General features: G+C 41.4%; 1 protein-coding gene across 1 annotated transcript; it reads left to right on the forward strand.

The window, feature by feature from the left end:
• The first annotated feature begins 27,236 nt into the window (after positions 1 to 27,236).
• On the forward strand, positions 27,237 to 57,950 carry gfra4a (GDNF family receptor alpha 4a). Its single transcript, XM_076146650.1, has 9 exons — positions 27,237 to 27,350; positions 27,605 to 27,614; positions 28,110 to 28,391; positions 30,814 to 30,894; positions 36,350 to 36,689; positions 40,265 to 40,374; positions 42,598 to 42,732; positions 54,974 to 55,143; positions 57,801 to 57,950. Exons 1-9 carry the CDS (start codon positions 27,237 to 27,239, stop codon positions 57,948 to 57,950), a joined length of 1,392 nt encoding a protein of 463 aa, XP_076002765.1.
• The last annotated feature ends 4,068 nt before the right edge of the window (positions 57,951 to 62,018 follow it).

Genomic DNA, 62,018 nt, shown 5'->3' on the forward strand with positions numbered 1-62,018 from the left:
GTTATTTTCCCTCATTTCCATAGTGTTTAACAGCTCTGTTGAACGTGGTGAACGTTGTGAATACCTGAGGTGGACGGCAACAGAAATGTATCTAGTTACATAAACCCAGAGGTCCTGAACTGCCCTGACATCAACATACAACACATTTGAATTTATACACCTGGTTAGACACACTGGTGTGTTCAGCCGCCATCTGTGTTTCAGGTATGATAAAGCTGGACCTTAAAGTGGGTTTAAAGAGATGGCTGTTTTTCACTGAGTCTGCACAGTGGTGCTACTGCAAAGGAAAGTCTTGATTTACTGCAGTTTTTTAGAGCCATAAATGAAAGGAAAATACATGGAAATGTGTCTCTGTAGAGCTTTTTATGGTGCTTTCGAGGATGATCTGACAACAAAAATGTATTATAACTACAAGCAATGCTGTCATGACAAAACAAATCCTGCAGATGAACAAGTAACCGTGGATAAAGTGAACAGGATGAATATGATTATTGTAAATATGTTTTCAACAGCTGAGCATCAAAAATCAGATGTCCAGGCATTAATGCAGCAGCAGGATTAATATCCAGAAGGATTCCAGTTTGCATTACTGCACAGCAGGAAAGTGTTACACTTGATCGGTTAACAGTAATGTACAGCAAAATGTGTAGTTAATGAGGTAAAACATGAAACCAGCATTATGGTTCTTTAATGTATTTATGGCCTCTTTATTATCTGTTATGATCCAGAAACAGCAAGCAGTAGATTTGCATGAAAGGGTGTTGATAGCCTTTGCAGTTTGCTGCTTAATTAGACAAATCTGCTGCCACTGAGAGGTCACAAATGATACATTTAGTATCTCTGTTTTTGAACTTCTAACGGCCGCCAGACCATTTGCATGTCGTCGATAATGTGAGGAGGCCGAGTGAAGTTAGAAAGCAGCGGCCTTCGTCTTTGAGTCCCATCGATCGCTTGTACAAGTCGAGGGAAATGAGAGAGATCTGTCCACAGCTGTATTGGGTCGAATCACTCATGGACAGAATCACAAAGAGGGAGAGCGCTTACTGCCTGTGCGTGTGTGTGTGTGTGTGTGTGTGTGTGTGTGTGTGTGTGTGTGTGTGTGTTTGTTTGTGATAGGTTGACGCAAACAGAATACTGAATGTCTACATGGTAGTAATTGGTAGATGTTCTTTTTCTGAGTATTTCCTGTCTCGTACATTGGTAGACCAAATACTGAGACCATCTATATTTTATTACAGCAACTGTCCTGCATTCACTAATACAGAAAAGTCCAGAGAACAGAACAAAGAAAAACTGGACTAAAAGGAAAGAAGAAATGGATTGAGGGGAAAAGACAGGAAGCAAAAAGGACATATGTGAGGGAAGAAGGGAAGTCAGATGTGCAGAGGGAGGGAAACAGAAGGGTAGGACGGAGGTACGAAGAAGGCAAGACAGAGGAAAGAAGGCTAGAAAAGAAAAGGAAGAAGCAGGTCAACCGTTTCCTGTTCACAGGCTGAAAAGGATTTTTTACATTGCAGCTTTTAAGGACCAAATCCAGTGAAAGGTAATACGGGAGAAATGACTTTAGACTCCAGAGGGATCATAACAAGGGGTACATTAAGGATTGTCTAATTTTCAGCACCATTCAATTCCAAAAGCCCTGGCGCTGGCTGTGCTTATTAGAAAGAACTATCGGAGCCGAGAAGACCTCCGTCCCTGCCGGGGTTAACAGAGTAGTAAAGACTTAAGCAGAGGAGATGGCGGGAGGTGTGGGTGGAGCGGTAGATGGAGCTCCCCGGGTGGCTTTGCTGGAAATGGAGGCCATAGATCTGTTTGTTTGGGGATTAGCTGGGATTAGGCCTCTTAATTCCCCTCCCGTGTGTGCATAATTGAAAAATGTGTCTGCCCATCGAAGAAAGATGAGACTGCCGAGCTCCAGACCCTCAAGAACAAGAAAAGGAAGAACTTTCAATAATGCTCATCAGTCAAGTCCAGTGTTTGTGTGTGTATGAGTGAGAGTGAGAAGGAAGTAGAGATTTAATGATACTTCAGTATTTCCAATTGAAAATTATTTTTTATAGTTCATTATACAGGGAAATATTGACATTTCTTTATATATTGATTAAGATTTTCATTTGTTCAAGCATCAACAAGCAACAAAAACAATCTTCGAACCGCACAGTTCTTTTCCTTAATCATATTAAGTACACACACCGAAAGAGTTGTCTGAGAGTCCTGCATGTACATCTTGTTTATCATCCAGTTCTCTTCTTCTCTGTGCTTCACATTATCATCGTTCCTCCCTTCTTCCCTTCCTTTTGTAATTTTTTCTTCCACCTTCACTTCCCTGTGTCCTTCCTTTGTTCCAGTTTTGTTTCAATATTGTTTGTTCCCTCTTTTTCCCCTTCTTGCCTTCTTTCCATGATCCAGTAAAGAATCCATCAAATGTATTTCACCGCTCAGCCTGATGGTGGCGCTAGTTTTCGTCTATGACTTTTAAACTGTAAATCATAGAAACAAAATTCCTAGATTCTTTGTCGATCCACATCCATCTACCCTTATTTCAAGTTTTCTTTCTTTCTATATTCCTTCATTTCCTTTCCTTCCTGCCTACTTTCTTCCTTCTTCCTAGCTTCTTCCCTGCCTATGACACTTCACCTTAATCAGAATGCTAGATGTTTCCATTCATGAAGGTGTCTGCTTGAAATGTTCAAGGCACATCATCTCACTGTATATCCGTGTAATGGAATCACTAATGCAGAGATCCATGTGAAGTCGAGGCTCCGAGTTTCACTTTAGATGTTGAAAATCCATTGTAATTGTATTTTACTGTATATCCTTCTGCTCCTTTGGCATATCTGGCGCTGAATGATGACATCGCCGTGGCGAATGATGTAGCGATCTGAGATGTTTTACAATAAATCAGATCAAATCGTGCTGCAGAGCTGCAGAGGGGTTATCTTGTCTGTGTCAGGATCACATGTAAAGATGGAGATGGAGGTAAAATGTGTGAAATGTTCGCATAAATCCAACTCACCTGTCAGGAGTTGTTGAGAAATGCCTGGTTTATCCACAATTTCTCTGTTTTATGTCAGTCCACGTCAAATGTGTATCGGGTTCGTTCTTGTCTTACATCTTGACTCTGACAATACACACAGCTCACACTGATGAGGTTGATGGTGTTGGTCCTCGTCGCAGATTTAGACATCACTTTTCTTTAGCTTAGTGAAGTTTAATAACTGATCGGTCTGCACTTGGGCCCTGACATCCAAATACTTCCCGTCTCAGGGCCGAGCAGATTGCGTGATTTGAAATGAAAAGTACAGATGAGCAATAAACCACAAATGTGTTTTTTACTCACCTCCATTTTTTTGAATTATTTCACAAAGGCATGAAAGGCAGAGAATATAGATCTGTAATTTAGGAAATGATGAGTAATAATGGTCAGCAGTAAAATCAGCGCGGATAAAAGATTGATGCTCTCCCTTAACACGTGTTTTCATTGAACAAGGCAGCGCTCAACACTAGTCCATATCTCATTGTATTAAGATGATTCAAGCTTGTTTTCCTCTCATCAACCACCAACTGCACTAAATTATTGGACTCTGTGGGGGAACAGCAGTGAGCTTAGCATTATGTTGCAATTGACAGTTGCAATCAGAAGCCAGAACACTGCCAGCTCACCAGGTGAGTAACATTTCGAAATATTATTTTTAGTTTTCTAGAAGTTCACCGAGTCCTGGGATGGGGCAGGAAGCGGAAAAGTGTTGGAAAGTATTTGAAAAGACCAAAAAAAAAGAATCCGGAGAAAGTTTGAGAGAGAGAAGCAGTGACACATCCCGTGTGTGTGTGTTTGTGTGTGTGTGTGTGTGTGTGTGTGTGTGTGTGTGTATGTGTGCGTGTGTGTGTTTACAATATTTTTCTCTCTCCTTCCACCATTCTTCAACTTTTAATCAATCACTCCAGTAGCACTAACAATAGCTCGCACTGCCACTCATTTCATTACAGAACAACAAAATAGCTACAAGACGGCAATGGCGCAGCTTGTTTACGTTGTACAGCAGTCCGTTTTCTTGACATATCAGATTTAAAAATATCACACAGAACAGGCCAATCTGAATATTTGGCCCCAGGATCCCTCAGGAAGTGCTTGAGGATGTGACTGGGGAGAGGGACATCTGAAGACATCTAAGGGGCTTAGTCTTCGTCTGCTAGCTCAGTGACCCAGACCTTGATAAGCAGTTTAAGTTGTTAAGGTTAAAGCCAATCTCCTTATTGCCAGTCCTCATTTCAACAAATCTTAAGTCATTTGTTGCTTTATCCCACTAATACTAGATAATTTCACCAGATTCCAGAATACTTTTCCCGATTCTCGCAGGGTTTTTTCCCCCCATTGAGCAGCACTCCAGTGTAAATGGCAGTAATGATTGAGAAAAGCCCCAAGCTGGAGTGGAGTGCAGAAAGTTAAGGTTAATGGCCATTTTATAGTTTAAGGTGTTCTTTTCCCACTGGGACATTTTAGCGTAGAGCCCATAGTTCTTAGCAACATCTCTGTGTGATCTTATGAGCCGCAGACATACCAAAAAACACTTACAGAAACAATATTACAATCTGCACACTTTACCCTCCAATTGTACAGGTTGTACCCTGACTAATTTAGGAATTATTAGTTTGCTTTTCAATATTGTTGAAATATTATTCAGCTCAGTCAGATTCCTCAATTTTAGGACCATTTTAAATCAAGGACCCTGATACTCCAGGAGAGTAAAAAGCTTTACTAAATATACTGGCTACATGGACTCTGCCTTCTCCATTTAAGGGTAGAAAGCACACAAAATGGAGAGAGAAAGTCTTTTGTGCTTGGAGGGTAAATTTTAATTAACATGCATTGAAAACTCAGAAAATGGTCATCACCGATTCTAATCTAATCACATGCCTGTGAGACTCTCTTAAAAGGTGAAAACATTCCTGCCTTTCTGACCAACTCACTTGCTCAAAAGCACATTTCCATTAAATGTCTGCAGTTCAGTGGACAAATGCATGCAATTAATTAAGCTTGAGTGAGCACAACACATTATTTAATAGCTGAGCTCATAATTAACTGCAGAGCAGATCAGATGTCTTACTGGAGGCTCTGCTAACCCTTTTCTTATCTTGGCGGCTCTGTTGGGACATGATATGGTCCACTGTGCTTCATTTCTGAGATCCCCAAAAGCGTCTAGAATCATTTGAATTCTGTCCAAGCCATCAGATAAAGGTAATCCTTTTGTTTTGCTCACCTTTATTCATCCAGGGAGGGTTTGCTGGCCACAGATGCTCTTTTTGAACAACAACCTACTTAATATTCATACAGATACATGCAGGAAACTCACAACACGTAGAGTGTAACAAAAGGTAACAGGTTTAACTGCCAAAGTATAGACTATTAGACAGGCAAAAATATACTGCAATCTAGCTTTAGAAATAGGCTGTTCTTACATATACATGGTAAATAGAGTGTACAGTGTACAGAGTGTAGAGCTTTTCTCCAAAGCATTTACCAACCTCTCACTCACCCATTCATACACATACATTCATACACACACTCATTCACTGATGGCAGAGGCATGTCATGCAAGGCGCCAACATGCTCATCAGGAGCCGTGAGGGGTTCAGTGTCTTCAACTTCAACAGGCTCCCTAGGAAGAGCCCCGGAATCAAACCAGGAACCTTCCAACATTCTGAAAATACATATACCTCAACAATGTCAGAAAACTGCTCTTGAGATATCGTTTAAACTTTACAGAGCATGCATGAGGGATTGCATCAAAATGGTTTGCGTGATAAGGAAATGTCGAAGAATATTCTAGAATCACATTATATTTTTTTGAAACGCAAGTGCCTGATTCTGTCTTGTTTCAAGATCATGACACTTATTTGTAGGAAATACCTGAAATTCTTGAACCAGGGTCCCATGGCATTGGATTTGTTGTTGTTGTTGTTGGTAGAAAATAAGAGGATTGAGTAGCTGACATGAGGTGATAAATGTTAGGAAGTCTTTAGATTGGACCTATCTTGCAAAGCAAAACAAAACTTGTTTCTCAATTCAAATCAATATGTATGTTTTAAAGAGAGATCCAGTAATTAGAGGCAATGTGGTGCTAGACAGGTTTATTTGAATTGTAGAAGAAAAAAAATTCAATCACATATTTACTGTTGTCTTGTTGTGGCTCTCCCATAAGTCACCAACTGATCAATGTATCATATATGTCACAGGTTACATATGCCACACATTTAAACCCAGACAAATAATATTTCCACTCGGCAATGGAGGCAGGATGGAAAAGGGATGATTAGGTTTAATAATAGTGCTTTTTGTAAGAAAAGAAATCAAGCTGAGTAGGAATTACAGCCACAGCAGTAGTTATGTTTGTTGGTGTGATGGTAAACATTTGTCTCATCCTGCTGGCCTCCCCCCAGTGCAGCTCCAGGTTGACACTGTCGATGACAATAGACACGCTGCATGATGGTGGCTGGAGGGTTGCTGTAATTGGAACAGACAAGGTCAAGTGTGGCACTCCCAGTTTTGAACAGAGCTCAGTGTGCTTTTCTCCTCCCCTAACTATGATGCCTACACAATCTGACGTGTGTTGATATAACACAGAGGCTGCGCTGCCAGGCAAGTATGGGGCAACAGTGAGTAGTTGTCATGTAAATCTTCACTCGCCAAAAAAGGGATTTGGACGTGCTCGCATGGGGAGGAAAACTCAAGGAAAGCGTGAAGTGTCACACCTGAGGAAACGTGTTCGCCGGTGATAGGAAAGCAGGATAGTGTGTTTCATCAGAGGTCATAACTCTGTCAACATGTTTACTCCACAGAGGTGTTTGTGCTGCACTGATAATGGTTTGTCCTGGAACATAATGGAAGGCATGAGAGGCCCCAGGCACGGTGCTGTTTGGCATCAGGGGCCCCCACAGAGTAGCATTTTTTGGGGACGTGAAGTGTGATGTGAAATTAGTATAAACAGCTAGTTCCTGTTTGCAGCCATATGGTGTGCTGAGTTTAAGATAACAGTTCACATGAGGTACACAGGGATGTAATATTTTTGTGTCAGGATGATTAATACTGTATTCCGGGATAAGGTAGTGTGACTTTGCGACTTGTGACTTGTGAATTTGCATTTTTCATCAAAGATGCTTTGGGAAGTCCCTGTGTGTTTGTCTGCAGCCCATTGGAAACGGTTTCCAATGGCTTTTTTTGCTTGCAACCACTCAAAACAAAATGCTGAACCTTCAAAAACATCGAGACATCGTCGAAAATTGTGAAATTGTAGCCACCCTCACGCAGAGTAGTATCATCCGATGTCATTTTTCATGTTCAGGCTGAGGCATTTTATTAATCATCTGTAGTCCCTTGTCATTTTTGCATTTATTCATTTAATTTGGCTTTTGCCCACCTAAGAAACTGCACCGTAAAAACATTCTTTGCTTCTATGACTGGAGATTTAAGCATGTGGAAGGGTGATTTGAAAGGGTGAAACATCATACATCAGCAATCTGGAAATGTTAGATCAGACTTTTATCTGGTAATTGTCTCTGAGTTGTTATCACATAGTATAATGCTCCAAATCACTATAAAAATGATAAAGAATCCTGTCTTTATTTAAGGTGCCTGTGTATCAGCATGCTGCAAACAGATTGCATCTCGCTGAATATGTGACACACAATATGTTGGGTCAGTAACAATAAGATTCCAATCTGAATCAGGCAATCCTCGTGATGCATTCAATCTCTATCTTTCCGGAGGGGAAGATTTGTGCTCCTTTTTTTGTCTCATCCTCCCATAGTCCTCTTGTCACATTGTAAACAGATGGGGAAAAGGGAATGACATATGACAAGGCGTCTATAAGCACAAACAGTCTATTTAAATCTGCTGTTGTCGTGTCGCAGCGCAGTCCCCCGCATTGCAGGACTCTGTTGTTGTGTGAGTAAGAAATAAAGAAGTAGGATTGCGATCCTTTCTAATGACTTCACTTTTTTAGGGGGTTATGAATAGAAACACTCAGCTCGAGTCCTATGTTAATAAATTGTTTGCCGGTGGCTCCTTTTTTTTTAAACAAGTAATATTAAAAGCAATTATACCAGCAAGATATGCATAATTAGCACAGTGTGAAACTTCTCCTTCAACAGCACTAATCATCTTATACTCCAGCACTTTACAGACTCATATTGGAGGAAGTTTTTGAGATCGGTGTGTGATTTTTCTTTTACCTTCACTGTATTTGTGAGTCACTTCTCCATGAGTCCAGTGCTTCTCTTTAATGCTGCCTTCTTTCCTTTCCTTCACATTTCCTTTGCAATGATCCCTATACTTTATCTAAAGATATTTTTGTCTCTTCATTTGGTGACAGGTGTCTCACGATGCGTAATTGACATATCAAAGCTGCATGCTGTGGTGTGTGGTCTCTTGCATTAGCAACTCTTGACAATTCCATATGAGGCCCATGATGCAGCTTTACTGAGCCACTTTCCATCTCCTCACTTGATACTATCTTCTAGTTGATCAAATGGCCTTGGTGACGTGAAAACATTACATTTAATTATTGCTCCCACGTGAAACAGATTTATTCATTTTAGTTCCTGTATCTCCGTATTTCCCCCCTGGAGAGTCTTCGCCCTGTAATGCCTGCATACCACGTAGTTTGAGAACCACTCCATTAGTCGGTGTGTGAATTTAATTTATCATTGTTGAGGGTGTCTTTGTCCCTGAGTCTTTGCTTATACTTATATTCTATGACCCCGAGCGCAGCAGGGATTTCAGGTAGCAGCACATCGTTTCTCTGTCGCCTCTTTTAGGCTTTGTATAGCAACTTCCCTGTGTCGAGGCCTTTGAGTAGTGACAACCGGCAATGTTCCTTTCAAGTTTGCCACTCTCACAGGTCGAATCAAACCTACTTATAAAGTGCTTCTAACAACCAGCTTTGGGAAGGAGAGAGAACAAACAAATGGCAAGAAAAAGGGGATGAAAGGAGCTGGTGAGGGGAGCGATGAGGGTGGGGCCTGTTGACATCAGCCAAAAAGAGCCTTCATTTTCTTGTAGCACGCTCACAAAATAAAGGATAAAGAGACAGAAGAGAAGTTGTTGCATCTCCTCAAGAAAAACACTGCACATCACTTGATGTAAGCAAACGCTAAACCTGTCAAAGACTGAGCTCCTTGTCATTCCAGCCAATGCCTCCATACCACCACCAATCAGCATCCAGGCATCCAGACTCCTTACAAGTCGATCCCGCCAAGTATTTGGGTTTCAGGATTGATTACCAACTATCCTTCAACGAACACTTTGTGGCAGTCTCTAGAAAGATGTGGAAAAACACCCAAAGAAAACCTTAATGTGTAAGGAAAAAAGGAAAAAATGCTGGCCTACCAAGCAGCTTCCAATACGGCACTCACTTATCTGAACTCTCCCTGGGTGGTGGAGTAAGTTACCAAACTCCACTCGTTTCACTGAGGCCCAGCCATTTCAGGAACACCTTCACACCTAATGTGACCTCTATACCTGTCTCTACCATGTCCTGTCTGAGTAGAACTTAGCTTCACAACACTTATCTTTGTTTGTTTTGGCCTGACTAGATCTTTTCTTGTGTTGTATTAGAATCTCATATGGATGTCGCTTTGGATAAAAGCCTCTGCGACAATGGGTTCATGTAAATATAAATGGTGTTGTTCCCTTTCTGACATATGTTTATAGATTGAATGCATATATGCTCTTCAGACTGATTATAACGGAAATGGGCACAATAATTCAGATTAAACAGCAAACATCCATTACAAGAAACAATAATAAAATAGTATTGAAGTTTCTGTAACTGTTCCAAATGTGCTATCTCCCAAATGTGCAACAAACAGACTGTCACAGCTTTTCTCACTGAATAGCGTACAGTGTGGATAACTTTGTAAACAATTCAGTACAATATATTGTGGTCATAATGGACACAATTGTCACACAATGCAAAGAAGGTCAGAAGGGAGGACCTACTAAGGTCCTCGGCTCCAGCACTTGATGATGATTTATAAATGTAAACAACCGCCATCGGCTGGAGCAGCGCTGACGTCTCAGTTGTCTCTAAGGGGACAACACATAAGTCAAGGTTGTACACACAGCCAGTATGGGGATCAGTCTGTGTGTGAACATTTTCCAGTACTTAGCTGTCCAATTTTAATTGGATCGTAGTTCATCGGGAATCATGCGCCTGCGTAGACGAGTGCACAACTTATTATGAGACTTTTACAATACGCCCATTTGGTTCGGTTCAGTTGAGCGCTGATATGTTTGACCCCAAACATCTTATTCATTGTGACGTGTGTGAAACCAGAGCCTGGACTGCACCAAGACCACATATAGTATAGTACCAAACATGCCCGGGTGAGCCAAACACAGGAAGATTTGCAGCTTGTGTGCGAGTTTGACTATGGTAAGGTGAATGCTTTCTCTCAGTCCGAGCAGAGGATGTGGCATCCGTGCCTTTGTCTCCATGTCTGATTTGTGTATGTATTTTCTCCACCACGTGATTTTTCTCTAAACTCTTCTGACTCTGTTCCTCTTACGAGAAAGTAGACTAAAACACTTAATGTTTATCGAGCAAATCACATCATACTCATTGAATGTGTCTCTGAATTCTATGGCAACATGGCGGTATTGTGCTGGTAAGTGTTTATTAGGACTGAAACATAGTAATTGACCCCTGGTGTCCAGTCGTTCATTGCAAATATGTACATAGCAATTTTCACCTCTCCGCTCTACAATTACACACGGTAGAGTGTCAGCAGCAAACTCTGACTATTCTAATGTCACCTGCTAGTCGGTGCTTTTCATCAACATAATCCATCAGGATGTGCTCGGGATGTCCATGTCTCTGTGATAAGTAAGCCATGAACACCTTGGTCGCCTTTTACGTCCACTTTTGTATTCAGGGCAGTTGCCAAACCTCCCTCTTGTCACGGTTGCCATGTGTGTTTTCAAAGAACGTGACAGAATGCAATGATGGATTTCATCAAACCCAAGGTCAGGTGCTGTGACTGGCCAGTCTGAAACCATTAGGAGTACGATTTGTTTCAAACCACATCTGTCAGCCAGTTGGTATTCAATCAGAATCAAGAACATACTGTAGGTGTAGCACTTGTAAAGTTAATCATTGAAATGTTTTGGGAAATGAATGAATGAAAAGAAAAGACAGCACTCATGACCCCCAGACCAAACCTGTCACACTTTGTTACACTTTGTTTAACAAATGTGGAAAGCAACCGAATCTGATAACAAAGATACAACGTAACAAAAACTCAAATTCTGGTGTATGTGTGAAAGTGCCCGAGTGTGTATGTTACCTTTGTGACACACTCTGAGATGTCTCTGCTTGTGTGCTTTCAAATAAACTAGCTATGAATGATTCTTGAGCAAAACAAGAGTAAGTATAAGAGTGCTGCGCTAGAATTTAGAAAACTGATGCTTGATTCTACAAATTACACTTCACACATTTTAGGGAAAAAAAGTACAATTACTTGATAAGTCTGTGATTTTTCTTTCCCCCCAGTGTGTCAGATTGAAGAGAGAAGGACAGAAAGACAGAAGAAGAAAAGGTGTTGGTAGTGCTGTGATGGTGCTGCCTCAGCCCTGTGTGTCACTCTGAGTGTCAGCGTGATTAATGAGGCTCTGGCTCCTGTGAGTCCTTCGCACAGGGGACAATGCAGATCAATACGCAATGAAAGCTCCTCTCAGCGCCACACTCACTTCGGGTGAACGTTTATTAGAGGTGTTAAATGACTCAGAAGTTCAAACAATGGTCGTGTGTGTTATTACGTCTGCGCCAAAGTACTCTGAAGTGTGAAGTCCCCTTTCCAATTGAACTTTTTAATTGAAATTGGTTTTAATTTTCATTCATTATGATGGCTGGCTTTTCCCGATTTTTTATAAGAAATGCCAAGATTACTTCTTTTTTTTTTTTAAATAAAAATATACATAAAATCATATTTGCAAAATCAGCTTTATTTTCAATTTTCTTCTAGATTCTCTATTATTAAGTAGAGAAGTGTTGTTTACATTGATTTGAGAGGTTTTACATTTACATACACATATTTCCAGACTACTCTAGTTCTCTTTTGATCTTTTTATTATTGTTGTAGTAGTAGTAGTCTTTAGTTTGTAGCAGTTTTCTGAATTTGTCTTCCTGTCTGGTCCTGTCAGTGGAAAGATACGCTTACAAACACAATCCAAATTCAATGAAAAGTAAAATTACAGAAATACCTGCAGACTCCAGAGGATTGCTGCATTACAAATCTGAAATTGTGATTGGTCTGCTGTTTGGGGTTTGTATTGGGGTTGTTTCTTACAGTGTTTTGATGTTGTACACCAGGAGCTGGGTGAGTTTCTGGAGCAAGAACAGCAGGTTCACATGATGGCTTGTCGGTGTCTGATGTAGCCTCTTTAGTCTTACTGTCTGACTTTAATGAACTTTTTGTTTTTGTGCTGTTTTATTGATGCTCCAAAACCATTGAAGGTCTCTATGGTATTTTAATTGCCTTGGCACAAGCACAATTCTGTCTTCCCGCTCAGATTTGGGATCGAGGCGGGGTCGATAGCTCACTGTCGATATTGCTTTGTGTCATGGAAGGGGGTGGGGGGTGACAGCGGTGGTCTTTATGAGCTCGTATTGGAAAAGGATTTTAGACTGCAGGATGATTGTTGATATTGGATATCTGTTCATTCTAAATGGGGCAATTTTGCTCCAGCTGTTTCAGGGACATAGAGGGATGTCGGCTGACTTCCTGTTTGCTCTCTTTGCCTTTGATGCCTGTGATGACTCTTAAGGTGACCGCCGCATCTTTCAAATCTTATAGTAATAATAATAGTAATACTGTACTATTGCACGTATATTATTGCAAGCTTGATTAGCCCCACCTACAGGATGGTGGTGACACAGTGGTTACTGCTGTTGCGTCATAGAAAGAAGAGCTTGGGTTCAAATTCTGTGCCATGGTGATTTCTGTGTGTGATTTTGCATGTTCTCCCCATAGCTGTGTGGGTTCAGTGCGAGGTTAATCTCTCCTCCAAATGCCAACTTGGCTGTAGATCTGAAGTTGGTCCCCTTTGGCTGCACACAGCTCCTCATAGTTCGAATGGGTTAAATGCAGAAACGGGCAGATTTTGAAATAGAACATTCACGTTGACAGTTCACATTGTTAACATTGATTAAATAAGATTTAAGATACCAGGTTATGTTGGCTAATTTCCCTATTATTAATGCTTGAAATGGGCCATGTGAGACATTTTCATTCTCTCTCAATGTGCCTGAACAATCAACGTAACTAAAGATGTTCTTTGGATTGACGATAATTCAAAGAAATAACACATACATCTCAAACGTCTCAATGTACTTTTGCCAGAATAAAAACATTTCTTAAAATAAGTTGTACATTCATGGTTAAACCAAACAGCGCTGACAGTCAGTCCCCAGGGCAAACAGCACACACACACACACAGGCTCAATCATGTGGAATGGAAGCTTATCTGACAGTGACACAGCCACAAAGTCCACTGTCAATATGTTTGTGCCAATTTCTAATTATCCCAACCGGCCATGTCAACACACCACAGCTCTGCCTTATTACCAGCCTATTGCATCATACGTGATGCCATATCAGATAGATTAATGCGTTGCTTCAGGACTGAACACAGCCGAACACACACACACACACATTGCAAGCAAACAATCTCTCCACTTTTTTTTTTCTTTGCCTTTTTACATCAAAGTTACATATTTGTCAGTAACATAATCATTTTTTACTTTCCCCTGGGATTCTTTGCTTATTCTGTCCTCATTTTGCAAACATTAACTTTCATCTTAATCCAGGTCAATGCTAGCAACAAGTCCTTAAGAGTCTTTTGGAGGTGAAATAAATAAATAAGTGCAGAGCCAGTTTTGAGAGTTTATTTATGTAAAGTCTTAAGGGAGCATTTTTATTATCAGACTTCCCCACTAAACTCACCTAAATTGAGTACATCAAATCAGTTATTTTCATTTTGGGAGCTAAAAGTGCAAAGGTTTTAGTATCCTTAAGAGGGAAAACAACATTAAGTGCAGCCACAAAAGCTGTTTTCTTATTTATTCCAGAAAGTTCTCGTCTGTTATCGCAAAAAGTGTTGTCGACCCCGAAGATAAATCAGCACCCCTAGGATTTAATGATTTTCGTAACGTTTGTTATTTTCCTCTGCTTTGCCAATAAACATGTTTCATATTTATTGTTTGGACAAATATTTATGTTACCAACTTTAAAATGAATCTAATTATCATCATGATTACTTTGCGTTCTAAGTTGCTTTCACATTACTTAGTTTATGTAGGTGTTGGTGCTAGGTCTTTGCATTTTTGGTCAAATGGAAAATAATGCAAGAAATATGCAGTAAATTTGGAAATTATGCAAGAAATATGCAGTAAATTTGGAAATTATGCAGCATTGCAGAAAAATGCACCATTCTGATTGCAGAATCACAGAAAGCTGGAGGGACGGATGAACCCTGGTGCAATATTTCCTTGATATGGAGTGTATAATCCAACATCTGTGATGAAATAAAGAGCCAACTTCTTCTCCCAGGGTGTTTTTCAACTTGTTTACATTGAGCCTGTTGCATTAATGCTTTGGCAGGCAACTATTTTCTCAGATCTTAAACTTAAAAGCTCAGTGTTGAAAGTTTTTACACTTTTCAACTAAAATTCAACATTTTCTTAAATAGGAGAAAATCGATGAAGAACAATTTTTCACCTTTTCCCTCTCGTGCTTGACCAATTGTTCCTTCCTTCCTCCTTATCCTCACTTAATTTGTTAATGAATGTCCTCTCCTCTCATTTTCTATTGCCTTCTTAGTTTGGACCATTGAATAAAGGTAGAAATTAGAAAAATAAAGGACTGAGTAATGTGTAATCAAAGGCGATATGGTAACCGTTCGATAGAGAGTCATGGAGGTGAATGAAACACCGCTTTCATTCACCAGCAGTGCACTTCGTCTGAAAACACACTTAAACATGAAGAGGCAGCTTGCGTTTTTGTAGACTTGCTGTGTTTTTGTTTTCACTATGTGGTACTGCAGACTACAGTACGATTTGCTGGTTGGTAGTTTGACTATCTCAACATTAATGTAGCTGCTCTTTATATACAGATCAGCATCTCCTCCTTCATTCTATCACCAAGTCAACCTGCTCAACATTAAAGACCTAGTAAAGCCAGAAACTGAGTCTGAGGTTGGGACTATGTGAAGCTGTTGGGTGGATACTCGGACTAGGTGAACAGGGAAAAGTGGAAGAGATAATCCGGGTGGAGTGTGGCGTCCTGACAATCTCTACAACACCTGAGTGAAAAGCCTTCGCTGTGACTTACATGATTGGACAAACGTGGGAGGTTTAATGGGGGACATTTATGCTTATATACATGTATGAATGTAACAAGTATGATAATGCATCAAAGATCAAACTAACCACAGGAACTAACAATAGCTCCATCACCATCACCTGTTCAGTCTTTTGTTTGAGTAGAGCTTTTGGGGTTTTGTAACAAAACAGTTTGTATGCACTCAGTGTCAGCAGCAGTGAGGTTCCTCAATTGCTCTGCCCTGCCTGGCCGCCCACACACTCACGTCCGTGCCAGCAACATAACTTGCACGCTGCTCGTCTCCCGTGCCAACTGTGGGAGTGGGAGTGGACCGTTTTTTGGCCAACTAGTGAATAGAGTGCGACGCTGCAGTGTAGGAGCAGTGTCACCTCGCCTGACAGAGTGTCATCATTACTGCATCCATAGCAGAGTTTTTTGTCAGCGCCCCGCCGGTAAACGTGGCCGCTGCGGCGGATGTTGTTAGCTCTGCTCTCTATTGAGTTTCACTGTCAAGCAGTTAAAAGCTGGTTTAGAGAATTGGATTTGTAAAGGCGTCTGCGTGGGCTGTGCATGCTCTCCCTGTGTCTGCAAGGGTTTCCTCCAGATACTCTGACTTCATCAAAACATGGCAAATTAATGCTCCTGCCTTTGCTCTTGACCAAGGCACTAACCCATCCTATCAATTACAAACAGTGTGCAACCATAGTGCGGTGCTCAGCGCTCCAAATATTAAGGATGAGGACAGATTTTTGCTGTACTGTACTTTCTAAAACAAAGTACAACATATAACCTTGATACATTTGTTTATTTTTTTACATCACACCCACAGACTCTCCATGCCTTGTGATTTTAAAACCATTTCATGAATTGTTTCCACCTAGGCAGGAATCAGTTTGTGGGTGGGATGCCAGCGTGGATGGAAGGTCTCAGCATTCCAGCATAGGGAGAAGCTGTGTGTGTGTCCCAGAGCTGGAAATCTACAGCAGGCACTCGGAATTGCCTCTGACACAAAGAGAGCCGAGCGAGTCGTTTGTGTCTGACTTGATATGTCTCTGCAGGGTTAGTGTATTACTGTGAGTTTGTGTGTGTGTGTGTGTGTGTGTGTGTGCGTGTGTGTGTGTGTGTGTGTGTGTGTGTGTGTGTGTGTGTACAGTGGAAGATAACAGTGTCTGAGTCTAGGCCTGTATCAGGTCAGCTTGGCCCTGTCACAGCGTCCCTCATCCTCATTATAAAGATGCCTCTGGCTCCAAACCCATGAGCAGAGAGCTAAACTGAGAGAGCTCTCCTTGCAGTGACAGGGACCACACTAATGCTGTGACGCTCGGCGCTCACTCTGCCACATTAACAGGAGAGCAGTGACATCATACACAGAAGGACAGCAGAACAAAGGATACGTATTCCAGAGACGCTCTCGTACCTCGACATCAAACAGTTCAGCTCTCTATTGGTTGCATCCAAACAATCCAAAATGGTAAGTTGTTTGGTGTGTAAGAGTGAATTTGTCCGTAATCATTATCACTTCATCCTGATCTCATGGAGCCTAACACTCCCCAGGGCCATCAAAAACCTTCTCTTCTCCTGTCTCACACAGTGAAACATCTAATCACCTCAGTATTCATGGCAGGTCATCAACCAAGGAGCTTTGCCAAGCGGGAACATCAAAGCTCTGTCTATTTTTGTCTTTCAGAACCAAGGCGGTAATTAGGATAGATCAGTAATTAATGCAGAGCAGAGTCTTGGTCAGTGAGGTCATCTGGAGAGGAGAACAAACGTGACCGACACAAACTCAAAATCAGCCGGAATCGAACTCTCCCATTCTTCTCTTTACGATTCAGTTTTCACTCTTAGTGAGACGTTGATGGGGGATTTTTTTCTCTCCCCTTATTCTAATCGTCTCCCCAACTGTGCCCTCCAGGTTCAAACATACATTTGGACAGCTCTTCGTAAAAGTTAGAATTGGTTCGGTTCTGTAATGCATTCACAGCCCAGGCTTGCAATCAATGTGTCCTTATCTGACACGTGCAAGAACACAACCACGCCGAAAATCAGACACAAACACGCGCAACTTAACTGCCACACCCTACAGGAATACACAGTGTAACGCACACAAGCAGGCGTAAGGTCAATGTACACATTTAGAAATTGGTATTTGACAACAGGCATGAGTGGTTGTGGGGATTATTCTTATGAAGGATGCAGATTAGGGTTGAAAGCCAGTTAGAATACGTTTAAATAAAGTACATAATGAAAAAGGCGAAGTGCAGGTTCAACAAGTGATCGGACATGGAAGCCTCCATCCCCAGAAATTTGTCAACAGCGGCAGCATCAAGTGGCGACGGTACACTCCACCTGTTTTGTGTGAGCGTGTTTGTGTATCTATGCATGTTGCTTTTTGAGAGCGAGGGGGGAAAGTCTGAGAAACGGAACATAATGCGAGGAGGGGAGGTGTGTGTGTGAGGGGAAGGGGGGGAGGGGCGGCACAAACACACAAACTGTTTGACTATTTTCTGACTATAGAGCTTTGGTCCACAGAGGATAGAAGGGTAAGGAACACAACAGAATACCAACATCATAATCGCAGTAAGATGGAAAATGCCTCAACAACAAAAAAAAACAGTATACCTGTGCACAGACGGAAATTTTGAGGTAAACAAAAGGGGAGGCAGTGGCTCAGTGGGTAGTGGGTAGTGGGCAGTGGCTCAGTGGGTAGTGCTTCCGCTTGGGAACCGGAGGGTCGCCGGTTCGAGCCCCTGCCGAGGTGCCCCTGAGCAAGGCACCGAACCCTCAATTGCTCCCCCCTCTGCGAAGGGTGGTAATGTAATGTAAGTCGCTTTGGATAAAAGCGTCTGCCAAATGATCGTAATGTAATGTAATTACGAGATGAAAAACTACAATAAATACACAAATCAATACAAATTCCTTCATTAATCAATAATAATAATAATTTTAAAAAAAAAAAAAAAAGAAAAAAGAAAGAAAAATAAACCACATCCATCCCATCCATACGTAGACGTATATTTTTAGATTTTAGAATGATCCAAATCTACAAAGCTTCTATTCTGTCTATGAAGAAGTTGGGAATGTGGTGTCAGATTAGAATCCTGTTTAAAAGCTTTTTTGTGGAAGCAGCTGGTTGGCGCTTGCTGCGGCAGAAAACTGGAAACTTGGGAATACTCGGATGAAGAGGACCAGCGGGGGGGCGGCGTTGGGTATGAGGAGGCTGTCAGGGTGATGAAGGAGGAAGAAGAAGAAAAAGAAAGTGTTTTGAGAGGCCTTGACTTTAACTGACGTTCACTTTCCTGGTTGCGTAGAGGTAAATGGATGTTTGGTGGTTGAGCAGAAGCAGGGAGGACATAAAGTACATGACTGGAGACAGAGACACACCTCTCGGTCCCTGCAGGGAGCCGTCTCCGCTTATGGTCCGTCTCCTTGTAGTTTACCGAGCTCCACAGAGGTTGGAAAATTCCTGAAATATTGAAGGCTTCAGCCACTTCGGAGCTCAGAGCTGTCACGGTAAAGCTCATTATTTTCTATTTTTCCAAAAACGGATCCTAGAATTTTCCAGTCGTTATTTTGAATATTTCAATAAATCTGCGTGTGGAGCCATAGAGGATCCAGGAGGAAAAGTTAGTTTTGTCCTCTCCGCCAGTTGACTTGACATACGGATGGAAATTGGTTACCTGAGACGTTTTGCGAGTTTAATAGTTTTCATTCTGTTTGAAGTTTAATTTAGAGGGAGATTGTGTGGAAAATTGTTTCAAAGTTACAAACTGCCCTGAACGCTTGACTTCTGTAACAAGAGGTTGGGAGTGGGAGTGTGTAAGTGTCAGTATACATATAGAGTATATAGAATGCACATAAAGTAAATAAATGAATGTTTGGAGTACGTAACCTCGCTGTTGCATTCTACACTGGCGCTTATGCTCCGATTTACAGTGAAAGCAAGGTTCAATTTCCAGATCGCAGATATTATATTAGCTGTCAATAGTGAAGAGCGGTGTGTCAGCGGCGGGGGGCTTGAACAAGAGTGAGGATAGTGAGGGTCAGGAGGACGAAGGCCACCAGACAGTCGATGAGACAAATAACAATGTTTGCCCGCCTTGTTTGCTAACTGAGAAAAGTGGTTTTAAATTACATCTAGACTGACATTTGCCCTTTTATCAAGTCCCTCAATTTACTGGCAGAGGAAAATACATTCATTTTAAGAAAATACCCTCTCTTCACTGTCCCACCCCCTGAAACCATTTTATCCAACAGCTAGAGACATTTTCGGTGTGTATTTTTGCCAAATTTATGGTCAACAGCAGCTATCAGACCCCATTTTTGTTGTCCCTGTCCATGTCGGTATGAAATAAGGGCGGGGGGGGGGAGCACGCGTTCCACTTTACGCTCCCTTGGCGTCACAGTAATAAACCTAAAGACAGGAATAACATAATGAGACCAAGGGACAAAAGGACGCCTTGTTGACAAGTCGTCATGCAGGACACCCTCATCCTGCCTGTTTGTGTGGTGCAGCAGGGTGCAGCCCGGTGCAGCTGGCAGGGTGGATGTGGTTCAGCGTGCAGTAATGTCTGCCCTCTAATAGGATCTGTCACAAGGTTTTAGGACAGACGACATATTCTGAACCAGGTTGAGCTCAGTTATGTGGAAGTGCATTTTTTTTATGAAACTTTAAAGCCATATTTGTATACGCATTGCAGGTCACATCAATCAAACTTTAAGTGGCTGGTGTGAAGGTTTGTTAATTAAATTTATTTATATATACTGTATTTTATTTTCTAACCCAACGTTTATTTAATTCAATTTACTGGGAATGCACAGTTAAAAAAAAACAAACACTCTGTTTAAACTGTTTTTTAGAAAGTGAGTAATCTGTTTTTGCAAATGAGCTGTTCACTTTATTCCTTAGGGCTCATAGTTACACAGTGCTTAATGTGCAAGTTTGTTTGCTTGTATACACAGTTTGCAATAGGTTATTAAATATTCTGCCTCCTGATAACTAAATGTGACTTTCATTCTGTGTTGCATTCTCAATTTAGATTTGTGTAAGTTCTGCATTTGCATATATTAGAAGTCTGTTTGTAGTATTTCTGTGTATTTCTCTTGTGTTTGTACTCAACAAGAAGTTCTTTTTGCAGTTCCGCAGTCTAAATCAGCAACCTGATGGCAGAAACGGGTGCTGGGAGGAAGTTGGAAAGGTCCAGGATGATGTTATTCAGCAGGCTGACAAGGCTTCATTAAATTCTGTCTCCAGTGGCTGATCAGCCACTTTGGAACAAACCTGCAGCAGCCTGATTCTCTCTATCTCAGCTGCACAGGGAGAATTAAAGCACACTGTAAATCCAAAGCATCAGAACACTTTGGGTGATTTTGTATGAAATGGGGGAGCAAAATGTATTTACTACTCCCAAAGGAGCTCAATCAGAAGATGAATCTATCAAGAGACGTAACAAAACCGTGAACATTTTCATATATAAAGTAAAGTAGCAAAAGCTGTGACAATAATGTGAGTTCTTAAAATTAATGCTATTCAAACCATTATGAAAACACCATTGTCGGGCATTTTTAATTTGGCAACAGTACCTTGAATATATAAATAAATGACAATAATAAAACACTTAAGTGTGCCAATTATACTCGAGTGTGGACAAAAGCCAGTGATCTAGCAAAGAGGATGAGGTGTGTGTGTAAACATTTTGTAAGCTGCATTTGATTGGCCAGAGTGAATACAATATCCTATTCAGACTTCAGAGTGATTTCGATTGTGATAGTGTTTTCAATACTTATCTAAATTAGTAATGTAATTTTAGTGCGATGAGGTTTCATTTCCAATCCTTCATACCGCTGAAGGACTGTAGTCTAAAATTAATGTGTTATTGTCCAGCAAAACATAATTGTGTCCGTTTTATATTAACAATATGACAAAATGAGCTTTTGAAAAACGGATTTCTAAAGGGCCCAACAATCACAAAACTCGCACAAGACCGCACACGCCTTCATATGGAAGGAAGACAAAGAAATATGCATGGACTGCAGTTGCCTAGTTTGTGGAATAGTATTGACTTTCTAAAGAATGGATTAGTCGTTGAGGATTCGGGGAAGGAAATTAGTATTCAGCATCACCGCCGCAGCTCAGTCTCTTGGTTCCCTACTAAATTTCAACGTTTTTTGCTGAATCAATGATACAGAAAAAAGGAGCCCATCACTGAGTGTTTTGAGGACCAATTACAATGCGAAGCAGTCTGCAAACTAAATTTATGGTAAATTGTCTCTTTGGAAAAAAAAAAAACTCAAAGCAATTTTGTGTCTCTGTGTGTGCTAGAGAGAGAAAGAGACAAAGAATAATTTTGCTGATGCTTCGAGGAAGAAGGTCTGGCATTATTAGTGGCTGTGAGAACAGAGTAAAAAAATGGGGAAAGGATCCCTGCAGGCTCAGTCGTCTTGGTTAAAAAGTGTTCGGGGAGACGCACTTAGCTAATAAGCAAGAGGACTATAACAAAGGCAGCTTCCCTTGGTGGTACTGCCGGCGAGTTACCAAACAAAACAAAACAAAGCAAGAGCTGTTATCTCTAATAGGTTTATCATTCTGTGGACACTGCAAGTCACTCAGATATACACAGACATGATGAACACACAGATTGTTTTTTTATGCAAGAGAGAGTCCGGAAAATCTCAACATGACAGCTTTAGAGAAACAACATATAGATCCACGATTTGGTGTAGGGAAATGTATACTTATGTAACTATAGAGATATGGCAATGGAAAAAGTATTCAATTGCAAGTAAACTGTCAAGGCTTCTACCCAAGAAGATAGAGTAAGGAAGTATACAAGACACAAGACACCTTCGTCTATACTGGTTCAGCCTTAGTTGAGGTACTTTTGATACATTTTTGAGAGGTCTGCACACTGCAGACCCCCAGTCACATCACACTCTGTGTAGAAAGTGAACAGGACTTTTACTTATAGAATGTTAAATGAGCTGCAGCGTACATTTTAGGAACTCTCAGGAGGGAAGAAGGTCAGTTATCACAATGTGGATGTTGTGAGTTTTTTGAGTGCGGTTGCAAACTTGACGCAACATGAGCGCAATGCAGGCAACCTGTACAGGTTTCAGAGGAAGCTTCACCTAGTAACCTGAGGGCTAACGGCTGACGGCAGTGACGGGTGTCCATGGCTGCAGTGGCTGCTGGGGTCTAGGTGGGAGGAAGAGGCGCATGAGGAGTCATGTTAATGGACATTCACTCAATTATTGACCTTTTTGAGAAAATTCTGCTTCACTTCTTTTCTCTCAGCATTGCATTAAAACTAAATTAAATATATTCATATTATTTCAGGACACCAAAATATAAGTTAACCAGAATAAAAATGGTGAAAAACTCATGGCACTAAAGTGGAATTGGAACTAAATAAAAAGAAATGGAACTAAAAGAAAATCCTTCAAAATCCTTCAACTGACAACTCAAATTTAAATAGACATTTTGATTCTTTAAAAATCCCCCGAATTTGCTGTATCTCCAATTTTGCTGATAATTTGCATTCACCCCCTCCTTGGGCCAGGTGACGTGTTTTTCCATTGTGACACTGAGAATTTCATTCACCGCCTCCAGCTCAGAGTTTCTTCTGTCACTGTTGTCAAGGATTCGTCTCAGCTTGTCTGTTTTTAGCTTCGGGAACAATTCACTTGCGCACAATTGCAGGAACAAAATAAATGCATTTCGTTTTGCTTTGTGTTTTTTTGAAATATTTATGTACTTTCAGACTCATCCGATCTTTGAACTCGAAGGTGTATTAGCGTGCGGTGGGAAGGGGGGGGGGGGGGTAGAGAGCGAGAGGGAGAGGTGAACAGGTGAGAACAGAGAGATAAGCAGAAGGGATGATGGGGAGAGAGAAGATCAGAGAAGAACAGACAAAGAGCAGGAAAAGGTTTAGAAACAAGCAAGAGAGAGAGCGAGAGCTCAAACAGATTATTCATCTCAGTGGGATAAACAAGGAGACATGTCAGGATGGAACAAATTTGAATGACAAGGCGGCGATTGCTCCTAATTGGTTTTGACTGTGGCTCTTTGAGCATCTGGTGTTCTGTGGCTCTGTTTCCAGGGTATCTGTGGGGAAATGGGCTGATGCTTAACACCTCAGACTAATTTCAAACCAAGTCTCCACACCAAATTTGTCGCAATTAAATACATTAAACAATAAAAAAATTTCACTGACTGAACTGCTGTTCCCTTTTTGCCTTTAATTCCAACGGATGCTGAATGTGACATTGGTGTTCCTCTTTGCTCCATCATCCATATCTAAACACCCCCTACACACCTATGTGGAGACTCAAAATAAACAAATCTGTCTAAGCGAGCCATTCTTGTGCCTTGTTGAATCCCTAGTTCCGACAACGTGAAAGAAATCTACAACTGTGTCCTTTTCTTGGTTTGACATGATTCTGTATCTGTATACTTTTGGATACTGACTGACATGGGGGCCTGATGTATGTTTTGAACAGGACGAATGTAAGAAAAAAGTGTTTGGAAAAGCATTTACATTACATTACATTACGGTCATTTAGCAGACGCTTTTATCCAAAGCGACTTACAATAAGTGTGTTCAACAAAGGTAGATAAAAAAAAAAAAGCACACTTGAAGTAGGACACACATGTCAACGAGAGAGAGAGAGAGAGAGAGGGAGAGAGAGAGAGAGAGCGTAAACGATGCTTGGTTGTGTTTATTTGAGAGCATTTATGAATTTGTTACCGCCTCTCTGCTGCAATAACCGGCCACCTAATTATCACCAAACAGACGCAGCTGTGGTGCGTTCTGTAAATGGAGGCGTTCATGGGAGAATAGGCAGCTGTGGTAGAGTTTAATGTCGCTCTTTAAGCTGTTTAAATATGACTCATGATTAGAAAAACATTTGCTCCTTCTAAATTAGTGCCAGATTATATTTAGAAAATTAAATTGATTTGATTTTCTTGATATAATTGATTAATTCACTGTGATTTCCTCCTTTTAGTGAAGTATCCAGCAGGTTTTGGAGCTCCAATTGCTCACACAGTCAACCTTTCGGACAGGCTCGTGCTCAGTTTAACGAGCAAAGCTTTGTGTGCGGCTGGAGTTTGTACACTCTGTTTTCTCTGACACAGTTTTGTGTGTTCTTAGCTTGTGTCGTCTGTGGAGGGGGCCGTTTCAAAGGGGCTTAGCCTCAAAACACAGTAGAGTTTTTGTGTGTTTTGTTTTTGTTTTTTTCGAACTTTTGCCCACATTTTCCTTCTGTACTGTAAATATGCTGCACTGCCAGGGAGATAAATAAAAGGCTGTTCGAAAGCTGCGACGACCCTTGTTTCTCGTTTTGCCGCTCGGCCGACCTTACACTGACAGTCATTGCTACAAATTCTGGACATAAATTGATTTGCACTGGAAACGGGCAGAAATAATCTGGCAGCTCCGGCAGGTGTTTCCTTTCTCACTTGATTCAAGAAAATAAGACTTTTAGAAGTTAGTATAGACCCAAGTAACAACCTACCCACCTACAGTACATCTCGCCTCACTTCAACCTCTGTGTGTTTCCACCTGCACCTTCAGATACTCACATAGGATAGTGAATCAAAATGCCTGAAAGCATTTTCAAATATATTCTCCTCAAATTTAGCAAAGAATATAGTCACGGGGGTGGAGTAACATTGTGTATATTTAATGAAAATCGAGGTGCTTCACATGTTTTCTTGTTTTCAAGAGAGCAGTACTTGAGCCCCCAAACTTTCTGAGACAAGCTGATTTGCATTGGAAATGAACAAGATCCTCTCCAACCACTTTTGCTTTACATATGGAAAAATCATGTTTCCAGACGTGGTAGGAATAGGTGCCTAGTGGAGAGGGTTTGAAGTGGCACACTAAGTGGCGGCTCTCAGGACCTCAGCAAAGACGAGCTCTTCAGTTGAGTGGCAGATGTTTTCTCTCAATAGCATCTACAAACAACTCTGAGTCACGGCAACAAGCATAACGCTTTTCTGTCCAGACTTATTATTGACAGCTTGGTGACTGATGAGCTCAGTCGTTTGGAAGGTTATAGATTTTGACCCTGTTTACTTGTCTGTTTTAATGCTTTTCTTTACAAATCCAGAATTGCATTTTAGTAATCTACAGTAATTCATTGCATCATCTGAGCTAAGAGACTTCACTTACTTCAGTCGCTTTGTGAGTTCAGGATGTTTCCCAAGGTGCTGCAAGTTTTGCAAAATAGACCATCTCAGTCAATTTGCTGTCATTATTGCTACAGTACACATACACCATTAGCCACTTATGACTTCTCTTCTCTGGGAGAAGGAGGGTCGCCGGTTCGAGCCCCTGCCGAGGTGCCCCTGAGCAAGGCACCGAACCCTCAATTGCTCCCCCCTCTGCGAAGGGTGGTAATGTAATGTAAGTCGCTTTGGATAAAAGCGTCTGCCAAATGCTCGTAATGTAATGTAATGTAATGCTCAGATGTGGCACATGTTGAATATGCATTGTGAAGAGTAAAACGACACATGGAATCAGATATTCTCACTTCTGTTTTGGGCCGCACTCCTGTGGAAGTAAATGTGATGTGTTGAAAATCCCCCCCAAGCTGCAACAAGTCCTCGAACCCTTTGTCTCTACAGACACGGACAGATCTTGCAAAGCTAAATCTGGAAACTAAGCCACTGTTGCGTACAGCTTCAGGTGTAAACCGTGTAAAGAGATTCGATCTTGGTAACTTAAAAAACAAAGATATAGAAAAGCTTGAATGCAAGCAAAATCAGATTTGGCATCAAGACCGATGATTATTGTCTTGAACTAGTTTCCTTTGGCAGTGCTTGGATCAGACTTTATCAATCATTTTTTCCAGTGTTATGTAACATAGAATTAACCCACATAACCTGGGTAGAGGTCGTATGAGTAGTACTTCTAGTGTGGGTAGTGTAACTGGTCACCATTAGACCAGGATAGAAACTACATTTGCTATTTTATGTAAAGAGATGCAGAGAATTGTTTTAAGCGTTGTCTGTCCTGTTAGACGAAAAGAACAGGAACAGATCAAGGGTTGTTTTCGGAAATGTTACTAGGTTAAATTTAATTTTCACTATATTTACATGTACTACAGAACTATTTCTGTATTTATTTATCACCCTAAAAGGTTAATACGAGATATTGTGCTGTTTGCTTCCAAAACGGCCTCCTTTTTAGAACTGTATGTAACACAGACCCAGATAATAAATAAAACATTTACTGTGCTTAAGGGAATAAAGCTGCATGTGATTAGTGCCACATAAAAGAAGGAAAAAGTAAACATGTTGTTCCCCTCACATAAGATGCAGACCCTCTGAGGGCCAATCTGTAATAAATGTGTCACTTTGTTTTGACTGCAGATGAAGCAGCAAAGAGTTCAGTGTAATATGAATCCATCCGCAGGCTTTGGTGGGAGGCCTCAGAGCCCATCCAAATGCAGCCAGCGGTGTCACTGCTGAATCATATGGCAGGCAAAATATTAGAGGTTTGTCATTTTTGAAGTTTTAGAGTGCAGCTTTATGATCCTCCAGCTTTTGTCTGATCACTAAGGACTGGGGTGTAACATTTAATTTAATTTACTTCTCTCAGCAGAGATTTAATGTATCATAAAATCTAGATTAGATGCAGCTCACTTTGGTCTGATTGACTTTGATGTCTCCAGAAAGTACAGCAGCTCTGCAAACGTGAGGCATCAAAAGAAACTATAGGGATTCTGTCAGCAATAATTGCACGCGTGTGAATCTCACTCTAAGAATTGGAAAACCGACGTTTCTTTTCAGGGCTAAACTAGGGCTATCCTCAAACAACAGCAGCTCAGTACGTGCTACTGAATCATGCCAGATGGAAGCTGAACAAGAACAGAGGCATGTCAGAGTCGATCACACCAATAGCAGAAATATTTTAAAGGAACAGACCAACCATGAGGAGTCCAACAGTGAATCTCATGCTGCACAAGTAGGCATACCTAAACCACAAATCAATACAAACATCCCAAACATCCCTTCAAGCACAATGTAGTATGTTTTCCGGTCAATTACGAGCCATCCAGGGTACTGACATTGTTTGTTGTAAGTATTGTATTTTAGAGATATTTGGTGTTCACTTACTCGGTCCATAGGCCTTTGAACGCCTCTGCAGAGCAACATCAGAGTTGCGTTTTATAGTGAACAGTAACAGAACTTATGCCCTACCCCATCCTGATTCTGCAGGAATCACACTGTATGTACAGTATCTACTGACCAGTCCCATACCCTGAGTTTATCATGGGTAGAGACAGTTTACAAAAAACACCTCTCTATGTGTGTTTTGGATTATAAAAGCTGTGTGGAATTTGTATGAAAAAAATGCTTAACAGTACAATCAGAGTGGAAATTAGAAAAAAAAAACATTTACAGTTGTTATTCAATTGTATAACCACTTTTCCTTTTGTTTTCTGTTTTGAACTTCTCACATAATTAGCAGCTCTTTTGCTTCTTTCCATATTGCACTTTACTTTCTGCTACCTCAAGCTGTCGGATCCAGTGTTCTTTTCTAACAGGAAACACAACAGCTTTTGGGCGTGTGGGGACGTCATTTCTTACTGAAAATCAAGTCAAACAAATTAGTTCTTCATGAAAATCTGGGAATTTTTTGGATGGGAGTTGTTAACGAAACAGAACACAATGAGCCTTAGAAATACATGACCCTAACTTGTGCACCGTGGTTGCTTTTCAGGGCTCCCCCATCTGGCTCTGGCTGCGGGTGGGAGGGACTGCCTGCGCGCTGGAGACACCTGCTCCAGCGACGACACCTGCAGCCCACGCCTGCGCACCCTCAGGCAGTGTGTGGCGGGGGACGGCAGCGTAAAGCTGGGGCCCGGGGCGCGTAACCAGTGTGAGAACGCCATGACGGCACTGCTGTCTACCCCTCTGCATGGCTGCCAGTGTAAACGAGGCATGAAGAAGGAAAAGAACTGCCTGAGCATCTACTGGAGTCTGCACCAGTCTGTGCTGCACGGTAAGACCAGCGTAAAGCAACACACCCAACCTGATGTTGCCCGTGCTGTTAGGTACGAGGTGGGTGGGAGCAGTGTGCTATTGGGATTATCAAGTGTACCTCCCATTGTACATGAATAACATTAGCACCTCTACAAGGCTCAACATTAAATTCCAGGCTCAACAGAAAAATAGTTCAGTTGTAGCCCTGATTCCTTTTGTTCCACCCACAGTGGAACAAAACATTCAACCTTTTTCTTTGTACTGCATTCATATTTAGATTTTGACATTTAGCATTGAAGTGTGTCCACAGCAATGGAAAACAAGTGGAAGTGGAGAGAACAGCCTCATTTCTGAGATAATATATTACAAACCAAATTGCAAACAATAAAGCAGGAGGTGAACAACCTTTTCAAATAGCAGTGAGGGACTCCAGTCTGCAGCAACAGACCCAAAAACAAGACCATGTGGATATCACGCCAACATCCACAAACTCTACAACTACATCATATGAAAGCTACTTGCACCACAGCCCCCTGATAAACTGTTTTTCATTTTGGAAAAGGGAACGTATATTTCCTACCTCACTGCTGGGAGGAGGTAGCTAGTGTCTTATAACAGAGTAAAAAGGGTTCATATGGGGATATTCCGGGGCAGGTGTAAAGTAAAACGAGTAATAAAATACAGGATATTTAGATGATTTGATAACTCTCTGGAATGCAATATTACACCGAATTCCCAAGGTTGGTTTGGATTTGGTAAAACAGAAGATGTGCCGGTATTTATAGAGATAAATTTATGGATGGAAGTTTATTCATCTTTGCTATTGACCAGCACACACACTGCAACATATCATTGTAGTCTCTGCACACCTGTTGAGAAAAGCAGGAGTGTATGAGATCAGAAGATGAAGCTCCAGATCACTGCCAATAGCTATGGTCTTCATTGGGAGCTTCAGTGATTTCTTGTATGTCGATCCAAATGTGAATTCTTTGTGCCCTAGGAATTTTGGACTATTGATTTATTTTTCGCCCTTCCTGTGTTGAATTTTTGTTTGCTTTGTCATTGAGTTCTGGACTCTTCCTGCCCTAAGGCTGAAGTTTGCCTGCCCTTTGTGTTGCCTTATTTTCCAACTTTATTTCAAAATAAAGGCTGCTCCTTGTGCCTAGTTTTGTTTTTTCTGCATTTGATTCCTCACCCTTACACTCCAGTTGCTCCGTGATGATTAGGATCTTTCTCTTACTTTACACGCCATAATACAGAAATAACTGCTACTTCTGTACACATGATCCTTTAACAAATGTCTGGAGTAAAAATTTCCTCTGAAAAATGAAATTTCTAAGTTCAAATATACTGCCTGTGCTCTGTGAATGGAGCCTGAACACCACAGCCTTCATATTTTAGCTTTTAGTGTATGTTGCTCTTTTTCTTCTGATATATGTATCACAGAGGATTTCTCCCAAATCTCTTAACCTCCTCCCCTGCGTGCTGGGAGAGTATTTTAGGCTAAAGTTATAGCTAAGTCAAGAGAGTCGTATATATTTGTGTGTGTGTATCAGCAGATATTAATAACATACACTCACCCTCTGCCTATATTCCCCAAGCTGTCAGCAATTTTCTGCCATATGTTTTCTTACAGATTTGCTTTTAAAAACCTGCCGCCCTGCTTGTCTCCATGTGCTCAGACACTAAAATTAGACATTACATTTTTTTGACACATTAATAATAATACTCAAACAAAAAAATGTTTGGGGTGGGGGCGTTGTCATGTGAAAAAAAGGGGAACACAGCAATGGCTGCTTTTTCCATATTTGACATTAATGACACTTGTGAAAAGACCTTAACCCTCAAAGAGCTGACCTTGATCCAAGGACGTAGCCACTTAATTATCCATTTTATTCTGTCCTTAATTCAGATTTTAAAAACATTCCAAATGTGAAAGGCAAAGTAGGTATTCTGGTATCTGGGTGATACAGTATGTCCAAATTGTATTCCGAAAAAGTTTAGCCTAACAACCCTACAGCCATATTGAAAATATGAAGTCAAGTCAACTTTATTTCTATAGACCAATATCTCATATGATATCTGAAAGGGCTTTACAGGCCCACAACATCAGGAAATTCACAATCCCATGCAAAGCTTTGGAGGAAGACAAAAACCCCTGAGAAAATGAATTGAATGAAAAAATACGTTTTCTGTGTTGAATACGGGTCAGAAATGTCACACGATTTCAGAAATCATCACCTTTATTTAAAATGTATTCCATATTACTGCAACAACTATATGTTGGCACTGCTTTCCTTCCCTTGAGGAATTAATTCCTGAAGTTGTTAATGAGTTATTTTAATGTTATCTATTGTGAGTTTTGTCTCGTTGTCATTTTTAACATTTTAATCCAGAGCTTTTGGATGGAACAGAATTTCATCTGATGTGTGTGTTGGCAGGGTTGAGCCTGGTGGAGAACTACCCTTATGAACCAGAGGAGAGGGGCTCCGACTACGTCCGGCTGGCCTCCATCGCTGCAGGTGGGTGGGCGAACTGTCATTACTAGGAGTGCTTCCCTGCATCTGCCTTCAGTTTGTGGGAAAAGTTATTCAGACGATCAAAAAAGCATCCATTTTCCCAAACACAAGCCGGTTGCCAGCCTACTTAGCTGCGCTGTGTGTGAACGACAGGGTAAATTGAGGTATTACAGCCTAGCTGAGCGGATGGGTGTGTATGTGAGTGGATTTCCAGCGTATTTGATGAGCAGCTCCTCACACTTCGCTTGTGTCTTGCCTCTGAGCCTGTAGGCGAGCCCGGGGGCTGCTATGTGCTGCTGTTAGCCCCCAAGCCACGGATTAATTACCTATTTGCTTTAATGGAGCTGGAAACTGGAAATCTGAGGGGTGAAAGAGTAAGACAGAGAGAGGGGGGGAGAGACTACAAGAGCAAGAAGATGAAGAAAGACACACGGGAAAAGTCAGGGTGGGAGGGTGAGACGTGGGCAGAGAACCCAACTTACCACATGAAAGAGAGACACTGCAAGACAGCTGGTTTGTTTACTAAAAGCAAAACTACTTTTCTCCCCGCTGAAAGGTTTGGAAAAATAGAGGCTGCACCCAAATGAGAAGTTAACTTGTTTTTTCTCTACTAGAGGAGACGTAAAGTCAAGTGCTCTGTTTTCTCCAACAACAATTATACTGTGGATGAGTGAAGCTGAGATGGAGAGTCTGCAAAACTTAAATAAGGACTCAAATGAAGTGATTAGCGTGAAAACCATTCATGCATATCATACAGTGTGATGATAAATGCCTTAGTCACACAAAAATATGTGTCTACGAGTAATGACAGCTTGAAGGAAAGATACTGCATGATTGAACTTTTATTTAAATGTCCCCAATATAGGATACTAATATATATAGTTACTCTTAAAATAAATAGTGCTACTGAACAATGAGAAATATGAGAAACAAAAGTCAAAATGACACAGCTCTTCTTCAGAAACTATAACTATGATAAGGATTGTTCAATAATTGGTAATACTGTCACCTTGAAATATTAACACCTATACCGAACTGTTGTCGAGCTAAAGTAAAAAGTCTCAAAAAGTAATCAAGCAAATAAACTACTTTTCAAATTTGTACTTAAAGTAATGCCCTCAGAGCGATACAAGATACCTCAGCGCAGGATTTAGTCCATGCTAATTACCTGCTGCCAGAATATTATCGGGCCAATTATACAGGAAAGTCTGAAAGAAAGAAATGACATTAAATTAAATTTTCAAATAAATGTATTACTGATAACAAGCTTCCACTAAGAAACACTATTCAATCAGGTTACTCTGTCCTAGCCTAGGAACTTAGCTGCTACGTAAACAATGCCATCAGAGTCAAAACGGCTAGCTATCATCACAGCAGCCTATTTAGTAGTTAAAAGAAGTTACATTGCAACATTCCGTTAATAGCAAAATGCTACATGCATCTTTTGGGATTTTTTACACTTTACATTTTACACTGAAATGTTATTTTGCTGTTAGTTAGGAATGCTAACACACTGCTGCTAACTCTTGGTGTAGATATAAAGTAGCTAAGCTATGTGAAACAGCAGCTATGGCTCTAGTTGTCCATTATTAACTTCAGCGTTCATAATCAAGAAATATGTAACAGTTGAAGCAGAATTGTGCATTAGTGAAAGCCGTTGAATAAATGTATATATGTACAGATGTTAGCCCCTCCTGTGTCTTACCATAAAAGTAAGATACATATATAAATGACGCTCCTTGGTGGTTGTCCTCTGTCAGGATATAAATTCAGTGACCTCACACATCAGCTTCTTATTAAAACGACAGCTCTCATTTGATTGTGCATTAAATTACAGCAGCAGTCGACCTGAACTACACAGCCTCCTCATAAATTACACTACTAGTTGCTACGTGGGAGGTCAGAGTTGACATCCAAGCTACGCATCTTGACAACTCCCGCACCAAAACAACAATGGTGTGATTAATGGGTGTTTTTCTGCCCTCATAGCATCTCTCCCTCAAATAGAGTAATGACCCGTTTCAACGACACAAGCAGGAGTCACAGCTCATCACATTTTCTGGCATTTCGGAGGATAGTACTAAACCCTGAGAATACAGCCCAGTCACATGTGTTTAGGATGAGCTTCACTTCTGGTGCACTCTTTCTTTAGCGCTGAGGAGACCATAGAAACAAACTAGACGCCATCTACCTTCATGGGGAATCCCGAATATCCCCCGGCCAGGTGGAAAACATAATCCCTCCAGTGGTCTGCTACCATTTGGACGTGTCCAGAATACTTCACAGAGAACACGTCCCGAGGGCGTCCTCATCAGTTACAAAAACCTCCTGTCAATGTGATGGATCGGCTGCTTTGCTCATCCCCAATCATGTCCAATCGTGTGACATTTACCTGATTCTACCGTCAGTCATGACAATGCTGGTTCTCATTTCTAAAATATGACTAAAACAATTGATTTGTAGAAAGAGGTCGAAATAATCTCTCTGCACTGGCAGATTCAAGATTTTTAGGACTAAGCAACAGAAGAAACTAGAGAGGGCGCTCCTTAGAATGCATACATCCACCAAATCCCAACAATTCTCCAATTATGGCTCCCTCTTTCAATTAACAGTTTATTGCGTAGACCAGGATCACCCACCCTGGATTATGTCCAACCTGCCCAACAACTTTTATGAAAATCAGTTCATCATTTTTGGAGTAATCCAGCAGCCAAACAAACAAAAATTAAGAGTTTGTCAGATTATTCAGGTTCTTGAAGTAAAATTCATTAAAAAATAATTTCCTTTCCTGACCTTCCTGATCTTGATGAGATGATTTTTCATTGCTGACACGAATCAATATCGTTTTCACACGAATTCCAATTTTCACTTCATTTTATATGCATATTCCTTTTCCCAAGCATGTGGCCACAAGATGCAATTTGTCATGCAGCCACGTTGTTCTGTCAGTTCATCCCATCCCCCACCTCCCTACCCAGCTGCTTAGCAGTTAAGATGGGAATAACCTAGGCTTTGTGACGGTTGTTAGCTTGCCCTCCAAGGCCATTCATATTTATATGACACCTTGGTTAGAGCTGTACTCACCAGGAGACACAACTACAGGCAGTTTACAAACTAATGAGCAGTGCTTTCTGCAAGATAGCTGAGCCTTATCATGGCTGTATTGACTGGGAGGTCACTTGGGAGAAACACACATGAGGATGGATTGGGAAATATTGTCACAAAAAATGGTTATGAAGGGGCTTTCTGCTGCATCCACAGAGGTGGTTCATTACCAGGAAGCGCTCGAGTAGATACAGTGATGGAGAAAAGCAGGAATGGAGGTTGACAAAGTTAAAGAACGATGGATGCAGGGAGGGACAGATGAAAGAAAAATCAAAGCTAGAAGCAGAATGCCACAAAATTGGCTTGCGAAGAGAAAAGATGTGATTTAAAAATCTTAGCATTTGTTCAGAGTTCATTGTTAGAGAAGTAAATCTGAAACAATGGTTCAGTACTTTGCTGACGCTAGAGAGACTCTTCCTCAAATTTTGTCTGCACAAAGATGAATGGATAAAATTTTCGGAAATGCAGTTTTATATGAAGATTGCCTCAGGTGTGAGAGATACAACATCTGTCAGATGTTTTAGTCACATTTGTCTGGATTGGGATCAATCAATCTAATTTTAATCAAATCAGAGTGAATAATTTTATGATTTTCACAAGATTCTTATCAGGTAGACAACATATAAGGGAACACTTAATCATCACAGTATAACACCAAGTCAGTTCAACTTCAGCGATATCCATTTGTCCATTTAGGAAGCACAAGTGATTGTGAATCAATATCATCTGCTTTGGTGAACGTGATGGTAGTTTTGGCACATGAACACAGGTGCAATGTAGAGACAAAAGCAAGACAACCGGAATGGTGTGCTCTAGTTTTGTGTCATGCTAGTGTCCTTGTCACTACTGGTAGCAGCACCTGCAGCCCAATCAGCTCCTCCAGATCCACCACCATCCACTGACTCATCAGGACCATGTCCAGATGTTGTCCGGTGTACTTAAAGACAAGCGGGGGGCAATACTCTACTGAGTCACATTCTGAGTTGCCATGATGAAATTACCCGAAGTTTGATCAGCCTGTTATGTTAATTCTTTCCTTTGATTTTCGGCGTAATTTTGAACCCAGCCCTCAATTGGTTGATGATTTTGGTTTCCATTGATAGTTATTACGTCATTTTGTTCTCAACAAGTTTTACAATGTACATCAGTAAAGATTTTCAAGATCTAATGTGGTTAAAGGGTTCCCTTCTATTTTTGTATTTGTAATTTATATACAGTATATAAGAGTAGCCTATATTTATCTCAAGGGTGCCCAATTTGTTGATTGCCGGTTGTTTGCAGTTTGATCACTAGATGCCTGAAGATGTTAAATATCCAAAATATAAAGTTGTCCATTTGTAAATCTTCTTCTCCTAATCCAAGTAGGAGAAGGTGCAGTTCTAAGGTCCATGTCATCCACCCTCCACTTAGTCTGTACATTTTCGAGATAATTAGGTTTATTATAAACTGTAGCGGATATTTTTTAATCCAATCACATCATGTTACCTCAATGATATTACAACACCAAAAATTAAAGGAACCTCAGCTAAACTGGTGCTTGATTTGAATAATGTTTATTTGGAAATCAGCCAGCAAGTATTATTATGATGGGTCACCAAGAAGTAAATCAGTATTCAGTAAGTTTGGTGACTTTTTGTGTCCTGAAAGAAGCTTAAGTAAGAGGTAAGAAAGAAAAAACAGCAAATACAATAGATGGGTAGATGAATGGATGGGTGGATAGGTGGATGGATGGAGCATGGGAGGAGACAGATGGCGTAGGGGTATCAGCAGCACTGGGAATGAAAGGTCCACAGCATGGAAGAAACATGAGGAGGGAGCGAGGGAGTGAGGTGAGTGAGGGATGAGCACAGATGTGGGAAGGAGGTGTTGGAATGATGGTTGGATAGATGAAGGAGAAGGAGCAGTAATTATAGGTCTTGTTGTGAGGTTGGAGAGATGGAGGAGCTCTTTTTTGGTGCTGCCACCCTGCATCAACCGAGCAGAATGAAATATTCAACCATTAGGCTGCAGCTCAAACACATCCAGTGCCCAGGCTCATGCAACTTTTAAACATCATTCATGTTCTATTCATTACAAGGGGGCCTATTACACATAATCATCATTTTGGTTTAGTTTGTACTTCAACACACAGGAAATCCTCGTATTTTGTTTCCATTTGTAGTGCAGCACTCTGTTGAAAGTCTGGGGGTTAGTGTGGCCAGTCAATACTGACTCCAATTAGGCCTGGGAATCATTGGTAAACATTGCCTGGGATTTGATTTTTTCAAACCACAGTGAGGGATGAAATGCATTTCTGCCCCTTATTTGTCTTCTTTCTTCTTTTCCTGTCTTCTTCTTCTACTTCTTCTTCCAGAGTCTGAAGTAACAACAGTGAACCGCTGCCTGGATGCAGCCAAGGCCTGTAATATAGATGAGACGTGTCAGAAGTTGCGTACAGAGTACGTCTCGTCTTGCATCCAGCCTTCAGCCCGCTCGGGGCCGTGTAACAGACCAAAGTGCAACAAGGCGTTGAGGAAGTTCTTTGACCGTGTTCCTCCAGACTACACCCACGAGCTTCTGTTCTGTCCTTGCACCGACACGGCCTGCTCAGAGCGCCGCAGGCAAACCATTGTGCCGTCCTGCTCCTACGAAGACAAGGACAAGCCCAACTGCATGGCTCAGCTGCGCGTCTGCAGGGCAGACTACGTGTGCAGGTAGAAACCACACTGCAAACAGCATGTCAGAATGTCATTTCTTTGGCTGGCATCACCTGGAATACAAACTGATCATTTACAACAACTAGGCTAATGGATCACATTGGTGTTTTTGCATGTTGAACTGCTGTAGACTTGCAGATTTTTAAACACATCCTATCCAGGCGGTAATTCCTCCTCCTATCCAGGCGGTAAATGTTCTGTTCATATTAGCATGGTATGAGAAAGAGAATGAGAAAGGTTATGAATAAGTAAAACCTGATTGTGGGACATAATGGGACGCTCTGACATCCAATAATTCAACCAATTTTCTACACATAACACGACTCTGACCCGAGTTCACCACAAGCTGGGACAGTGCAGTGCAGGTTACACTAACAAGAAGCAAGGCTCAGCACAACACAAAGAATGAGTCTAGCAGGCCTGTTAACCAATACAACCCATCAATTATGTATTGAGGATGCTGCCTTTTCAAAAAAGAGTCTATCCAGCTCGATCTCTGCTGACATTCTGCCATCTGCCATAGTGGAGTCTTCACCCAATTGTGATATTTCCTTGTATGATGAGTTAAGGTCATACAGGATTGTCATGTATACAGCAAAATGCATACATCACCCTGAGCTGTCCACACGTGAAAGCACCAACTACACGTGCCAGCAGAAGAGGATAAAAAGGGGAGAAGCGGCAGTGTTGGTCGTGTGTGTCCACGCTCTGTTGCTCTGTTGCTCTGTTGCTCTCTGGCTTCATTAAACACTGGGACACGTTTGGTTTTGTGATCTGGGGCTCTGGAGGATTTGATGATGGGACTGTCTTGCCAGTGGGACAGGACATTGGACCACAGGAGGCTTCCACACGCCAAACACATGCAGGCTAGGTCGACGGCAAACCCTACATTGCCAGAATGTATGAATGAATTTGTGAAGACACAGAACCCACCTGGTCAGTGGACACACATTTGTCTTGATCCATAGAGACCAGAAGTAGACCTCGAAATGAAGATAGCCTATTCTGCGTTTGGTTTGGTCTATCAGCCCTGCAGAAAATGATCTGGGTCGTTGTTGGGTGTTCAATCAGCTTTAATGAGCTTGCATACTGGGTGCAGCGTCCCATGGGTTACTGTGAGGGGCAGGGAGGGGAGGGGGGGTCTGGGTGAGGCCGGAGCAGCTCAAATGTTGGGACTGCAAAACCAAAACAAATAAACAGTCGTAGAACTAATGACTGGGGTGTTGATTTTCGGTCGTATCAGCAACCGTTTCAGTGCCATGGTAATGAGATAATTCCAAGTTGGAGGGTTTCCACCACATATGAACACACTGATCCAAAGACGTGTCAAACAATCTGCCCTTTCTCAGCTTTCATAACATAACAAATTGGCACTGTTGATGTCACAAAAAATAAAATCAAGCATAATGTTCACAATTTCCGGATATCAAAAGAATCTCAATCAGTTTTCTGGACGCCGCCAGTCGATTTTATCGACATAATGAAATGTAATTCCAATTTAATTTAGGATTATATTATAGTGCATCATCATATCATTTATGTGACTCGGACTAAGAGGGATAAAACCTCCCAAAACAACCGTACGACCCTTTAACTGGCCATTATGTTGTAAGCAGCATTTCCCTCATGGCGCTAAATGATTTTATATATCTTGGTTGATAGGGCTGTCTTGTATGATATGTCCATTCAGATTTAATGAGTCATTTGCATTTAATTAATTCAATTGTTGTAGTCATTAACTGTGTTTAATTAGTTCAATTAAAGTCTGCCTTCAATTTCTGAGGGAGGCAGCCAGGCAACAAGCAGCCATGTGAAATAGTCATTATTAGAGCGGTCATTATCACTTGGGATGCACAAAAGAATTTCCAGCCAAAGTACTCTGCAAATATTTGTTTGTTCAACCAAAACAACACCAGGATCCCTGTGCTGACCAGCTGTTCACATTTAAGTTGAGATACAGCAATACATTCATGAATAAAAAGACAATTAAAACCTCTTTAAATGTATATTGGTTTTAATGTCCAAAAAGTACCAATATCATATGAAAGACGCATTAAAATTCTTAGGGTGTATTTCTCTCTGGGGACTGAAAACATGGAGTTCTCAGCAGCCTTCTGCTGACAGCAAATGGTCGCCAGCATTTAATCTAGTTCCTCTTCAAATGTCAGGAAGACAAAGTGCTTCATCTGTCCCAGCTATCGATCTTGCATTATACTCCATCGCTGCACCGATGGATGGAGCGTCTCAAGGCCTCAACGCCGTCCGCCAATCCCACACTAGTCAAGTGGCATTAACCGGCAGGCTGCAGAGGATGCCTTCACTTACCGCACAGCCTATGAGTTTTACACACATCATTACAATGACATGACAAATGAGGGGAGCACAGGGAGTTGCGGTGCCCCGAGGGGATCCCGTTGCAAATACCAGTCGACGGGGCCGATGATTTGATATGATGGCCGCAATATCCTTGCACGATGATGATGGGGATGAGGCGCGAAGTCTGTGCGGCTGGCAGGAAACAAAGCGGGGAAGGCAGAGCGGCGGTGGGAGGAAATATTTATATGGAAGATCCGTATTTGTCTAATCTGCTGGCCTGCCAAACAGTGCCTTCGGTATTTGGAGAGCAGACCCAAAGACTTGTTTTGCCCCTCATTGACTCTTTAGAGCCTGGCAGTGTTCCAAAGGATGACTGGCTGAGGAAAGTGGGGAGAAACACAAAGAAGGATTAGAGTGGGGTGGACGCCAGGAGAGGATAAAATGTAAACCTGGCTTGTCCTGACTGAGAAGCAGTTTTTCCAAAATTGAAATATCACTCCTCATCATAACTCATCACTCATCATAAAAACAGTATATTTTAGGCTCCTTCTTTTTAATTTGTACTGATCTTCACACACTACTTCTTTATTCATTTAAGTTCAGTTTGAGCAGATTTTATGTCCCCAGGCAGCATGTGGTGCTGCTCTTGTAACACAGATTTTCGACCTCCCTCAGACTTTCACCTCTATCACAAACATGAAAAAAGCATTTGGACAGGCAAGAAAACAACATCTATAAAACTGGGATGAAAATCTTTGTGAGCATTGTTGGCAGCTATCTGTGGATTGATATCTTGCTGCCCAAACCTCTCAGTTGGAACTTGGCTTGCAGGGCTCAAAAATTATCAATCAACCATTGTAAACATTCGTAACGCTTGGTTTCCAAATTAAATCATTAAATAATGATTTTTCACAGTCACAGGGTTACAGTCTCTTTCAGCCAAAGCTTTTCACAAACTGGCAACCCCAATGTTGTTTTTATGTTTAATTTAATAAATGGCTTATTACTGTTTTGTAACTGATTTATTAACAATCGAAAAATCCATAGTTGCAATTTATAAGCCTGTTACAAAGTATTCCTCATGAGGGAGTGATACTGACCATTTCACATCCAGGTAGAGGGATATTGTGCATTTGATGTCCATATCCACTCCACTCATGGATAGAAAGCTTTGGTTCTGGTTGCGCCTGGGTGACACCATCAGTACAGCAGCCAGGCTCATGGAAATGATGAATGGCATGTTATTGCTCCCACAGGTCCCGCTGGGCACAGTTCCAGTATGACTGCCAACCCTCTGAGCAGAGCGCCAGTGGCTGCAAGCAGGAGAACCACGGGGCATGTCTACTCGCGTACACCGGCCTGATAGGTAAGAACTAAATCTTTGCTGTGCGAGCTGCAGCTTGCCCAGCTCCCTGACGGATAAGGAACAAAAAGGCTTTAGAAGGTGGGAGGTGGAGAGCTGACAAGTACACTTAGGACCCAAAAGAATGACTCAAGGATTGAGGCGAGAAAGGGCGGGTGGGTTTGAAGATCGATGGAGTGCTGATTAATGTGGCCGCAGTACGCCAAGTTGTTGGCATTTTAAGCAGTGCAATTACAGCTATTGACTGCTGTTTCTGGAGAATTATCCCTGACATGACGATGAGTAGGGGAGAGAATAGGCACAGCACACGGCTCATTGCATTTAAGATAAAAACGTAACAAAAGGTAACCCCTTACAACATGTTCGAGGGAACAACAAAGCAACACTGAACTGCTGCAAACTGGGTCAGATAAAGGGAGATGGAGACAGAAAGCGGTGCAGCAGTGATTGGCCATTTTAGACTGTTGAAGTAGAAGTAAGACTCAGAAGTGTTGTTGTTTGGAAGTCTGGGACCCAGAAAATCGATGGAGGTAAATCAGAACTTTTTTTTTTTGCCACACTGCCTGAAAGTGCAGCAATTTTATTTCCCACCCCCTTTAGAAAAAAAAAGAAGAAGCTACAAGGCGATACCCTTCCTGCGAATGACTTCCCAATCATTTCCTGCTGAAAAGTCCGACGGCATGAAAGAAGAAAAGAATAAATCTGACAGACCTCAGTGATGGTGCCTGGTCTTTGTACAGCCGGGCCGTTGCACTTATCAGAGCACACCGAACTGTCTGGACCAGTGGATATGCATGTCAGACAGTTGGAAACTAAACTTCTGTGTTTGTTTGGATTTGATCCATTGTAGCATCTAATAAGGCTCACAACAGCAGTGAGAAATGAAAAGGAAGATGTATAAGCAATCATCCCCCTCTCGCTTGTGTCTGTCTCTCTATGCATGTATAGATAAATACATTCACAAAGGAAATTGCATTTCAAATAATTGCCTGTCACCCCGAATCAGAACACTTGAGCTAATGTCTGATACTTTGCAATATCCATTCCTTTGAAATGGTATGACGCACGTACAGTCAGAGGTAAAATAGCTCGGCACAGGCGAATGTGAGGAGAGTTGAGCCCTGTCAGCCCAGTAAACAGTCAGTCTGTGTCTCTACACTCTGTCTTCATTTATTTCTCTTCAATTCCCCTTACTTTTTCATTTAATGAGCACATGTCCCACACTTGCGGCCAGATTTACCAAGCATGATGGAAATTACTGTCAAGGCTGAAAATTTCTGTACCGCCGCATGTTTTCAATTTAACGGGGTATTTGCTAAGACTGATTATGGAAATGAGCATAGCCACAGTGGGTTCATTTGAATGCACTATAGGGTCAGATTTAGAAAGCGTGACGCAAATTACCGTCCTGCAAATGTGTGTTGTTTTCAGGTCAGAGTATTTACTAAGACCGATTATGTCCATGACCACAGCCACAGCCAGTTCACTTGAATCCACTTTATAAAAGCTAGTCAAATAAAATGTAAAACTGCAAAAATGATTATTGCTTATATTGCTACATTACAAATAAGAAGCAGCACTTCAACAGGCTCTCGAGGCAAAGCCCGAAATCCAGAGCTATGCCAGCCCATATTTGATTATTGTAATTGGAAAGAATTACGCTAAACATTCATATATGGGGTTATCAAACACTTTAGATGTAGTGTAGTAGGATTATGTGTTGAAACTTGAGGTTAGTGTCTAAAGAAACGCATCCACTAAAACAAACCTGTAGGTCCTGAGCTGCCCCGAAAGATTCATTTTTGATTGGTGCATAGCGTTTATAATATGTTGACATCAACATGTAACATGTGGACCACAATTGGCTAGCTTCTGCCACATAATGGCTCACTGGATGACAGAGCCTTTCAAGAGACGGTAGCTAATGCAGCCCGTTTTCACTCAGAGCTCACAACAGTTTTCCAGACAAGACAAGAAGAAATGGGTCTTTGTAGTTTCTGCAAATTAAATCATTGTGACACAATCAACATTTTAAGGTCAGGTTGATCATAAAATTAACCAAGGTAGTGTGAACAAGGCTGAAATGCCGACTTGCAGTCATTTGTACGGACCTATTCAATTTGTAATTATGAGGCGACGTGGTTGAACTATTGCACACTATGAACATTCGCATCTGTGTTTTCTCCTCTCCTCCCCTTCACCCTAACCCTTCTTTGTTCCCTACAGGAAGCACAATAACTCCCAACTACCTTGACAACTCCACATCTAACGTGGGACCCTGGTGCTCCTGCGCAGCGAGTGGCATCCACAGGGAACAATGCAATGATTTTCTGACTTTTTTCCACGACAACGTCTGCCTGAGTGAGTAGAAGCAGCAGGAAAACACTTCCCAAAATAAACAAACTAACTCTGCTTGATAAAGTAACAATCCAAATTCTCATACACTTTGATATTGTATAAAATCCTTCAACTCAGAAGAACAAATACGCCAAGAGTTCAATTTATTCAACTAATGTTAAGTTTCCATTTTTAGAAAACCTATATCTGCATTTGGAACCACATCTGTATGAATGTATACACAGTGAACTGCTTAAGAAGTCGGCATTCGTTTCTATTCTATTCTATCCATCTAGCTACTATATCTATCTGGTAATTTGCAAATGCATTACAAAGGACGCTCTTCTAATATTTGTACAGTTTGTTGCAGCCCTCCGCAAAACTGCATCTGTTACAAAGGGGTGATACATCAGGAATAATTCTATGTAACTTTGTTCTGGAGTAGTACAGCCTATGCAAAAGTTTTAAACTGAATTAGGTTACGTTAAACATTCACTGAACAGTCGCGTATATTCGCTAGGCAGTCGTCTTCTTCCTCTTCGACTCCTTCATCAAGTTCCTCTGCCCATGACTTTTGGAGTGCTGCTGTGTTGGGTGCAAGTTGTTTTTCGAATATCTGGTAGAAATGTGGGATTGCTCCTCAATTTCTTCCAATACCATACGTGTATTTAAGTTTTCAAAATTTGGTATATGCTTTCTTATGTCATTTTGAATTTGCAGGCATAGGAAACAGTTGGATCCAGGGATGTCGTAAATGTATTTGCAATTGGGCAAAAGAGGCAAATTCTGTATGTTTTATATACAGTTTTTGGACATAACCTCTGCCTTTATAGAGCCAGCTGGAGAAAACTATATCTTGTAAAGGAGTGGTTGTGACAGATTGGGCTATCAGTGTAGATACTTGGGGGTTTAATACAGGATCTAAGGTCTTTTCAGTGTCATGGGGCTGTTGAGAAGGGCAAGAAGAGATGTCTTATAACAGAAGGAGCTTTCTAGAGACATTCCTTTTGGGCAGAAACTAGAATTGTCCTCTCTTCGTCTCTCGACTTTCGACTCTTCGCCCACCGCAGGAAGACCGAGACGGAGATGGAGAAGGAGAAATCGTGGCACAGCGGTCATTTCAATAGCAATTATTCTTCTATTCAAAGTGATTGGAAGCGGCTATTGAATTCGTATTACAGGTGATTGGCAGTAATTTGGTTTTCTCAATATATAGTAAACCAAATTTAGTTTTTAAAGACAGAAGCTGAGGTATAGACATCTGTGGCCTAGAAATGTACAAAATGATATTGTTAGCATATAGCGACAGGTGCCGCACAGACCCCTTTATATTAATGGGAGCTATATCTGAATTTTGCCTGATGGTTCAATAAGTATTGCAAATAATAAGGGTGAAATAGGACAACGCTGCCTCGTATCACAATGTATTGTGAGAGGAGAGGAGCGATTTTGAAAAAGTCCTGTTTGGTCATAATTGAACATACGTTTATATTTTTTCCGCCCTTTAGCCAACATCTTCGCAATAATCTTGGTTTCTACAGGATGGAATGACGTTTTTTTTAATGGTTGAGCATGCAAAGAAGAAGTGAAGAAATTTGGGACGCAATGGCTTATAAAATTCCACACTAAAAACCACCTCGAGTGGGAGCTTTATTTCTAGGGAAAGAATGAAATAATGTCCGTAATCTCATCTACTCTTATACCGGCGTCTAGAGCTCCTACGGCTTCGAAGAAATGTATTGATAGTTGTTGGATCCATCTTGTTTTGTGACCAATATATAAACCACAAAGCATTTATTCATATTTCTTCATATTAGGATTAGCAGCTCCTCTGGCTTTAACATTAGAATTAGATTGATAGACCAGTATCTTTAGTTTTGAAGGACTGCAGATGTGCATATACTTTACGTTGTTTCATCTATTGACATCTGACTATTCCCCCCTTTCACAATCCAACATTCCAACAATGTTTGGTATATGTACTATGTTTAATATGTAATGAAAACAATTGCTATAATAGGACCTTTACATTCTTGCAATACTGCACAATCAAGACAATCAAAAACGTTTCAGAAAAAGGATGTGCTGAAAACCTGTCAATTCTCCCAAAACAGCTGCTTGCCTGGAGGGGTTAAGCCTCAAATCCTCTCTTCTCCAGTTAAAGCCAGTATGAGAGCACATCAAGGCTCTAACTAGCAAGCAACTGATCCCTGACTCTTGAACACTGAGTCCACATTACTCCTAAATAGTGTATCCCAGCAGAACAAGAACTGTCCTCACTCGTGTTATATATATAAAGGCAATTTCTGTATTGTGCCGTTCTTTGACAATGTATCAAACCTGTAACGGCAAAAGCCCGGGGCAAAATGTCAATCTTCAGTGTGATTTCTCCCGTAATCTGCAGCGGATGCCCAATCTGCAACCACCCGGTTCAGAATTTACCCTGCTTCAGCTGTTGTGTCAAACATTTCAATTGACTGTAACGATGAATCTGGAGGGGTTTGTTTGAGTCCACATCTTAGTTTTCTGGCTTTGCATTTCTCTGTGATATCCCGGAACAACTGTCGCTTTGTTCAGTGTAGCCTTGGTTAGATCCCTCACCAGCTTAGCACTAGCACTAGCACTAGCTCCTTTACCTGGTAGCGTTGTAGCTGCACATTGACGGGTCTGGCTCGTCCCCTCTTTTGTCAGCATAGGGCTGTGGTGGGATCAAGTTTAATGGGCCGGTTAAAGTGATCCTCTCCCAGAAGCCCACAATGGGTAGTAACTCAACAAATTCCACTGGTCGCTCGTTTTTAGCCTTCTCCTTGATTTCAACTATGTGGATATTTTGTTAGGAGTTAACCTGGTATGAGTGTGAGCACTCACCTGGCCATAGGTCTCTTTGTCCTTGAGTTGTAAATGTATTTTGTTGGCTATTGCGTGGCTTTTGCTCAGGCTGAGCTATTTTTGAAGACATTTTTTGTAGATTGGATCAAATTCTAAGTAAAAGTTGGAAAAATGTCGATCCGGCTAATTTATACTTTTCACATAGTCACAATGGTCCCTCAGTGTCTGTATACAGAGGCCTCTGTGTGGACAGCCGCATGTCCCTTAGGTTTTAAGACCGTGTGAATTGCATGATTGAAGAGCTATGGCCCACTTTTTAATGATCCTATTGTTTCATTGCTATTTCCAGATCCACATCTATCAGTTATATCATGGTCCTTGCCCCATTTCTGTGACAATGAAATGAAAGCTTCCAAATGTATGTGGGTGTTTTCTGAAAGACATCAGACAAAGATCATGTAAAAAGTCTTCAATAGGAAATCCAAGGAAACAGACAAAACAGTCCCGCCCACACAGTTTGCCTGGAAGTCATCTCTGTGAAATTAAAAGAACCACCATTAAAAAACATCTTACAGATCACCACCTTACATCGATTTACTCCTTAGCACCAAATACACTTATGATGTCAGAAAAATATCCTCGTGACCCCGCTGATGACACATGAGTGACAAAACGAGGCCTGCGGCTCGCACAGCCTCTTGCTCCCCGTTTATTTACTTCAGTCAATATTCATTTATTTCACAGCACAATAAAAGACGATCACAGGGAAACAATTCCCTGCAAGTGATGGTGCTGTCGTGACAGACCAGTGATATTAATGAAACACTACAGCAGCTGTCACAAGGTAATGGATTATAAAATATAATATCTATTTGTTTAGATTATGCTGGGCAATGCATCAGTGCGGAGAGGACGATAAGAAACGTCTCCTTTTGTCACAGCATGAATGACAAAAGGGCGGCATAAAATGACTGATAAACCTCAGGCGATGTTACAAAGGGATTAAATGCCAAAACCTCTGTGTTGGTTTGACTTGTGTCAGTTTCTTATTGATCTAAAAAAAGGAGACTATGATAGAAGATCAATCGTGTGTGAGTTATTGCACCAGTGACAGAGGGATGACACCAGTGACAAAGCAATACAGCTGCTGGTGTGCATCTGCACTGTAGTTTATGTTGGGTTATTTGTCTGCACAATGAAAGACAACGGAGCTCCAACAAAACTGTCTGCATGACTAACAGCACCACTGACAACCGTGTGACACCAGCAGCCATATAGAAAACAAACGGTTGCTTCTGTCAAAACTGTTAATTCTGCCATTTCTTAGTGCAATTATGACAAGGAAAAAATATATTCTTGCACTTTTCAGAAATGAGGTGCATTGAGTACAAGAGGGAACGATAGATGATAGGTGAAGAGTCTAATTCATAAGAGAAAAGAATTCTAATGGGTGAAAGCCTTCAGAAGGTCAACCCGACACAGAAACACTGCGTCTTCAATAGCGCCTTTAAATGGAAAATTCCACATTAGTGCTCTTAAACACGATCAGCTATTAGATCACTTCAAAGATTACAGAGTTGTTGTGAGTGCTGAAACTTTAGAGCTAATGTTTCGTAATTCCAACACATTTTACAGCCAAGACTTTTGTTTTTCTTATGGCCTAGTAAGGATTTATTAATTCAAGCCATTCAAGAGAGGCCAAGAGTATGCAAAATAGAATAGCATGATGTCTTTAGAGGGTTAAAGATTGTAGAAGAACATAAAACCAGAGTTGCCCACAAACCTCAGCCTGAAATAAGTGACAGCTCCTCTAAATAAGCCACAATAAAGGTTTTTGTAGGCAGGTGAGGGCATTTAGGACAATTACATTTATTTATTTTGGATATAATAAAGAAAAGCATTACACGGAACGTTCTTATGTTATATTAGAATGAATAGATAAGCCACTACTGGCCAATACGTAAAACAAAAGTAAATAGATCGATGAATGTTTGTTAATGTCTTATTTTCTTTTAATTCAAACTTTAAGATGCTACAATGACAGTATGGCTGGATGTTGAGGCCTAGATCAATCAAAAATGTGAACCCCAGTCCTTCACCTCTTTCTTCCCTCTGTATCAACACAAACACACACACACAGACAGACGCACAAACGCACAATAACTTGGTTTCACCCTCCTGCCTTGTTTCCTGCTATGCAACTGTGAATCTGTGCTTCATATTGACCAGAGTTATGTTTTTCTGTGTTGAACAAGGTCTGCGTGATGAGCACGGATTCCTCACTTGAGGGTGAATCAATTGAAGCAAAATACTGTGGAAATGAACCAGATAGCAAGTAAACTACAATATTCTACAATATAGTGACTTGATTTTTCACATTTGTTGCCACATATAAAGGTTGATTAACTGTAGATCTTGCTTCCCATTGAAAGGGCTGGTGTGTATTCTGCAGCGAGCTATCTGCGTTGCTAAGGCAGCGCCTGTGTGCTGTTTGCTGTAAGCTCCTCAGAGACCCAGAAAAACAAACCTCAGACTCACTGGCCTCATTTCCCTACGTATGAGAGGGAAGAAGAAGAAAAATCCTGCTCCTTCTTTTCTCCGAGCAAACGGCTCATCTCAAGCTGCACAGCATATCAGCATATAGGCTTCGTGTGAATAAGGTTGAACAAGTTTCTAATGGAAAAAGCGATTCAGGGACCAGCGGTGCGTGTCACACTCTCATCTCAGTTGGAGTGCAGTCGCATTTTACCGAGCGCAGGCAAGTCACAGTTCTATTTAAAGGGGAAAGTGTATGTAATGATTTGGCAAAGAGAGTGTGGACACAAGCCAATAATTGGGCAAATGAATCTGCCTTGGGAGAGCTGCTCCTGACCGCCTCTTTTGCCACCCCTGTCCACAGAGCATCAAGTGTTTTCATGTCAGTCAGAGCCAAAGCGTCTCCTCTGGTGCCGTTTAACAAGTGCACAGCAGCAGATGCCAAAGAAATAAATCCACCTGGTCTCTTTTGGTGCTTTGTTTCTTTTCACAAGCGTTCACTCCAAGCAGCGGGCCTCTGGTGCTGCTGTGCCAAGGTCCACGTGCTGAAACAGGACTTCAGGTGGCCTTTGACGACTTTGTAAATGAGCATAATTTGGTTTGGTGCTTCCGAACTAATGAGGTGGACAGAGACAATAGCGCCGCAGAAGAATACTGTCGTTTGCATTTGAGAGAGGTGGAAAAAACTCCTTAAAATGCTCACACTCGGGTTTTAAAAACAGCTGTCACCGTGCCTCGTCACAGCTGTAATAAGCACATCACGATGCAGAGCGGCGGCGTGCGCCTCCTTCCACGGCACCAAGCCGAGCGTGTCAGGGATAAAACCAGAGGACAGATGGAGGTGAAATTATTTAATTATTTTGTTCTGGAAATTTAACTGATATGATAACAGAAGAAAGGAGGGTGACAGACAGCGTGTCAGGAATACGGAGCAGGAGCAGGACCCAATGTTGAACAGGAAGTGGGGGCGAAAAAGTACAGATGGGACAAAGTGAAACTCTGCACTATCTGTACTTAAGTGTTTTTAACATTCATTAAGTAGTAAGATTTAAAAAAAATAATAATAATAATTTTTATAGAAGAAAATGATTAATTCTACATGTCTTGTCTTGTCTCATCCATTGTTGATTGAACTTTAATACTTGATGCAAACTTGAATTTCAACCATTTTTAGCTTCACAAGAATATACTTTTACTTTTGAGAACATTTTATTATGTTTATACTCCTACTTTCTCCTGCTAATCTTACTTATTGATTGTAGTACTACACGGGTGCTGCGTGACTTCCTGGACCCTCTGGCGTCATTCAAAAAAAGCCTCGGAGGGGAAACTTAACAGCCAAAGAGATGCGTGATGGCGGCGCTTAAACAGCCATGTCCAAACATTTACAAAGAAACTGTCACATCAGCTTACCACTCAAGGTATCAATTGGTGCTTCATCGCTTAGCACCGTGCTCTCCGCTCGTCCGTCAGTCTGCCAGGGAATCGCTGAACGCTAACTGCACACTTTGAGCGAGAGAGAGAGCCCTCTGCCCCACCTGTCCAACCACCACTAATGACCCACAGCACCATTAATACCTCGCGACTCATCCTGCTGTGATGTGCACTGTAAAAACAAGGGAAGCATTCTGTTATCTAGTGAAGTTTTGCAATATCAAGCAGTGAACCTGCCAATTTAGTTAATGCAAATGACTTCTAGAAAATGTTGTCCCAACAAAACACAATCTGAGTAAAGGGGGATTTGTTTGTATCCACTTTAACTTCATACAATCAACGACACTTAAAAATGTATGTGAAAAGCACTTGAAACTAGATTATGTCTCATTTGTTTTGTCGCAGTGTAAAACATTTTGCTTGCCAGTTCTTTGTGGCTTATTAACAACAAAGATATCAAAAAGGGCAAAGTTGCTGTTTTGCTCTGTTTGTTGTTGACAGAGCAAGTGTGTGTGTGTGTGAGGAACACATCAATTTGCATTCAAGGCCAGCAGAAATGGTTTTGGCAATCGCTGAGGATGACTCCTGGGTGTAATATTTTCACCCTACTCTGGCGAGCGCTCTAAGAATGACTAGTCGCTTGGCATCATCTAATGCGTAAATGTCATATTTCTTGGTCGGCTTTATACAGATATGGCTATGTAGCTGTAAGTTCAGTCAACATAACACTGATTTATTCATTACATACAGAATGAAGAGAAGAATGAGAAGAATGAACCATACACACTTTACTTTGGTAACCATATGTGGCAAAAATGTCAGGAATATCCAAATATAAAGACAAAACTATTACAATTCTGGGTTGGTCCAGATGCTCTACATGTCACAGCTGAAACCATAATTGCAAGACGAGACACAAACTGTTTAGGAAAAACAAAAACAAATGGTGGAAAATGTAGTGGATGGAAGCAGATGCAGGTACAGGTACAAGGAATCGAGAGAAATGGCCAAATGCATACAATTCATTATTATATGACACCATCAGGCCGACTGGCAATCCTGCAGATAAAAAGATTTCAGGTTTCCTCTGACAGAATAGCTGTCCATGATCTGAGTTAGTTATCTAATCCACCCATCAGCCTTGTTTGCTGTCGGCTTGATCTGAACAACAGAAGGAATGAATTACTGAGACAAATTAAAACCAATTATCTTGAGACGCATCTAATAATCTGGTGCAGATGGTGCATGATGCGATTTCTTTTCCCTCAGATCAGAAAAAAAACACATTTAATCATATTAAAACCAGATCTTTGCTGACGCCAGCTTTTTCACAGTAGGTGGATGTATGCACGCCTGACACGCACTCAGTCTGTGCTCACTATTGACTCATTCTCCCACACTGTGCCGTTGTTGTGTTGCAACTGCAGCGTGGCTAATTAGCTGCAGAGCTGGCACCGGGAGCAGGCGGGTCACCCATCCACAGACTGTGCCGCCACCGCCGCCGACTCCCTGAGGCTCGCCATTGCAGCTCCAGTGGAAGGAGAGCAGGCGAGGCTCAGCATTGATTGCCTCTGAATTTTTGTTTGCTAAAGCAAAGTACCTCAGAGGAAGGATCGATTTGTTGTGATCCTGTGAGAAATCAATGTTTGTATGTCACACCCAGGTACTCCTCCGAAGGCTTTGAGATCCCATCATTAATAACCAGTCGCCTGCGCCTGAAACCCCTCCATTTTCACTGGGAACAGATGTAATAGTTGTGTGATTTCTTTGTGTCTGAGCACCCACATCCATCAGGCAGCATAAGCTCTGGATATTAATTGATGAATTTCTCAGTCATATCTTCATTTGGGCATGTTTTAATTGAAGTGACTTTCATGCAAATGAGATTGCAGCTGAGTAGCCCATTAGCCCAACCAAAATGAATGCTTATGGAATATTAATCCATGCGATCATAAGTCATTCTGGCGGCGCTGAATCCGAGAACTTGATGTGATGGGTCTTATTGGAGTGTATAAAACCATGGAAGTCACCAGACTATAAATTATACATAATACACAATGCACATACTTTAATATTCAATCATAACCTAGTTAGGTAAGAAGGATGTTTAAGTATTCACCATGGTCATGATATCATACTATTATAAGATGAAAAATTAAGGATGTCTTGGCATTTGAAAATTGCATTATTCAGATTTTCCGTCCATCTTCATCTTAATCAGAATCAGAATTAGAATTGCTTTATTTGCCAATTTAGTTTACACTGAAGAGGAATTTGCTCTGGTCCAAGGTGCGAACGTATAACATATAGAAAAACAACAAGAAACAACATATAACACAACATATTTAAGACAACATATAGGAACAGCAGCTCGACGAATACTTAAATTAAAAACACACAAAATTAAATAAGTGAACTAAATGAATACTGATGAATAAAGTGTGAAAAAACGTGCAGGGGTTTATTGTAATAAATTAACTTAAGAATACTGTTAAATAAAGTGAATGTGCAGGGGTTTATTATGAGTCAGTGGAAGACCCGGGCCTTGTTGATAAGGCCCACTGCAGAGGGAAAGAAACTGGATTTGTGGCGTGAGGTTTTGGTCCTGATGGACCTCAGCCTCCTGCCAGAGGGGAGGGTTTAAAACAGTTTGTGTCCAGGGTGGGAGGGGTCGGCCAGAATCTTGGCTGCCCGCTTCAGGGTCCGGGAGGCGTACAGGTCCTGGAGGGACGGCAGGTTGCAGCCGATCACCTTCTCTGCACAACGGATGATACTCTGCAGTGCGTTGTGGTTGTGGTGCAATTGTCACTTTTTATCTTCAGAAGCTGATGCATATATTATATGAAACCTCTAACAAACATCCCACTTTCGGAAGGCATTTGTGTTTGTACCTCACATTCCCTTGTTCTGCTGTGGATTCGCTTTCTGTTGCTGTCGGGCGAGAATTCAAAATCGCAAATATCAAAAGCATGTGTTTCATTTGATTCAATTATTTCCAAACCCGAACATCTGCCGTTTTATCACTGCTGGAGAGGAAAACTGATCTCTCAGGATTTACAGCTCCTCTGTTATCATCTTAATTATGCAAACATCTAATAACAATGAATAATGCACAGCAGCGTGTTTGTTTTGAGTATAACTACTTGTGCCAGAATCCCATATGTGGATGAGAAAATATTATAAAGACTTTGCAGTATAATGTTCTACAGTACAACAGTGAACCACTTGGCTGAAATTCACTACTTAACTGCAGAATTTTCCTTTTTTTCTAAACAAATAGACACAGTAAGTTAGTTAGTTAGTGAGTGAGTGAGTGAGTGAGTTAGTTAGTTAGTTAGTTACCGCGCTCGTTTGTTTGCTCGCTCGCTCGCTCGTTCGTTCATTTGTTCGTTCGTTTGTTCGTTCGTTCGTTTGTTCGTTCGTTTGTTCGTTTGTTTGTTTGTTCATTGGTTGGTTGGTTGGTTGGCCTGTTTGTTCGTTGGTTCGTTCGTTGGTTCATTACCTCGTTCGTTAGTTTGTTAGTTTGTTTGTTTGTTACCTTGTTAGTTAGTTAGATAATACAAAATGATACTTTTTGGATTTGTTCCCTCACAGTGAGAAGGTGCAGGTTTCTCCCTTCTGTTAAATTAATCATTTCTATTTATACCACCGCCACCCCCGACTTTCCTGTTTGCTATTCATTTCCCACTTAGCCAAGTTGTTTTAAATCTGAGTCACAGTTGCTCAGCCTCCAAAAAAATTAGTAATTAAAACCATCAGTTTGCCAGTGACCAAAGCATGGCTGTCCGTGCCGTGTGTGTGTGTGAGAGAGGGATGATGTCCTTCAGCATACTTATGGCTTTTCTGCTGTAAATTTACATTTATCCATAAGAAAATAAAGTCCTTCTTACTTACATGAACCATAAACTCCTTTCTCTTCTGTGATAATGGCCTACAGTAGCATTCAAGACTGCAGACGGTGCAGGTATGGCCTATTAAAGCGCATTCTCCAAGCATATCAGTCTCTATGTTACTGCTGACACACATCGACATTTAGGCTTTCACTAGCCAGAAAGTGTAGGAGGAGCTGGTAGAGCACACACACACACACACACACACACATACACACACACACACACACACACACACACACACGGCTGTTTGCTTCTCGCTACTTAAGCTTTGATTGGTTGCATACTTTCAGACAATTCAGTGCCATAAATTAAGCATTTATGTCTTATATATCCTTTTAAGGCTGAGGCAGTATAACCATATGCATACTGTGATATGGATTTGTCCATACAATTCGTAACGGCTCACTGGATTTGAGCCATCAACACGAGCGTCGGCACACATTAGCATCTCACTGCACTTTCTTTATCTAATGCCGTCACTGAAAGGCCAATTAAAACACATGATTGCATGTGTTTGACCTTCCACACACCGGAACGATCTAAGATACCTTTAGCATGTGAAGACAAAGAGCTGACAGCTTTCTCATGCATGTGGTTGTGGCTATATTTCACCCAGCCCACTGTGAAATGAGCTCAGAGATCAGGGTAGAACATCTCTGCTCCTATATATTGAAAGAAACCAGCTGAGGAGGTTCGGGCATCTGATCTGGACTCTTTGTCTGCCTCCTTGGAAATATCCTTTAGTCATATGATGCAGTACGATATGATACCATCTGATTCAATCCGATATGATATGATACAACACGACACGACTTGATACGATGCGATACAATACACTATATTGTCTCCTTAGGGAAATTTTTCGGGCCAATATTACCCAACCCCCAATGCCTAAACTCTTTGCAACGATACTTACAGCTTAATGGCTCACAGTGCTGTTGAAAAAAGCGGAAATTCTGTGGACAGTAGATGAGTTGAGTCTGACTCAATTCTTTGCTGCTTGTAAAAACATCTCAAACTGTTGGATACGCTGTATTTCCCACGAGTTTCAATGCAGCCTATGCAAGATGAGTAATCCCAGTTTTGAAGTTGCTGTTACCGTGCTATTGTTTCACATCTTAGGATGCTTTCGGGAACACGCTTGCAAAAAAAGCAGCATACGTCAGAGTCTCTATAAGACGTACATTCATCTATGTGGACTTCATCTTCCTCTTCTCAGAGCTGACCTGGGTGATGGTTTGACCATTATTGACTAATGGCTCTCCTGCATCTTCCTCATGTTTGAAAATCAGGTGATTTTCTTCACAAACCTGTTAATGTCACTGTCAATGTGCAGCCTGATGAGTTCCTCTGTGAGGCTGAATTATCCTCATTTAACTTGATTACAGCCCCAACCATGGATCATTATAAGGTATCCATGTTTTTAAAGAACCAGACAATGCAGAGGTGAGTGCTGGTGTAAAAGCAAAGTTTTGCCATTTGCGACCCAGGTGACAAGAGGAGTGTGAAGTTATTAAACTGTCACTCGCGTCCCTTGAAACATAACGTCTGTCCGTACCGCTTTTGTCTTGTAGAAAATTCCATCGTGGGGTTTGGGAATGGATCTGATGTGAAGACGAGTGCCAGTCAACCCGGTGTGCCCAGTCCAGTGGCAGACAGCCACAACCCGCACTTGGCAACCACCGCCCCAGGCATCTCCATGGAAACGGAGCAGAACATTTTGAGAGCACAGATACCTACTCAGGTGAGACCAAATGGAAGGCTCAAAATGTGATGTATAACCTTTTCCAAACAGGGAGGCACTTATGGAGACAGACTCCCTCAGAACTAACGCTTGTATCATTGAACATCAGAAAATCTATCCCAGACTAAACATTAGGCGTGTCAGGCTTCCTGGTCTGGTCCAGATGGATTTGTGGGCCGGTCTGGATCTGGTCCAGACTTTAAGGGGCCATGATATAATCAGGACAGTTAAATGTTTTGTTTGACTGTTTGGCTCGTAAATGCTTCCCATTAAAGAAGACAATCAGTCATTTCCGTTGCTACGCTGATGACAAAGCCTGTATTGTGCAATCACCTTTCTGCGATCGAAACGGGTTGATGAGACTGTTGATATACAAGTAATACAAGTTGAAACAGACTTGTGTCAAATCCACCCAACAACATTTTATCCCGATTGTTGAGCGGCACACAGAGGATCTCGACACACGTTGAAGTGAATTACAAGTATTCATCTGATCAAGTTAGGCTTGTTCATCGCTCAGCCCAGGTATTTTTTGAAAGCTAATATTGAAACAAATCTGTAGTTTCAAATGCAAGATTAGTGTGATTGTCAAGCCCTGGATTATCCGTTATGTGCTCATAGCTGCTGCTGCCCATGAGACATGAATTTCATGAGCTGCTCACATCGCCATCTGTCTGCACATGTGCTAGCAAATGAACACAGTTTGAGGAAGCATTGTTAAGTTTCACTTTACTGATCCCAAAAGGAGAATTTATCCTTTTCATTTAACCCATCCTAACTACTAGGAGCAGTGAGCAGCCACAGTACAGTGCCAGGGGACCAACTCCAGGTCCACGGCCTATAGTGCCTCCATCAAGGGCAATGGCAGGAGAAATTAACCTAACGCATGTTTTTGATGGTGGGGTGAAACCAGAATACCCAGAGGGAACTCTCGCAAATTGGGGGAGAACGTGCAGACAGCACACAGGGCCGACAGCAGCAGGAGATCCATTGATTCCTGCACCGATTCCTGCACTTTTGCGTGAAAAGCAAGACAGCCAGATGTGTTTCAAGAGAAGACATGGCAATGTTTTTGGAGACAGCATGAACATGCAAAGTCCTCAGAAAAAGGATAGGAACCCACCACCCTCTTGCTGTGAGGGGAGCGTGCTAAACCGACCCCGTGCAGTAAAACCTGCTTAGTCTCCTGAAATAGACGTTTGTAACATGAATGTGTCAAATATCAAACCTGTGCCATATGGTGCTTGTTAAGCTTTCTTTCTTTGGATGAAAAATAGCTTGCCACAGCTGTTAACTGTGAGCCGTGCACTAAAAGAGGCAAGGATGGGTAAATTAGAAGACAGCCTCATCCTCTGGTTCCTCCTCCATCGGGACGCCTTCATGTCTCAGCCTGCGTCAGTGATATATGGCTGATGTAATGGGCGGTGATCGCACCGTGGCACGAACCACAAACAGAAGGTTTACGGCGTTTTTTTGGTTGTCAGGACCTCGGCCACTGCTTGCAAATGCGTTCTTAGCGTCAGTGCTTCCCCCCATCGTCCACAATTACAGTCTATAAGACACAGAGACGAAACAGGGAGAGACAAAGAGAATAAAACAGAAATGGAAACGGGGCCGATTGGACATCTGACAGGTTTAAGCAAGTTTGATGTGGAAGGATGGAGAATCATCCAACATGCGAGCTCGACCGATTGAAGACTTTCTGAATATTTCCAGGGATGTCTTAATGTAGAATTGGGCCTGGCTAATAAGTGGTAATGTCCTCTGCATTGGGTAAAGATGTCTCGTGTGTGGAGCTGGAGGCAGACGGCTTGTTTGCTTATATACATAAGAGTATAGATTTAGCTTCAGGATTTGGGTCAGTGTGGCAATAATCTCTAATCTTAACAGTTTAAGTGTGTATTTGCAGCTTCAGTCACAAAAAAAAAAGGTGTTAAAAAATGAAACACAGCCACTGCTATCACTCTACAGGGCAGATGTCCTTCCAAACTGATTGATCTGACATCACTCGTCTCTCTGGGGGTCTGATAACATCTTCTAGAGGAAGGATTAGTGGTGGAAATGACATTTTATTGTTCAATAGCTTTGGCCTTTACTACCTTTGTTGTGTCTTTTAGTTGCATAAAACTGAATTGGATTTCAAATGGAATGATTGATTTTTTTTTTCCTCTACAAAAACAACAATTTTGCTTTGTGTTTTATGATCTGACACAAAGCAGCTCGTCCTTCGCCAACAAGTGGCTCCAATCAGACCATTGTGGATTATGAGATACAATATCACTTTTTAATAGTATCATACTTATGAGATGATTTCTTGTAATATGTCAAACATAAGGCATTAGTGTTTCATAATTTGAATCAGTGTTGGCAATGAAACTCAGGGCAGGAAAGGACGACTGAAGACAGTTTGATCAGCTCAGAGCATTTTTCCCATCTGGATTATAATGAATGCACAGTAAGATATAAATATATATATGAAAACGTTTCTGTAAAAATAATCAATTGAGTGACTGATTCACTCCAGCCTCTGTAAAAGTCTCGATTTTACAGGGATTTGAAAAATGAGACGTATATTCCCCCCGCGTCCCCAGTGGAAGCTGTCTGTACAACACGTGGATGATGAATTGAAAACATTTGCGTGCATCTGTCCTCTTTAGGTAAACGAGAATGACAGATTGTGGGGCGATGAAGGAGACACCACTCTTCCCTCTCCAGGCCTGTTGGACCGTGGAGCGGAGCCCGCCCACCTGTCTCTGCTGCTGGCTCTGGGATGGCTGCTGGCCGCCCTGCTGCTCCCTGACCTGTAAGAGGCCTCGCTCGGCCCGGCCTCCACGGACTAATCTACAGACCCGGTGGGGGGGGGGCAGAGGGCGGGGGCTCCAGAGACAGACAGAGACGTTTCAATGTTTCAAAAGACAGCGAGGGGAAGGGTTAAGTCGTGCCCTGCCCTCTCTCCCTCTCCCTCTCTGTCACAAATCACAGTTATCTCTTTTTTGTGGATCATGACTCAAAGCGGATGTAGTGCGCACCCAGGCCCTTGAGAAAAACACCTACGTGGGTGCTGCTGCCAGGAAACCAGGAAATACAAATCTCCCATTTCCCGCTTCACGCTTGCCCAAACACAAACTGATTTACACATACATCACACAGACTTCTCCCATTCAAAAACAACATTGGAGCTACAGTAAGCGGGCTGGGAGTTTGGAAGGTGTACAGCTACGAGAAGAGAAGAGAAGAGAAGAGAAGAGAAGAGAAGAGAAGAGAAGAGAAGAGCACTGTTTTGTACTGACGATGCAGTGCAGTAAAACACACACAAAAATACAAAAAAAAACCTTTAAAAATTTGTTTTTTGTTTGTCCTTGAACATTCCTTGATGTGAAACTAAAAGAAACATATTTAATGTTAAGATTCCTCAGATGAACTGTGGTGAAGTGTTACACAGGATGGATGTGTATGTGTCTACGTGCAGCACCCTGCCCCCATCCTGCCTCGCCCTTTATTTCACTGTCACCTTTTATTCTAAGCTTTTACTTCATTAGACTTTGCTACCAGCTGATGAACCCAAACGTTAGAGGGGAAGCACATGTATTAACAGGTTAGATCCTCTGACTGGACGACGTCGTGGTGTTTTGAGTTGCAGGTATGAAGGGCACGTTTCCACATACACCAACTATCTGATGAAAATACGTCAAGATCAAGGAGCCGACAGTGTGTAGATGCGTTTAATTTTATCAAGGACCTAAATTACTTGTTAGCTGTGTGATCTGTTATAATTTTGTATCAGTAGATGTCACTTTTTGGAAAGGATCTCTGCATACAGTCATTCCATTAGCTTTAAGTGTGAGGGGTTGTAAATCATGGGGTGGAAGGAAGATGGAGACATACACAGACACAGTATATCTATATATATTTTTTATGTATGTGAACTTCGCTACAGAGAAAGCAGATATCTATTGACAGTTCTGTGATGACGGGAGGACTGGTGAAAGACGGATGGTGTGAACTTGGAAACATGAAAGGATGCGTCCATCTATCAGGAGACTCGTTAGATGAAGGTGGTGACCCGCGTAGGTTTGCGAGCTGCTGGGACCCTTTGCTCGGCGCGGGACACAGAGGGATTTCTATATGTGCTCCGAAAGCACAGCACTGCTTTAAGAGGACGGCTGTTAAAAGGTTTTTACGTTTGAATGTGTGTTGAGCGGGCCGAGGTTGGATTTAGACAAAAGCTCTTTAAAAAAGAATGTGTTATCTTCATCGCTGCTTCAGAATGTAGATGTTTGCAGAAACAGCCACTGTGTAAACACATATTTTGACACATCATGTGCTGATTTTAATATAAAAAGAGATCAAGACAAATGTATTGGTCCAAAGTAGAAGCAGACGTAATGAAAATGACACATGCTTGTTCAGGTTTGATCTTTATTTCCTGGTGTTGACTGACAGCATACACTGCAAAATGAATCTCTGATGGAAATCAGCCAATGGAGTAGGTGTAATGGATTTAGTAAAAAGCCACAAAAAACACTATCTACACGACTAAAAAATTAGTAAATGATTTTGATTTGAGCCTGTCTTGCTTCGATAAATTCAAGTTAACCTTTCCCTTCGGTCAGTGCTAAAAGCTCGCCTTTGTGGCTTGTTATTTATTCTTATAACTCTTAATAAACCCATCACACAGCAAAGCTCACAATTGTTCTATACACCTTCAACATGTGATTTCATGAAAGAAAGAACTTCATTATAAATGAAAATGCAGTTAAAGGCCCATGTTACCCATTCGGTAGCAACCCCCCCCCCCCCCCCCCTAGTGGGACATGGATGTCCCACATCAATATTAATTTCAAATTATCAATAATTACCGCAAACACATGTCAAGTCAATTGAATTTTATTTGTATAGCCCATAATCACATATTATGTCTCAAAGTACTTTACAGACCCACATTAGGACCTGCCAAAAGCTCTCCAGGAAGACGAAGAAAAACTCCACTGAAAACCTTAATGTAAAAGGAAAAAAGGAAGAAACTTCGGGAGAGGCAATTCCAAGAGAGATTCCCTCTCCAGAGAATCACTACTTTCTAGCTGAGCAAAACTTACATTAAACAGCCATAAAAGCGTTTGAACATGATATTTAACAACAGCAACCCAGCTAGTAACACTAAGTAGTGTTTAGTGTCACACAACCAGAAAGCAGCCGGCAAGAGCCCAGACATCAGCTTTCTGCCCAGCTGGCCATTTAAATTTTCACATGCCATCAAATCATTATCTCAGTCATAACTCGGCCAAAATATCAAAAAGATTTGCAGACTAACCAGCATTCCGATGGTTGTAATGACCTGAAATGACCACCACCACATTGGAGGCGCCGCCACGTAATCTAAGCAAGAAGCAACATCGTTTAGCACAGAAACGGCCGTCATGAAGGAAAACTGACCAATCAGTTTGAGTGAATACTACTCCATCCCACCTACTAATTTGATCAACTGCGTTCTAATCCAAAAGTAGAGCTTCAAAGCTTCAGAATGACACCTTGCTTCCTTGATGAAGAAATTAGGATGAATATATAATGTAAGGTTTCTGTAAATATCTGATTTATAAAACTCATTTTAGCCTTCCTGATTTTTGCCTGTATTTTGATTTATAATGACAATCACAGCACATGGAATCTCATGGTGAAGGTGTCTAGATTAATTGTGAGCTTTGCCATGTGTTTATAAAGAGTAAGAAGCATAAAGAACAAGCCGCAAATACAGGCGTGCTTTACTGTTGCAGCTTCAAGGGGTTTTATAGGTGCTGGAAACTGGATTTGTCCTTAACAGTAGTTCATTTCATGTCTTAGAACAGGATTACAAATATATGAAAATGTTCTTTTTTCGATTATAGTCCTATTTGGACAGTAAATGTTTCTCAGGGGGACATGTGTGAAGTTAATTCAAATAACATATTTTACTGTTATTTCACACCTGTGCAGTGGCTACAAGAGCAATTTTAATGAATGAATTTGATTTGGTCGAAGTGGGATCATGAATTTGAATATTATTAAACAGTAGTCTTCATGCCCAGCCACCTGTTGCTGTCTTGATAATCTGCAGGTTCTTCAACATGTGTTCTCTCCATTTTTCCATGCCTGTGAGTCTCTCCTAGTCTGACAGCGTTATTTCCACTGTGCCAAATGCAAATTTACAGTTTGTACTCATTTGAATTTTCTCCTTGAAAAGTCAGAGGATGCTGATTTGGATGATATTAAAAATGTCGTGAAAAAACTGTGGGTACTTTGTCCCGGAATTTCCCTTGCGTTCGTGGGAGAAAACACAGGTGTTGGCGATTAGGACAGCAATAACACCACCTATTACCAACTGTAAATAGAGCAACTATGTCTGCCTCATGTCCCCATAAAATTCATTTATCGTCCAAATAGGGTTTGACTGTAAGGCTCAGAGAGAGAGCCTGAGCTGCTATGACATCATTTACAGAGCAGGTGTGATAGAAACCAATCACTTGCCCATCAAGAATGACCTAGATGAAGTGTTTCCTGGATACAGAGCAGTGATCTGCCTTATTCTGCACTGACTCCAAATCCTGACACTCATTTCAAGAAAATTACCAAATCATGTTGATTTGTGTTGGGACCAGGTTGCAATAATGTCACAACACAGGTAGATTCTCAACATGTTTGAGGAAAGTCAGATGTTCTGAACTCAATTACAAACTGAACTTGAATAGGAAATCCATATATATTGGTCTGATTCCCTAAATATTCAAGTTGGGAAGGAGACTAAAGGCATTATTATGACAAATCCATTCACAAAGTCTATTAAACATTTTCAATGAATACATGAAATGATAGTCTCATCTCAAAACACCTCTTAAAACTCT

Source organism: Genypterus blacodes, unplaced genomic scaffold, assembly GCF_046128005.1.
Source record: "Genypterus blacodes isolate CSIRO-AG114 ecotype Tasmania unplaced genomic scaffold, CSIRO-AGI_Gbla_v1 ptg000033l_1, whole genome shotgun sequence".
NCBI lineage: Eukaryota > Metazoa > Chordata > Actinopteri > Ophidiiformes > Ophidiidae > Genypterus > Genypterus blacodes.

Bases quoted from the DNA above. Each gene is read 5' to 3' on its own strand.
- gfra4a (XM_076146650.1), top strand. From the start codon at position 27,237: ATGGAAGCTGAACAAGAACAGAGGCATGTCAGAGTCGATCACACCAAT. The intron at 28,392-30,813 runs GTAAGACCAGCG...GTGTGTTGGCAG, and splicing joins GCACCAGTCTGTGCTGCACG to GGTTGAGCCTGGTGGAGAAC. The intron at 40,375-42,597 runs GTAAGAACTAAA...TGTTCCCTACAG, and splicing joins CGCGTACACCGGCCTGATAG to GAAGCACAATAACTCCCAAC.